The sequence below is a fragment of the Uloborus diversus genome, chromosome 4 (genome assembly GCF_026930045.1).
Source record: "Uloborus diversus isolate 005 chromosome 4, Udiv.v.3.1, whole genome shotgun sequence".
Taxonomy (NCBI): domain Eukaryota; kingdom Metazoa; phylum Arthropoda; class Arachnida; order Araneae; family Uloboridae; genus Uloborus; species Uloborus diversus.
Genome location: NC_072734.1, coordinates 7,048,342 through 7,120,430, shown reverse-complemented (window position 1 = coordinate 7,120,430; position 72,089 = coordinate 7,048,342). Strand labels below are relative to the sequence as shown.

Here is a 72,089-nt window from a genome sequence, read left to right as displayed (position 1 = left end):
GATTATTTTTAATTAAGTATATTTGAAATGAAATGCATACTTTAAGGTCTAAGAAAGGTGGCACGTTCATTTAATTACTTAATTTGTACTTATATTTGGTTAGAATAACCTTTTTCTCAAAAAGGGAGAAGTATTCTATTATTTAGAATTTGGTTGTATTATCTCAAAATGATTTAAAATTTTTGACTGTTGCCATCTTACGTTTGTCTTTACTAGTAATAAAGCAGAAAGTCTCTCTGTCGGGATCTCTGTCTATCAGGATATCTTTCTGTCCGAATCTCTGTCTGTCAGGATCTCTGTGACGCGCATAGCGCCTAGACCGTTCTACCGATTTTCATGAAATTTGGCACAAAGTTAGTTTGTAGCATGGGCGTGTGCACCTCGAAGTGATTTTTCGAAAATTCGATGTGGTTCTTTTTCTATTCCAATTTTAAGAACAAAATTATCATAAGACGGACGAGTAAATTTCGAAATTATCATAACGTGGGACCGTAACATGGGCACAAGCCAATTGGCAAGATACGAAATTATCATAACGTGGAACTGTAACATGGGTTCAAGTCAATTGGCGAGAAAACTCACCATACGTTATTTGTAAATATACAGGCGAATCAAAAGACCTTTTAATTTTTCTATTACGGGCGAAGCCGTGCGGGAACCACTAGTTAACAAATAAAATATTTGTAATTAATTCAAGCAAATCTTTTAAAATAACTTCAAACTTTCGCTCTTTGCTTTGATTTTGCGATAATTCGGACATTGGGATGGTCGTCAAGTTATTGCAAGTGTAACTTTGGGTTTTTTTTTTTTTTTTTCTTGAATATTGCTTCCTTGTCAAGCATGGGGAAGGATCAGAATTATAAGAAAGATATAAGAAGAAAATTTCGTGATGGCCACAACATACTAGTTTAGTTTTTACTTATGTTCTGAAGAAGTAACTTAAATCTAGTTAATGATGTAGTTAAGTTATGTCCATCTCCTCGGGAGGGAAACGGTCCCCCCTCCTCAAACCCACTACAGTTAATAATAATGGTATAAATGCTTCAGCAATATTTTAGTAATGATCTATGAATATTTTTTTCCAACTCCAAAATGAAAAGTAAACATAAACACATTTTAGTTACTGTATTAATTGCTAATAAACATTATTGGTTAAAATTGTAATCCGAACCTAAAACTATAAGCTTTAAAATGAGGGGTAAATTATGAAATTTGATAAAATAATAAGGAAGATTTTGCGTGGTGACAGAAATACAAGTTAGAAAAATAATATATGAGGTTATGTATAAAATACATATGTGAGGGGGTCCCAACACTTCTAATACCTATGGACCTTCGAAATCCTTGATCCGGCCCTGGGTGTACTGTATTTATATTTGAAGCGATGGTTTTAGAAGGGCCTAAGTCCTATTATCTTCTACGGTACTTATGCACATTCAAAAATGATCGACTCATTTGAGTGTTGTTACATTTCGCGTGCAGCGTGTTTAAATGATCCTGACTATTCGAGGCTCATTCGTATACTGTAAATCAAGCCTCGGATGCTTTCAAATTCCAGGAAAACGTGCGCTAGTGTGAAAATGAAACGAGCTGATGTGTGCATCACATAACTTCCTTTTACTCCAATTTAATGTCATTTCCACATTATTGGCAATTTTAATGTGATTCAATTGTTTACTCTCTAAATATCACCAACAGTGGCCAAAGTGAAACAAAATTAAAAAAAAAAAAAGAAAAAAACCGCCAGATTTGTCGCGAAAAAACTTTGCAACCAAAAGATTGGCGATATACAGCCAAGTGTTCGAAAAATTATAACATCACTTGAGTTTACATCGAAATGATAACAATGATTTCCCCCCAAAAAGGGGCAAAAGACCCCCTTAGAAACATCCGAATGCAACCAAAAGAGAAGGTGCACAACTAGACCCCACTAGGAGTCTACGTGCCAAATTTCAACTTTCTAGGACATACCGTTTTTGAGTTATGCGAGATACATACACACATATGCACATACACACATACGCACATACATACGTACATACGGACGTCACGAGAAAATTCGTTGTAATTAACTCGGAGGTCATCAAAATGGATATTTCGGGTGTCTGTAAGTTTCTAGGCATATATCCACGTGTGGTTGGGTCGAAAAAAAAACTCAACATTAACTCGGGGGTGAGCAAAATGGAAATTAAGGCCGAGTTTTGAGTGAAAATTTTTTCGCGAATACAATACTTCCTTTTTTGGAAAAGGAAGTAAAAAGAAATTCAACAAAACAAGGAATCGAAAGAGAATTGTGAAACAAGCCTTGTAACACATAAACCATGTTCCCTTGTTCCGTCACTATCGATATAGGAGGTCTTAAAGTGGGGCGACATTTTAAAGAAGTCACCAAACTAAGCTACAAACGGATGCTTAATAGTAGGCTTGCCAGATTTTTAAAATGTTCAATTGAGACATCAGAAGTGGGACACCCCCCCCCCTCCAGTGTTGCAGGTATTCAAAAGGGTGCACTTTCTTGGTTGGGTAGTTTCTTCTCAATGCTATGAATCAATGGTTACTAACTATGAACCGAAACCTGAGGTAAACCAAAACCCATGAAACAAGCAAATAAATTCAAACATTTCATTTCTTACTTAAGTAAGTCGAAACTATATAAATGAGGAAAAAATATTGAAATATATTTTCAAGTATTTTCAATTGGCCAGAACTTTTTTCGTTTTTAATCTTGCTGTAATGAATCTTCACAAGCTAATATTTTATTAATTTTTTTGTTAATGTTACAAATGACAAATTAATTATCCTAAAAATGATTCTACCGTTTCTTATTTTTAGAATTTTTTGGTCATATTTTATCAAATTTATCATTTTTCGGGACATGAAGTAAACCGGTCGGGACACCGGAGTTTTGTCTGAAATCCGGGACTGTCCCGGTCAAACCGGGACGTCTGGCAAGCCTACGCCACATTACCCTACTTCATTTTTTCCTCCATTTTGTGCTCAAAGCAATTTTTCCACTCCCTGCAAAAAAGCCGAGACGGCTAATCTAGCCGATCAGGAGGCTAATTTTATTATAATCACGGAGGAAAAAGACAAGAAATGATGTCCTGAAGGGTTTACGTCCACGGTTAAAACTGCGGGTTGCATGGGCGGATTTATGGGGGGTCAGAGGGGGGCAATGCCCCCCCAGTTTTGGGAGGAGTTTATATAGTAACAACTTATCTTCCAAAATCTTATAACAAAAAAAAAATGATTTTTTCTTTTTTGAATAGGAAATTAAAGTTTATTTTTTTCTTTTAAACTTAAAATAGCCGTTTCTTACAAAGTTTGAACAATACTGTACAAGTGTATAATCTACTACTCAATTTCAGAGGCTGGAAAGTGCAAATTATTGATAGGTTCTAAAATCCCTGAAAAGAATTGGCGCAGTATAGCCTACAAGGGCTCTTGAACCAAAAACCCAATCTAACCAACCAAACCTTGAAAATAATTAGACAAGTCTTTGAAACTCCTAAGCAAAGTGTGCTTCAATTTTATTTCTTATCAAGTGTATAAATTAAGAATTGTTCAAATGGGTAGTATGTTACTCTCTTGATACCTATTCTCTAAATCTGTGCACCATTTCTTTTAAAGTATTAACTTGCATCACAAAGCACTTTTAAAGCGTAAAACTTAAAAAAAAAATTATTTGCCTATTATTTCCAATTAACCCTTATAAGACTTCAAAATGCAGAATTTTATATCTATTTTAGATAATTTCCTCCGGGGGAGTAACCCCCGGGTCCCCTAAAACTGGAGATATTCTATATCCCACTTAAAAGGGAGCACTGCGTTATTCTTTTCATACCAGCCCCCTCTCTTTTAAGGTCAATTTAAAAATGACAGCATGATTACACACAGTAATGAAAACGACACATAAAAAAGTAAAGAATGGCCTTACGCATCACAGAAAACAGACAAAAACATGGGGGGGGGGCAATTAAAAATGTTTCTCCAAAAAAAAAAATCCTGCCCCCCCAGGAACTCAGTCCTAAATCCGCCTATGGCGGGTTGTATGTGGCATCTTTTAGGCTGAAGCGTTGTTGCAGCGACCTTAAAGGTGCCGTTTGGCCAATTATGGCACTCTTAAAAGTGCCAAAGGGAGCCAAATGGCATTCTGAGAGGTGCCATAGGAGGACATACGAAACCAATTAGCACCTTTAACGGTGCCATAGGGAGCCAAAAGGCACTCATGAGAAGGTGCTGCTGGTGCTATAACGTTTCACTCTGAAAAGTGCCATTTGCAACCTGCAGTTTTAAGTGTAGAAATCAGAGAAGTTCTTAGATCATTTACCAATAAATCATCATAAAATTAAACAAAATAATTTATTTTTATTTATTGCAATACAAGTAAAATAAATGAATAGTTTATTGCAATCATTAAATGCGTGTATATGTACATAAAAATAATTATTCTCATCATTTTTAAGTAAAAGATTAAGAATATAACATGGTGCGTTTAATTGGCATTGCTGCATTATAATGTTTGAATGAAAATGCAACATTAACATGATCTAATGAAATACAATATTGTTATGAATGAATGAAAATATGTCACAACATTGTTATTTGTATTTAAACTAGCAAAAATACCCGGCGTTGCCTGGGTTAGCAATAATTATCAGAAACAATCGTTACTTGCATTTGTTTTCTGTTTTAAGTGAAAGAACTTAAAACACACCTTTTTGACGTGACTTAAAATCTAGCTTCTTCCTTACTCATAAAACTAAAGTAGCAGTAAGTAAAAAGAGCAAAATATTCATTTAGAAACGAAAACACAAAATTTAAGCGTATACAAATTTGAAGAATTTCCGAAATATGAAATTAAAATTCACATGTTTAAAAATATTTATCAGTTAATACTTTTTTTTTTTATTTACATTGAGTCTTACCTTCTCTGCATGTCTATTGAAGAACGAACTGTTTAAAAAAATGTAGCCGCGCGCCCGTGATCCCCTTAAACTTGCTTCAGTTATTTTGGAAAATCTCAATTATTGTGGGTTTTAAAGGTGCGATTTTTAAAATATTACCGAAATTGCGGGAATCGTTTTGGGATACCTTGGATATTGTTCCCCCTCCTTACTTTGTAAAACGGTATGTTACTAATTTTAGTTAAAGAGATATTGTCGCCATATGCTAAGATACTTTTGGTCACCATAAAATGGCGCTAAACAATTTCATCCGTAATGTTTCCAAAATAAGTAGTAAAACTTGGCGATGGTTTGAATTTGTGCACAAAGTCGCATTAATGGAAGTTTTTGTGCTGTTTATGGATTTGCCTAATTTAGTTGCTGGATTATTTTACATTAAAAATGTTTTTAATGATTCTTTGATTGACGATATTTTGTTTACATGGTGAAAGCTGACAAACATTATTACGTAGTCTTTGACTTCAAAAACCGTGACAGTTGAAAAAACTGCCAAATGCATCCGCTACTGAAATCTTTCTGCAAAAATTTTGGCGAGGTTTCTGCTGTTAGATTGGATAATGATCAAAAAATCCAGTCAGCACAATAAAAAAAACCCCATTAATTACACTAAAGTTCCATTTAAATGGAAAATAATCAACCAAATCTATAGTTATTATTAGCCAATCTTGGGGAAAAAACGTTACTTTAAGATTTGACTTGAGAAAAGCCTCAAACAGTCAGACGAAACACAAAATTATTCAACAATTCTAACTATGAACTGGGAGTTGAGATGATTCACTAAATAATGAATTGGGTTGAGGAAAGCCTTCGAACATGGAACAAAAAAAGCCCATAACTCGTTTTTCATACAACTTAGAACTTTCTAACAGATGCCATCTTCAGCAGAAAAATAAGCGCTTTCGATGGACACATAATTTTAATATTTGCACGTATTTTTTATCCGTCATATTGGGGCATTTATGCGAAAATTTGGACAAATTAGAATAAAAAAGGAACTCTCAATCGGATTTTTATCGAACTGATCTACAAACCTCCCCAGTACCAAAAAGAACAAACGGTGAAAGTTTCAGCCAAATCTGCCGGGTAGTTTCTGAGATCTTAGGGAACAAATTTACCAAAGTCCATTTTTATATATATAGATATAGCATTGTTATGAAAAAGTAAACATGCAACATTGATATTGTTAAACAATGTATTCAAAATTGATGAATAAATACGAATGCAATATTTTGAATACCAGTAAAAAATTATTCATTGATTCAGTTGTAACTGATATTTTTTATCCATTTTAGTTATGTTAGGAATATCATCAATAACAGAATAAAAAACTAGTGGGAAATATTCTTATTTATTCACTGAACTATATAATTAACTGGAGTGCTATGTGAACGACCTGCTTGCTCAAATCGAATAACAATTCGAGAAAAAAACTTAATTTCCAACAATGAATCCCCTTTTTTATACTCATTTGAGGGTTCACTTTTAGAAAGAAATCCCTTTTGAAGGTATATTTTAAAACATTGCTAAAAATGAAAAGTTCCTCATGAAAAGCGAGATTAAAATTATTATCAAATCAATTTTAATCTCAAGTAGGATAACCTTAAAACGGTAAGAGAATAATGCTTGCAATGGCGCTAGGCGACTTGTTACTTTCCACTTTGGCGAAGACAGAAAAATGTCGTTTACGTCTCCGCCATGTTTACTTCTCATTTCACACTCTACGAAACTTTTGCTTTTTTCACTCTACGGAACTTTTGCTTTTTAATTATATAAAATATTTATTTGACGAACTATTTTTCATTTAATGGAGCTTCTGCTGCTGATTAATTTAGTTGGCGGATTATTTTACAAGTAATGTAACTTTTACTGTTATTTAATGGATTGTTTTATCCTTTTTGTGCGTTATTTCGAATTTTAATGACTTAATTATTTGGAGGAGAAATGTTCATTTAAAAAAGCTCTTAATACCGTTGTTGATCTTACGCAAATAGCACTCCAATCAATTGTACAGCTCGGTACAATTCTTCTGTCTCATACATTTACATTTTCAAAGTATAAGCAGTGTTGCCAGATGGTCAAATCCAGATTTCCCCAATTCCCTTCCAACTTTTCCCCAAAAAGCGATGTTTTCTATCAAAATTCCCCAAATTCAAAAATTATTTTTCACTAATATTTTCATAAAAATCGACTTCCTCTGATATTTTTGTCTCTTGAAAAAATCCCCCCCCCCCAAATAGCCAAATTTTCTTATAAAATTCCCCAACTTTTTTTTTTCTTCCCATTTTTGCCCCCTTTTTTTTGTCTTCTTTATCTTTATCTTTCTTTATCTTTAGAAATAATAAAGCTGAAAGTCTCTGTCTGTCAGGGTCTCTGTGACACGCATAGCGCCTAGACCGTTCGGCTGATTTTCATGAAATTTGGCAAAGAATTAGTTTGTAGCATAGGGGGTGTGCGCCTTTAAGCGATTTTTCGAAAATTCGATTTTGTTCTTGTTCTATTCCAATTTTAAGAACATTTTCCCGTGCAAAATTATCATAAGATGGACGACTAAATTACCAAGTTATCATAACGTGGAACCGTAACGTGGGCAAGCCAATTGGCGAGAAATTCATCATGCATTATTTGTAAATATACAGGGGAATCAAGAGACCTTTTAATTTGCTACTACGGGCAAAACCGTACGAGTGCCACTAGTCATAAACACAAGGGCCTGACCGAGAGATAAGAAATAGCCACATGTTTTTTTTTCCTACTCGCATTTACTACTCTGCTTCTGTATGTACATTTAAACTATGATTTTTGTATATATTTATCCAAGAACATCCTTTTTCACACTTATTTTTACCTGTTTCACGTATCAACTAGTTACTCACGCAGAACATTAATGCGAATTCCGTAGCTTAAGATTCCACAAGGTATACCAACGCTGTTTGATACAAATAATGTCTACCAGATGTAAAGACGCAAATTTAAATGCGAAAAAAAAAATTTTTTTTTTCCAGAGTTTTTTTTTTTTTTTTTTCTCCCTAGGTTTTCCCCTATGTCGTCATTTTGAGCTTTTATACTTATGGTATTAAGTACAAATACGTTTTAGACTTGGTACAGTGGATTCATGTAACATTTGGTTCATAGATGTACACATGAAAAGTTGATAATATTCGTACAAACAATAAAATCTTGAAACATGACTTGGCTTAGAAATAACTTCTTTCAGATACTGATTGTTTTCAAAAAATATCGCAATGCATAGTGAATAGATTTCTTTTCTAAGTCCCTTCGACAAATGTAATTTCAGAAAATAGATCATATTAGAAATATTTTGAGCAAATGGAAGATAAACAGCGCTTAAACCCATGGCCGATGAGGGATGCAGGAGGAATTTACAAAATGTCTGCTGGAAGGCTCGGTCAATTCTGATGGAATTTGAGCAAAAAACACTTTTGAACACTGTTAAACGATTTGTTAAAAGCGACCAATTCAACCTCGGATTGAATCATGAAAACACATTTCTAACACCACTACATTCGCATCAATCAAATGTTGTAGACTACAGTCACGTGAAATGTAGACTACAGTCACGTGAAATGTAGACTACAGTCACGTGAAATGTAGACTACAGTCACGTGAAATGTAGACTACAGTCACGTGAAATGTAGACTACAGTCACGTGAAATGTAGACTACAGTTACGTAAAATGTAAACTACAGTCACGTGAAGACACATTTCTAACACAGCTGCATTCGTATCGGTCACAAATTGCAGACTACAGTCACGTGAAATGCACATTATAATCACTAGATCGTGAGAATATCAGTCTGTCGAGTAAGAAATCCTCTGGGCAGTCACTGTTTTCTGAAAAAATGCCTGAGGTAGAATCAGAGTTCCTTTCCTTTGCGTAAAGTTCCGATGGATGAGAGGTACTTTTGGAATCAAAACCGCTGTGACTTAAACTTATCATTGAAAAACAGTCTTGGAAGACATAACTGTTTTGAACTGTTGGTGTGTTTATGATACTGTTGCTCAAACCCTGAAGATCGGCACTGATGGAATTTGAGCAGTTTACTGTTTGCTTGAGCAGAGATGGTAGGATTTTAAACGACGCCAGAGAACTAGATGAAATGTTAGTGTCATTTGGGACATTCTCCTCTTGCCTTGTATCCATGGAACACAGAGAAAATGAGGAATTGGAAATAGTGTTTGGATCTGCTGCTCCAGAGGTTGGGGACTGGCTTTGCAACATTGAAGACGGGAATGTACCACATGAACTTGAGATATCGCTAGAAGAAATATTTGATGGAGTGTCCTTTATATTTGTAACCGAGGAATTCATGAAAGGTTGTAAAAATTCTTCTAAATCGGAATTGAATGCATTCAAGACCTGATACGTTTTAGCCACGATATCGCTGTCTGATGGCACATTCTCACATTTGACAAGAGTTTTATCTCCGAGTTTTTCTACAACAAAGAGGAAATACGAAGTTACTTTAAGAGTTATGTAAATAAATATTCAAGCAATCATATAGTAATCATACTTCCGGCCTATAATCAATTGTTTTCTCTTTTGACGAGCAATAACATTAGTGAGCATAATTAGCATTGTTAAAGCTTCATTAATTTTTTCTCATCAATTAAAAACTCATCTTTTGTATTCATATCAATGCTTAAAAAATGTCCGTAGTATTCTGCATTACATTCTCTATTCCCAGTCGTCAAAATTGTGTTTCATGCTTATTGCATTTATTGTGAATATCAAATGCGGCATTTGGACGGAAAAAAAGAGATTGTACGAACACTCATTCAGCAATTATAGCTGTTTTTGATTCAGAAGTCGATACATCAGAGTATATACAAATGAATATTATTATGATATAAGCTCAATCCAGCAAGTATTCTACAGTTTAAAGAACGTTCTTTGATTGTGTAATCGCTAGTTAGAGCGCCAAATGCTTCTTTGGTCTTTTAGAGAGGTGGTCTCTAATTAAAGGTTATATATAAAGCTAAGCTATATTAATAAATATTAATAGGTTGTGAATTAATTTAACATAGTTAATGCCAATGCATTGGTTTGAAAAGTATTAATTGAAGTTTACTTTGATTTACAACGATTGTTACAAAGTACTTTTTGATCACGTTATACAGATTCTTTATTTTAGCTTTAATAAGTAGGTATCTAATCTAATAGGCATTGTTTTTTTTTTTTAATTTAGCTGTTGTATTAAACAAGAGTTTTTTGGATACGAAATGGGTGGAAATTAATTAGGACTGTGTTGCTTATAGAAAAGAGGCAATATACTTTAATGCAAGATTACAGGAAATAGGGGGAAGGCTTTTAAAAAGCAAATATGTTTCTTATTCTTTAATTGCACATTTATCTTATGAAAGCTACATCTTATCTATTAACTCCATCCTTTTTTTCCCAACAGATTATAGGCCGAAATGCATTATAATTTAACAGCAAAATATCAGTATGAAAGAGCATACCTATAGCACTAAACGTATCACGTGTGGAATCAGACCAATAAGTTAATCTCGTTGGGGATGCTGCCTCATCTGTGGGAAGAGTCTGATCCGATGGTGGAGTCAATAGGCTGCGAGTATCGTAAGATGAGCTGACGTCTTCTGGCTCTATATCAATCAAAAACAAGATAAAATTTAAATACGGGGCTCGGTTTGTATTTAATTGTTTTTGCTTCACATTTAAATTTTCATTGTTTCAATTACAAAAGGTACACAACTTTTGAAAAATTATTTTGGTTTCTTTTAAAACGAACGTGTCAAGTCATATAGTTAGTATTCTTATTAATAACTAGAAAATAACCCGTCATGGTATACGGGGGAAATTGCCTTTTGTCAAAGAGATAGGTCGTCAAATTTGACGTCTCCCAAAAAATATCTGTACCTCAAAGCCAGACTCATGTAAGTCACATTTTCACTGCTTTGCATGAGAAAGTAAGAACTTTGTTTACTGACGAAGGTTAGTACTCGTGGCTATTAAAACATCGGTAAATAAATATAAAGAGTTTTTTTTAAACAGAATTACGTTTTATGTATAATGCGGAATAGGATTCTACATACAATGAAATAATAATCTGAAAATGCCAATTTTTGGACACGTTAGTATGGCTCTAAAGTTTTTATGTATGAGAGAGAAATGTTTGAAACTTATAAAGAATTCTATATACACAGTTCACAGTTAAATAACCATTCTGTTCATAAAGTCATGAAATTAGCGACTCATCAGCCGTTTTAAATTTGTAAGGATTTTCTCTTCGGAATCATAATCAGCATAAAGCTGTTCTCAGCTCGTCAACATTGCCAGAAAATATTGTTAAAGTGTATCATCGCAAGTTCAATAAATAAACCTTGCGTGTGATATACAACTGATTTAATTTACTACTTTTTGCTAAAAATAAAAATTAATTTGAAATATATACGATCAGCAAGCATAAAGCTAAATTTTTAATTCACACCAGCATCAGGCACGATCTTTCAACGTTGACAGCAGCATGTATTAATTAATTAAACTAGCCTGCGTGCCCGGCGTTGCACGGGCTACTTAAAAAATGAAAGAGCTGTTCAATTGATGTTTTTGTATTATTCTGACATCAGTTTCTAAAGCGCTAAGGAGTAAATAATTACGCGTAATGCAAGGTTTGCAAAACACCAGTAGAGCATATTTTTGGCAAAAACCTCTTTACCGTTAATCATATTTATCAATAATACAAGTTATCAGTATTTTCAATTAGCACAAAAATGAAAATATATGCATTCTCAACTATAATATGTGCTCACTTTAAACTGAATTAAATCTGATAGAATATATCTGAAATATTTATGTACAATTACAATCAGCTTTTTACATAAAATGACAAACACTTTTTTATTGATTACGGAAACTAAAGCACCAAGACTTATTAAATACCAATAAGCATTAATTCAATATCAAGCCATCAGATTCCAATTAAGCTTTAGTTAAAATCCTTAAAAACAATCTTTTTTGTTCAACTCTGTTTCACTTAAAGAAATCCAAACAATTTTAATTTAACGTGTTCTTTTCACGATACAAACTGTATTGCAAAAATCGAAACAGGAAGGAAAAAGAGATTTATTACAATTCGAAAACTCACCCATGTGACGGAAAAAAATCCAACAAAATAAACAAAATTAGTCGCACATCCTAAATGTACTCAAATATGAGGCCGGTGAATGATAAACTTACACTTCAATCAATAAACATTACTAAAGAAACATTTTTCATATGCTGAAAAGAGTTAAGAACGTTGAATGTGAAAAATAAGAAAGGACAGACGATAAATGTCCGAATAGAGCAACCAATTTTAAACTAATTAAAAATGAAATTCTAGATGGAAACGTTGTTTTAAGATTTGGACAGCAGCCAAAAAAATCTCTTTTGACACAATTATTAGAATTTTATTTGCTCGCCCATATGCAAAATGGCAACAGGAAAGAAATAAAAATTCCTGAATAGCGTTATGTTAATTAACATTTTAATTAATATCTCCGCTAATTAAAGTCGTACAATTATGAGATTGGTCCTATTGTTTTCTTTGGAAAATTTCGAATTGATCGGCATCTCGTTTGACTCCAGATTCGCAGTGGTTCTCGAGAAGATCGATCTTCAGACAGACAGACAGACAGACGGACGCGAACAGATTTTAATATTATAGTGGATTCTGAAAGTTTCAGAAAATTATTTAAAAACGCAGAGACTAAAAGTAATTTTAGAACTTACGTATATCAACGAAACAGAACTTTGCCAATCTATCGTGTTCCACAAAAGCTAATAAAACTAGCAAAAAAGCGCAGACGATATTAGAAAAAAAAAAAAAACGAAAACTAAACTCATTATTCTCTTTATGGATAAATAAATATAGAGCCATTCCATTTCAGATCAGGCAGGGTCTGTCACATGACCATCCCCGATTTTTTTGAAAAAATTACAGTAGTTACAACTAAGGGACATATGAAATATCCCAAAAGGATTTTGCAAGAAAATTTTTTTTCCTTCAGTTACAGTCTATTAAAATTCTGAACAAAATCCGCCATTTTGGAAAAAACCGGCAAAACACTCCATTTGAAAGGGACACTTTCAAAAGTATTTAACCTACTTGAATTATTCTTTTTTCTAAAAATAAATAAGGACTCATATATCCTCTAGACATCGTTTTTGAAAGTTTAGTTAGGTTTTTTGATAAAGAAAAAAATCATTTTTGCGACAAAAAAAACTGCATTTTTACCGATTTTATGATTTTTTTCTCCACGGAAAAAAAGTTTTTTTTACTAAACGGAGATGGCAGTCTGAAGCCCTTACACTGTAACAAATTTCGGAAACGTTTCTGGATATATCGGAAACGTTTCCGAAATAGTAGGAATCCTTCATCCAATAGCGAATTCCTCAATATTCAGAAAGCTTTTTGTTATTTCAAGATATCTAGAAGCGGAAGTGATGACGCAACGCTTCGAAACCTATTTCATCCTTCCAACACAGGCGCCAATGAGTCGGAAATAACGAGAACTTCTTTTTTTCTTATCTATGGTTGCTGCAGAGCATTGGATTGCTTGTTATTTCATGTCTAGAGAGTAGTAAAATGTGTCGAAACTAATTTTACGCCTTTGCATTTTGGACTGCCCTTGATTTTTTAGACGATGTACGCAGCTATTAAGTTAGTTAATAACCATTTGCTTCTTTACAATTTCCAATGCGACCATAATTAGATATATATTGTGTGTTCAAGCGTGAATAGTTTCAACATCCGTGTTTATACTTAATGAAACGAAACCCTTTGGATTACTTATTCAGTTGTAATGGAGGTACTTAGATTTTCTTCCGCTCATGTTCACTTGTAAGTATTAATGAATATTTTAAAACATGTTGTTATATACATTTATATTTTTGTTGATTTGCATTTGATGAGGCTCCAATTGTAACTGTTTTTGGGTTTATCGAATTAATTTAAAATTATCCTACATACCTATGTGCGCGGTGTACTATTTGTTGTAACTAACTGAAACTGATTAATTACGCAAAAGAAGTAAGATTTATATTTGAGAAGCAATAACAGAAAAGTTATTTCGAAATACTTGGATGTACATACATTTTGGTTCAAAAAGAAAAAAAAATCAATTGTTTAATTCATTAGAAATATGGTAATGCAAATATTTTCTAGTATTGTAATATGCTTCACAAAAAATGTGCCGGTATAATTTATCTTTTTTTATTATAATTTATTCATTCATTTAAAAATATTTATACCATTAGAAAATGACCATGTTATCTATTAGTAAGAACATAGTTATGAAATTAATTCATCTGCTTATTCATTTTGTTAAATGTGGTTAACAATAAAAAAATTCCTTGACATTAGTTCCGAAAATAACATTTCCTTCGTGGATATACTAGTTTAATGTAGGACAGTCAGGAGAAATGAGTCAGTGGCAAAAATGGAACAGCTGCATTTACATGCTGAAATAAAAAGTAATATTATTTCATGTCATCGTTTTAAAAGTGATCAGTTTTTAAATACTATGTTATTAATATGCAATGCACATATGGTGAGAAGACGAGGGGCGTTCACCACGCAGACTGTGCCATTGACATTTTCAAGGGGTTGCTTTTTTTAAGGTGGGGGGCGCTTTATATCATTTTATGGGTGCACCATCACTCTTATGGTGTGGGGGGGGAGCTCTCGTATATATGAAATGGAATAATCATGTAATAGAGTTCAATGTTTTAATAAATAAAATATATAATGCATTTTGCGCACACTCTAAATCAGTAACCTTTTTTGATTAAGTATCTATATTTGTGATAAACTGGAAAAGGGCAAGAACAGAGGAATAAACCCGAATGGTTCCAGCAGGGGGACTTTGGTGTCATATTTAAATTCATCAATTTCTCTGTTGGTACTTTTCGGTACACTTTGTTCGTCAAAGAAATTGACTTGACGTGAAATAATTTCGGAACGAAAAGTGTAGGTAAGTTCTGTCAAATTTTATCCGAAAATAAAAGCTATCAAGTTTGATACAAGATATGTTTTTAAGTTCTGCATTAAAAATACAATATGTTGATAATTTTGTCTTGAAAATATTGAGAGAAAAACTGAAGTTTAATATTGTTTAACAAACAATCCCACTTTTGAGAAAGTGCTCCCCTTCCCTCCCCCGACGATTTTGTGATTATGAATGAAACTACTATATTATTTCAGAAATTTTCAAAAATTTATGACTGTGCATATGTTATGCTGTTAACCATGCTATTTGTCATTAGAAATTCAGAAAAGAAAAATCCACGAATGATTCTAAAATTGCTTGTTTCATTGCTCTTAGATATCAAAGAATTGAAACTGATATGGCATGCAATACTATTAAAAAAGAATTATTTTTTAGAAAAAACCACGGAAAAAGGATTCCGAAATTCTCAGAAACGTTTTTGAAAATTGTTTGGAGAATTCCGAAATACTCGGAAACGTTTTCGAAACTTTCATGAACCACAGCTGCACAGAATACTCAGAAACATTTCTGGAAATTACGGAAAGAGGATTCCGAAATACTCAGAAACGTTTCTGAAAATTACAGAAAGAGGATTCCAAAATACTCAGAAACATTTCTGGAAATTATAGAAAGAGGATTCCGAAATACTCAGACACGTTTCTGGACATTACAGAAAGAGGATTCCGAAATACTCAGACACGTTTCCGGACATTACAGAAAGAGAATTCCGAAATACTCAGAAACGTTTTTGAAAATTTCATGAACCGCAGCTGCACGATATACTCAGAAACGTTTCCGAATTTTTTTTACAGTGTATATGATAGTTTCATAACATATTTTATTATAATCCTTGGATGCATACAGCCTCGGAAATAAAATTTGAAATTTTGAAAATTTTCAAAAATTAGCAATTTTTGAAGTGATTTTACTCAAAAAACCCATTTTTTAAAAATCTAACAATTGGCTCATTTGAACCCCATATAATGCTTAACAAGTGGATAGCCACCGCATCCCGTATTTTTTCCCATAAAATGTTTTATGATTTTTTGAAAGTGACCTTATCGCCCATGGCATGCATGTAAAATAAAAATGTCTAATAATTTCAGTAACTGAAATTCTGACTATATTAATGCCTAATAGCTACAATAACGGTGCACTTTATCAGGAACAACTAAAATCTTACTGACTTTTAATAATATATCAGTAACAAACCGCTTTTGATGACCCAGTCAATTCGTCTTTTTGTAAGACTCTGTGTATAGTCTTTAGATAGAAGAGCCTTTGGTGATTATATTAATGACTAATAGCTACGATAATGATGTACTTTATCAGTAACAGTTAAAATCTTTCCTTTTTTTTTATAAATATTAGTTTATTTTGTCTCCAAAGCTATGCATTCACCGTTACTTTCATATTCAGCAACGAATCATATTTTTTCTCTTTCAATTCTCTTTCTCTTCAATTCAATTACGCGACAGGGGAAACCATCAAAGAGAAAAACAATACAATGCATTTAAAACGATTAATTTTAATTTCGTGCTTTGGTTGTCATTGGCGAATGTTGTCACATAATTTTTATATCCTACCTCGTATGATTACTTTTATAGGTAAGAATATGTATACTAAATTCAAACCGCAAAACTCACTTGTAGTTTAAGAATTTAAAAAGCCCATCTGTTTTATGAGAGAAGTAATCAATTGAACATAATTGTAAGTTGAGGTAACCAAACAGATCTCACCAAAGGTAGCTATTATAGCCAGGGATCCAATTTTTAACAAAAGAAGTGCAGGATCCCCTATAGTCTTCAAAACTTATTTTAATGCTTAAGTGGCCTGAAATTCGGTCAAAAATACAAAAATTTGAGTGAAACAAATAAAAAAGTATGGGAGCTCAGCTCCCATAACAATTAGGCGCTGATCAGAAGAAAAATATATTCATATAACGAAGCACAAAAAGACGAATTGATTGGGTCATCAGAAGCGGTTTGATTCTGCTATATTGTTAAACAGTCAGTAAAATTTTATTTGCTGCTGATAAAGTGCACCATTATAGTAGCTATTAGGCATTAATATAATCAGATTTTCAGTGACTGAAATTATTAGAAATTTTTATTTTACATGCATGCCTTGGGCGATAAGGTCACTTTCAAAAAATCATAAAACATTTTATGGGAAAAAATACGGGATGCGGTGTCTATCCACTCGTTAAGCATTATATGGGGTTCAAATGAGCCAATTTTTAGATTTTTAAAAAATGGGTTTTTTTGAGTAAAATCACTTCAAAAATCGCTAATTTTTTGAAAATTTTCAAAATTTCAAATTTTATTTCCGAGGTTGTATGCATCCAAGGATTATAATAAAATGTGTAATGAAACTATCATATAAGGGCTTTAGACTGCCATCTCCGTTTAGTAAAAAAACTTTTTTTTCATGGAGAAAAAAAAAATCATAAAAATCGGTAAAAATGCAGTTTTTTCGCGGCAAAAATGAATTTTTTTCTTTATCAGAAACCTAACTAAACTTTCAAAAAACGATGTCTAAAAGGATATATGGGTCCTTCTTTATTTTTAGAAAAAAGAATTATTCAAATAGGTTAAATACTTTTGAAATAGTGTCCATTTCAAATGGAGTGTTTTACCGGTTTTTTCCAAAATTGCGGATTTTGTGCAGAATTTTAATAGGCTGTAACTGAAGAAAAAAATTTTTTCTTGCAAAATCCTTTTGGGATATTTCATATGTCCCTTAACTGTAACTACTGTATTTTTTTCAAAAAAATCGGTGATGGTCATATGACACTTTTCATACCTGCCTGCCTGATTTGAAATGGAATGACTCTATATATAAATTTCATTCATTTTTCATCAAATTACTATGATTGCGAAGGCAGATGATATTTTACGAAGAGAGACAATCTTCACTCTTTTATTTTACTTTGAGAATCTAATTTTACAATTTCAAAGCAGACGAATATTTGAATTGTTGTTGACGTCATAGCGTTACTCGATCAGTTTTTTGGCTATTATATGTATGAAGCTTAGTCAAGAATTGAGTATAAATCCTATAATATCTTTCAAAATCCGGATCATTTTTGCCAAGCGTCAGCAAACAACAAAAGATTGTAGATACGCAATTAGTATTATTATTATTATTATTATTTTTTAAATCTCAACTAAAACTCTCAATTTATGCAGTATTTATTTAGAATTTGCACACTTTGGCAAGAGCACGGATCAAATGCAGTAGCCTCCATACATGTGTCATTTGAAATTCCATTTACCATGATTAGAAATGTGTAACAAATTTTAAGCTTCATTTTTTTAACCTACTAAATTAAGTTTTCTTTGAAAAAAAGAAAGAAGGAAAGAAACATGGATTCTTCAAGATATCAGCAGTTTAAAAGCAACCTTTCTTCCTGAACCCAAAGCATAGAATTTTGTGAAGCGATGAATGAGAATTCAACGTTAAATATAAACTGGATTGACAAATTTAATTTGCACCATTTTCTTATGGCGTCAACTTTGTACAAATCAATGATCAATTTCATTCTTTTTTTCATGTAAAACGAGGACCTACTAATTCGGGCAGAACTGTATTTTTTGCAAGTGCTCCACTTGAAATAAGTACTGTAAACAAGTGTTGTAAAGTTTTGCGCAAATCTATCCCCCCCCCCCCCCCCGTTTTTTCAGTGCATAGGAATGGAGCTGCAAAAAATATACGAAAAAAGAAGGTGAAAGCAGAAAAGAAGAAGAAAAGCTTAAGTTTAAAAATAGAACTGAGGAACTCTTGGAGTTGAATTGTTAAATATGGAAAAAAAGAGAAAAAAATATGAAAAACCGATTGCGAGAGAAAAGCGTAGTGTGGCTCAAAAGTTCTTTTATTGCGGTTTTTTTTTTTTTTTTTTTTGACAGAGAAACCCCTTAGGGGTGGAAAGGGATTGGATGGGGCACATATGTCCCCTTGGTACTTTTAGTGGGACACACTTGGACGTGTCAAAATCGTAGTGACGGAAGATCAAAACTTTTACACAAATTGAGTAGAGCTTGGATTTATGGGATGTGCAGGGGCTGCGACGGGGAGGGGCATCTTTAATTCCTCTATTAAACGTATCAATTGCGCAAAAAAAAAAAAAAAAAAAAAAAAAAAAAAAAAAAAAAAATATATATATATATATATATATATATATATATATATATATATATATATATATATATATATATATATATATATATATATATATACTGTATATTTCCCACTAAGAGGGCACGTAAGTTATCAACCAACCAACACTGTTGTTCAGGTAAAAGTGACAGTAGTCACAGTAGTTAGTTTTCATGCCGTTGATTGGACAAGAAGCTAGAATTTTCTGATAGGTTGAGCATCCCTTCTCACTCATAACAGGACTTGCATCTGATTGACTTTTTTTTTTTTCAGTCAACCCATCGTAAGTAAAGAATGACACAAGTGTAGGTCATTTAAAGATACTTTGAAACAAGTTGCAAGTTCTTTATTAACCCTTTAACAGCGTTTTTTTATCACATTTTATGCCAATTTCATCTGAGTAGTTTCAAAATCTATCATACGTTATAATAAAAGGTAAAAACTAACCTATACCAATATTCCCTCTAAACCAGTGGCACTGTGCAATAGTTCATTGATTTTTCCTATACGGACAAGAATATTTGATAGTTTCCTATCAATATATCTGTAGCTCAGAACCAGACTGACGTTAGTCCAAAAATTGCGATTTTCCGTTTATTAATGAATTGCGTGCAGAAGCCTATTTCGCATCGTGCCATGTGAACAAAAGACCCTTTTTAATTTTTTACTTGGGTTGGAGCGCGCATCTCATCCTTTGCATGTGTCAGAAAAAAGTTTCCCTTTCTCCTGTAAAATTTACCATAATATGACTTACGTCCTTCGGTCTCTAAGGTTTTTGGTATCTGGTATATTTCAACCAGATTCAGATGTTTTGAAAAAGCAGTTTTTATTGAATAATATTTTTGCATGAGAGCGCAAAAATTGACATCGTTTGTAGTGCTGTGACATTGAAATTAAGATTAGCGAAATATTTTGAAGAAAATCGTATGGTTGAGTTATTACCCCTCATGAAGCTATGCGGGTCATTTGATGATTCATCTCATTACAAGTTAAATCTCAATTGTTACAACTACTTGGGGAAATATTTGGGTCATAACTTCAAGGAGTAACACGAATAGAGTCAGTTGCGGTAAGTTGCAGAAACATCAAGTATTTAAAAAACAAACTTTATTACCATCCTTGTGGCGGTTTTAGATATTAAACTAATAGTGAATGAATATAAAGTTACACAAGGAAGACATTCTGAGACTTTCACGTGTTTCCAAACAATTGTGTCGGCTTCATCATTGTTTGGAGATGACACTGGGAAAACAGTTGTTTTTAAATTTTAGTTTTCTGGAGTTTAAAATTTGAAATTTTTTAGTTTAAGTATGTGTTTAAGTAGGTTTTTTAGTAGGAGTTTAAAAATTGAAATTGAAAATTTTTTTCACTTACCGGAACTGACTCATCGTTTCAAAAGACAGAAATGATGGATAAATGACACAATAATACTTTGACGTACCTTGAAACTCCCAGTCAGTGACTTGATTAGGTGGAGTCACTGGATTGTACCCCTCGTTGAAAGAAGAAAAGGCTGGCAGAGGAGAACGGGCCTCGGCTAAAGAAAAAAAAAATATTGTTACAAATTCTGTAAATAGCAATTATTTTTGTGATTAATTTATTGTAATCTGGCTAAATTAGGCGTTTCTTCCATTATTTTGCATCTAAAATTATCTTAGTAACGTAACCTGTAAAATAGCTTATTGTAATGTACATACAACCCCCTAACCTTCGACTGAAGTATACGGTCCCCCCAATTCTGAATGATAAGATTTGTGAATGGAATAAAAATAAAATATGAGAAGCATTTCGAATTTTGTCGAACTTTCCAAAGCAGTATAAAAAGCAGAGTGACATTTGAAGGAGAGTCTGTTATGTTTTTAGCTGTCTGAGATTCGTCTGGGCGTTGCTCTGTTTATTGTGAGGCATTTCGCTGTTTTGCGTATTTGGATGTAAATACGTGTGCCATCGTTGAGCATACGGTGTTAATTGATATTTGCCTTATTGCTATGGTGAGTTTAGCAGTTGTTAACGATATTTCTTGTACATAGTTGTAAATAAATATCCAGTGTTTTTCTCAAGAACTGTGTCGTCATTCAAAGAAAGTATGAAGTTGCATCGAACGCGTAACAGTATTTTGATTTCTTTCCTCGTAGTTAAATCGGACATTAAGGCCTTCTACTCACGAGGCGGTTGGTTGAATCAACTTTTCGAAAAAGTTGTCGGGCGTTTTCCGTTGTCTTCAAACGAGGCAACTTAGTTGAATCAACTTTTCTTCTAATAAGCCGAATTTATTCGAGCAGCTGCTCCACAACACTGAACATTGTTGAAACTGAACACTGTTAAAACTGAATCGAGTTGACTCTCAGCTAGTTTACTCGTGGGAAGAGCGAACGCTTGAAAATGTCCCAATGAGTTGAATCAACTAAACGGCACTTCCTGACAACCGCTCGCTCGAGAGTTGATTCAACAAAGTTACCTCGTCTGTAGGAGGCCTTATATTAAATTCAAAACCTTAAAGTATTAAAATTAAAAGTTTGGTTTGAAAAGCTTCGGAAGTTGATTCAACTAAATTGCCCTGTCTGTAAGAAACCTTATAATGAATTAAAAACCTCAATTTTTTTTTAAATTAAACTTTGGTTTGAAAGTTTCGGAAGTTGATTCAACTAAGTTGTTGCCTCGTGTGTAGGAGGCCTTATATTGAATTAAAAACAGTAAAGTACTAAAATTAAAGTTCAGTTCAAAAGTACTTACTGATTTCATTTAAATCTGGCATTGTGTAGTCATTTTCCTGGATGTCTGCATTTGATGTTGCGACAAAACTACTGGAAGTGACATTTTCGCACTGAATTTGTTGTGTGGTCGTTCTGCCGCTGTCAAAGTGCTGAGCAGATTCTTCTGTACTTCGATCTGCCAGTTTTGATTTTCTCTGAAATAAAATACAAATAAATTATTCTACTTGTTTAAGAATTTGCATCATCCTTTACATTCTTATGTAATGTAGGAGTAGGTCAATGGTGGGCGATAGCGTGGGCAAGCTATGCTAACTTTTTGAGTTCTCTTTCCTCAAGTAGGGTCGGAAGCAGGGGTAGTATGATTTCCTTTTTAAAAATTAACAAGAAAAGTCTGCTAGTGCTGAAAAGAATAGTTTGCAAAATCAGGGTTCCCAGTAGCATATTTGAAAAGCCCTATCACATTACATTTTGCAATACATAAAAATGCAATAAAATTATTACTGTATGAAATTGCTACACAGGTTACACGGTTAATGTTAATGTGTATGCAGTTAAAGATTTATATTGGTATAAAGGATAAGAAATAACGCTAATTCATATTATTTTCATGCTATAAAACAAAAGTTTTCATTGAATGAAAACTATGCACTAAATTTGACGCATTTGATAAAATACAAAAATTTTATATTTTATCCCCCCCCCCCCGCGCGAATTTTTGACATCCAAGCAGTTTCAGAAATGTTTCGCACCCAAAACATGGGGGAAAGGGCGTGTTCTTCAGCATGACCCCCCTCCTCTAAAATGGTAGACTGGCCTGTATCCACCCCTGCCCTCCCCCCTGAAGTATCTTTGGCTTTAAGCCATTTTGCCTGAAACCAAATATCCATCGTCGCAAAAAAAAAAAAAAAAAAAAAAAAAAAAAAAAAAATTCTGGACAGTGTCACTACGTGATTATTCCTTTATTTTAATATTTTTTAAAAAAAATTTCAGTCACTCATCAAACAAACGAATGTTTTTTTTTCTCTTTTTTTCTGCCCCACCGTCGTCGAAGGCCTTGAAAAAAACTAGTGTGAACCTGCGGATTACACCTGATGAATTTTGATGTCGCTGAACTTTGGAAACGTGTCTCATATTTGCATTAACAAACTGCCGTCCAATTACGATCCGTGCCCTTGAGTTTTTCTTTGTTGTCGTTTCAAATTATAGCTGGTTGGATAAGACGCAATCGCGAATGCACCAATGGGATGCTATTTCGGTTCATACATGCCTATTAGCAGTTAACTTTTGGTATTTTATTTAGTTGTTTAAAAAAAATGTTTATTGTGTACAGTGAAACCTGTGTATAACGATACTGTCTATAACGATAACCTGTATATAACAATATTTTTTTTTGGCCCCAGCAAAATGTCAGCATGAATAATCAAACTGTCTATAACGATAACCTATCTATTACGATATTTTTTTGGTCCCAACAGTATTATTGTAGGCAGGTTTTACTGTAATAAGTTAACTGAAACACTTCCTGTTCATCTTCGCCGTATTATTAGACTTATTTCTGTACATAAATTATGCAACTCGTGCCTCCAATTGCATAATTTTCTCTTGGTTGATCACTGTTTGCTTTTCTGTTCCAGATCTTTGGAATTTTTAAATACAAGTTTTTTTTTTTTTAATAAAATTGAATTTTTCAGTTTTGTGTGTGATTAGTGGTACCCACACGGCTTTGCCTGTATTAGAAAATTAAAAGGTCATTTGGTTCGCCTGTATATTTACAATTAATGGATGATGAATTTCTCGCCAATATGTTACGTTACGCTCGTCCATGTTTTGGGAATTTGCTCGTCTATGTTATGGTAATTCGTTCGGTATTGCTGCAAAGGAATTAAATCCATCAATGGTGGCTTAAAATTGGAATAGAAAAAGAACAAAATCGAATTTTCGAAAAATTGCTTCGAGGTGCACACCCCTATGCTACAAACTAATTTTGTGCCAAATTTCATGAAAATCGACCGAACGGTCTAGGTGCTATGCGCGTTACAGAGCTCCAGACGTCCAGACAGAAATCCAGACATCCAGACAGAGATCTAGACTTTCAGCTTTATTATTAGTAAGAAAAGGAGATGTTTAATTGCATAAAAACATGAAAATATCATTCATCGCCAAGGTCCTGGAAAGAACAAAATTAGAAAAAAATAACATTGACATTTTATCATCGATCATTACTTTTCTGCAGTTGCGTTCACAAATGATGTCGCGCTCTAAGGGAGAGGGGGCTCGCAAAATTGTGACAGTGTGTGACAAGGGGGAGGGAGGGGTAAAAAGGAGTGTCACATCACACATTTTTTTACAACACTATTCTTTTGAGAAGTAATACGACATGTAGAAGGTTGGAGATGAAATGAAGTGTGACAGTTTGGGGCAAAAACTGGAAAAAACTGTTACATCGTTTATGGACAGCTTCTATCTCCTTTTTCGCTTTGCCATGCCGAAAAACAATAAATAACGTAAACGTAAAAAAAATTAAAAACATTAAAGAAATATAAAGTAAGCCCGGCGATCTTGCCCCGTCTGATAAATTGCCCCAGTAACTGTATTTCACGATTGTAACAACAGAGTGCGCCTGTGTCAACTTTTTCAAGGGGGATTTGTGTATAAAGAAGCTACACGCATATACTAAAGCCATTTTCAGCGATTTTTCAAAGGTCATTACAGCTTCAGAGCAAAGTGAAAGGTAAGAGTGACATTTTTTTTTTTGCGTTTGATCTAAGATTTTACTTTTAAGAACTTTTGTTTAGTTAACTAGCGTTCAAATATTATGTTCAATTATCGGTTTATACAGTAAAAGAGTATCATAAAGAAGGCTGGTACTATTAATCGCAGCCATATTGGCTTGCTGTTTGAACAAGAGGTGGTGGGGCAATTAACCTTGCCAAAAAGGTAATATACCCCACCTGAATGAAGACCTGAATGACGTCGACTGTAGATTGGATAAAATGTATAGACTGTTTAGGATGGTTGCATGAAACGTGCACAATGTATAATCAGAGATGTAATGGCTATGGCAAAATTGAAAAGCAAAAGTTATTAAAGACCACATGTGCTTATTATGTAAAATATTTTAACCTATATTTGCAGTTTAGAATTAAATTGATTTCAATTTTTCATTTAGTTGCCCACATTATAATTTGTATTTATTTCAACTAATTTAGTCAATTAATACACTTTCTTACTAATAGCAGCAAGTTTTGCAATGCTGGTCAAGTGGGGCATTTCACCTGGTGTAGCGGGGCGAATTGTCTGACTGTCAAATAATATGCCCCAAAGCTGCAGTTTTGTTTTTGTTTTTTGCAATAAAAACTTTTATTCGTAATTTTTGGCCAGGATAAATTTTACACAGCATCTGGACCTACATTAAGAGAGGCGGGAGGTATTATCTTTTAATTTTCGTTAACATATTTTTTTTTAAAAAAGTTTCTGCTTAGGTGGGGCAAGATCGCCGGATTTACTCTAAAGCAATAAAGACGGTAATAAATTAATTTTTTTCTTCTTTTCTTTACTAATAATAAAGCTGAAAGTCTGTGTGTCTGGATGTCAGGATCTCTGCATGTCTGTTACGCGCATAGCGCCTAGACTGTTCGGCCGATTTTCATCAAATATGGTACAAAATGAGTTCGTAGCATAGAGGTGAGCACCTTCAAGCGATTTTTCAAAAATTCGATTTTGTTCTTTTTCTATTCCAATTTCGGGCCCATTTTACCAAGCGAATTACCATAAAATGGACGAGTAAATTACTATAAAATGGACGAACAAAATTTCAAACTAACTGCACATTACTGCGTTTTTCACTTATATTTAGATTATTTTTCATTAAAGAAAGATAACACAAAACTTTTTTGTTCTTCCTCAGCAGAAACAAAAAAAAATCGAGCGACCTGCGGGTTTTTTCGTGGTCACTCGCTCCTGTGCGTACTATTTTTTGTGCATATTATCGCCAAAAATTAAAATTTATCGCCAAAAATATAAAGAATGTAAGAATGGAAAGACCATTCGGTTTTTATTCAAATGGCGAAAACTTTTATTTGCTTGAATAAAAAGTTCTTAGTGCATATTTTTTGAAATTTTAGCTCATATTTTAGGTTTTTAGTACATAATTGCATGCATATTTTGATGGTTTAATTGTGCATAAAATCCGGGTTCTACTTATTACAAATCCATCGTTGGAAATTATACAATGGCTCCCAAAAGTGTTCGTACACCTACGACTTTCAATGAAATGGTCCCCTACCCATTGGTTAAAATTAATATTTCGGAATAGGTATTTAATTATAAGATCTATGATCTATTTTGAACAAGAAAATTTCTGCGTTAGGAGGTCCCATGTAATCCAACTAATTAGAGAACTTGGAGAACAATTTTAGGTGAAAATTAAACGTAAAATGTTTCATTAAATTCTGCAGAAACTTTTACAGCTCTAAAATGTGTATTTTTCATAATTTTTTTAACGGTAAATCTCGGATCACGTTTTGTTAATTAGGCCGGTTGACCTCTTACCTTGTTTTCAATCCGATTCCTTTGTTTAAAGCATTTTATCAAGCTCTTCATAGAATGGTATAAATTAACTAATTTAGGAACATTTCAAGTCAATTTACCGCTACTGCGAGGGGAAAAAATCAAATTTCGAATGGTGTTTGTTGTTTTTTACGAACAGCCATTTTAAAACAATAAGCAGAATATTAGGGAATAAATAAACAAAAAATTAAAGCCAAATGACTTTACAGTGTCAACACAATGCAAATTATATATATATATATATATATATATATATATAATATATATATATATATATATATATATATATATATATATATATATATATATATATATATATATATATATATATATATATAAAACAAATAAATAAATTTAAAAAAAACGACATGTGATAATTTTAACTATGAATTTGTACGAAAATATTTCGGTGTACGCTGACTTTTGTGGCGTATTTTTTGTCTCTTCGTTTTTTGACAAATTTCAAAAACAAAAGCAGGCAACGTTTTGAAAAAAAAAAAACTTCTGAGTTTTATTGAGAGCGGCATAGGAATGATGAAAAAAAAAAAGACTTCATATTCGAATTCAGTTTCGCGATATTTTGGTTTTACTGCGAAATTTCAAGGTGTACGAACACTTTTGGGAGCCACTGTATATGACGATATTGAATATCTTATTTTATAACTTAAACCGAAAAATTCCAAGTTAGTCGAGGGATTTTTAGTGTTCATTTAAGTACTTCATACTAATAAAACGAAATTATTTCAGAAATTAACGAAATGAAGCGATGGCTCAAAAGGTTTACGATTTTAAGAAACAAAAGGTAGACGGGAAGAACAGTACGCCTTACTGAGGGTTTACATAAAATACAATATTCTAAACAACAATGAGTTCAGAAAACATAATATGTAATATTGAATGCTCGATTTAAACAAAAATACATACCTTTTTTTGTACTTTTGGCTTTACAGGCGCTGTTGAGGAATCTGGAAAAGGAAGTTGGAATAAATATCAACTGTTTTTTTGAAAACTGAAGTGAAGAGAAGATGGGAATAGTTTACAACCATTCAAAGAAATCAAATTTCACATCGTTTTAATTTTCCATTCTGGCTTATTCGTCGACAGGCGTTCTAAAAGAATTAAAACTTTCAATTCCAGTGAAATTTGCGTTTCATTAGATTAGTTGTCTTTTTTGAAGAAAAGATATCCATCCAATTTATGCGTAAGAATTTTAAAAGGGTTTTAAAATGTACAGTGAAACCTGTGTAAGTTGACCACTTGCGGTGCACTACTTTAGTGGTCAACTTGCAAAGGTTGATTTATATGATAAGTGCTTATTCCGTGCCTGAAAAAAGCGGTCAACTTAGACAGGTGGTCAACTTACAAGGGTGGTCAACTTCACAGCTTTTACTGTATTACGATTAAAGCTTTTATACTTTTATAAGGATCGAAATCTTTCACTGAACTAACAATAATATGCAACCATATCTATCTATATTTATCAATCTATCTATTCATTTTTCTCTCTCTCTAAAAATATATAGAATATGTTTGTGTGTTTATGCGCCAATGTTCAACAACGAACATTCACTACATTTTCTCTATAGCTTTTTTTTTTTTTTTTTTTTTGAGATAAAAATTAATTGCCTTAGTTTTCTCTTTTATCTTAAAAACTAGAGGGTTTTTTTTTTTCTTTTTTTCTTTTTTTTTAAGGAAAATCTTAAATGAACCAAAAGTGCGTTACAATTTTTCATATTTCAAAGAAAAAAAATGTGTCAAACACAAATTTGCAGTTTAACTTTATTTGAATTGTGTATAACCTTAATTCTAATGGTGAATGGTGAAGATGCATTGTTTGCATTCTAATAGCCCATAACATTGGAAAAAATCTATACCTCACTTTAAAAAAAATCCTTCATTAAAAAACACTTTGAGATGCAAGCTAAAAATCGGAATTTTACTATGTAGGGAACAAACCTGAATTTTATAATTTAACCCTATGACCAACAATGAATTATGATATTACGTTCCCTTAATGTACATTTAACTGTTTTTAAAATAGTATCACTACATTCATAACGACTGAGCATTAATATATTTTATCATTTTTACTTCATTTAATGTTTAAACACACTTTTGATACTTTTTTTTATACTTTTTTTTGTGCGTTTTTTTGCTGCGTGTTTGACGTGATTCTTTTCTTTCTTTATTGTTCTTATCATCATCACCATCACCATTGCTATCATTAATATCATTATTATGTATCATCATCATCATTATTGTTATTGTTACCATCATCATTGTTATCATCGTCATCATCGTCATTATTATTACTATTATTATTATTATTGCTTTTAATTACTTAATTTACTTATTTATTTATTTATTTGTGTTCAAAACAAGAAAGTAAATACCTAGAATTTGCCAATATCTGTGCGTCTTTGTTTTTGAATACAGGTGCAATTCTTTCTTGCTGTTGAGAGCACAACGAAAGGTAGCTTTTATTTTCTTGAGGATATTGCTTTTAGCTTTGAGCGTCGCAGGATCAGTACCTTTCTTGTCCAATAAACTCAAGTCAATATTATTTCCTGAAAAGAATACAGTAATTCGTTAGAAATTATCGAAAATGACGCAATATAATCATTGGAAAGGATTCAAAGAAGGGTAACTAGACTAGTAAGGGGACTTTCAGATTTAGATTATGATACCAGACTTAATAGGCTTAATACGTACAGCCTGGAGCAAAGGAGGATCAGAGGGGACATGATTCAGTTGTTTAAATTTATCAAAATGAATGATGTTAATGGGTTAAATTTTTGCACGGGAAGCAGGACAAGGGGTTCATTGTTTTAAACTAGTCAAATCTCAGGCTAACCTGGAAATTAGGAAAAACTACTACTTTAGTAGGGCTTTGGGCAATTGGAACAGCTTACCAGAAGAAATGGTGATGAGCAAGAGGGTGGATAGCTTTAAGAAGACCATTGATCTTCATTGAAGACTAATACATTGAGTAGGACCAGCCTAGTTGGGGTAAGGTCCTGTTGCTGGTCGTCACATTTGTATTTATATTTGTATTTGCATAATGCATGACTAAATTTTTATCCACTTCTCAATATTGAAAAGTTCTAACTAATAAATGGAATATTATTTATTAAAGGTAATAGCGTAGAATTTAAAGAAGAACAAGTCATTACTGTATGATATTTTACAAGGCAATACTAAATGATTAATAAATTTATGAGTAGAGCCAGTACTGCATTCCCGCCTCCCAACCAGCTCTTGACACAGTATTAGGACCAGTCTCGTGACAATCTTTATCTTTATTCTTTACTAATAATAAAGCTGAAAGTCTCTCTGTCTGTCAGGATCTCTGTGACTCTAATAGCGCCTAGATCGTTCAGCCGATTTTCATGAAATTTGGCACAAAGTTAATTTGTAGCATGGGGGTGTGCACCTCGGAGCGATTTTTCGAAAATTCGATGTGGTTCTTTTTCTATTCCAATTTTAAGAACAAAATTACCATAAGATGGACGAGTAAATCACGAAATTATCATAACGTGGAACCGTAACATAGGCACAAGCCAATTGGCGAGGAAATTCACCATACATTATTTGTAAATATACAGGCGAACCAAAAGACCTTTTCATTTTCTACTACGGGCAAAGCCGTGCGGGTACCACTAGTATTATACTATAGGCATTTCCAATCGGAATCAGAATGTGTTAGAAATATGATTGTACTTGAACGTATCGTTCTTCCTTCTTCTGTTTTTTTTTTTCTTTTTTTCTTTTTCCAAAATATGAGCCCTGGTTCTAAAATTTGTTGCATTTGAACCGGTGATTTCCTTACGTTGATAATGCTCGTAATTCTGCTCGCGAAACAATAAATCTCTATGTTTGCCAATTATTCTTCACCTAAAATTTTTCGCATAGCTCTCGTGACTTAACTGGAATGGGACTGCCTTTATCTGGAATAATAAAAAGTTGACTACATGGCAGAAATGGGTATATAAGTTGGATTGTGTTTATATTCCAGTGGCACTTCTTCACTTGGTCCCCCCCCCCCCCCGCCCCTCCTGACGTGCACTATGCTGCACTTGAATCCGTGGTATTCACGAGTAATAAAGCTCTCGATGCTGTGAGCCTGACCTCGATTCTTGTTAACTTTCTTCCCCAGGAGTTTTGAGGCGAATCTAGATTGCTAGCTCAGGTAATCCAAACGACCTTGGTCCGATTCATAATCGTTCGTTTTTCCTCCCTTCCTTACTTCCGTATATTCGTAACGGTTAGCAGTGGCAGACTTTCGTGCAGGAGGCAGACACACTTTCCATGCCCTGCTGGCCCAACTAGTTTTTTTCCCTTCATTCTCCTATATCGACGAAGAGAGTGATAAGGCTTATTCCTTTGTCTCGTGCAACTGATTTAGAAAGAAACCGTGAAGATTCTCAAATGCTTCATAACGCTAAAAAAATTCCAATGGTCTGTGAAAGGAATATTTTTAGATTAAATTGAAGAAAATATTTTTTGTACATTTTTATAGAATCTGGAGAGATTTTATGCAAAGAAAGTGCTTCATGTTTAGTGTATTTAGTATCAGTTGTAGTGTCTAATGCCACTTGGCGTGACCACAGGCATGCAAGAGATTCCTCAAGGGTCCAGGTTCAAAACAGCCTTCCCTGACACTTAAAAGTACAAGTAGAAGCAATAAGAATAGACATACATGGACAAAACTGATTAGATGATGGAAAAAACTTCTTCTAAACTAATCAGAATAACTTGAACGTTCATTGGATTTTTTTTTCCGGCTTCAAGGGATGATGACCACTTTCTTCCAACACCATTGGGTGTGACTCAAGTCATGCCACCTAAACAATGTTTACGAATTAAATATAATGGGCGCATTTCGAATATTGTGGACATCATTAGGCTAGAAGTCCAACTTTGGTTTGCCCTATGAGGGGTAAAGTGTGCCAGAAGAACTATAAGGAGAGATAAATGCGGCCATGTTCGTCATTCGAAAATCAATAGGTCTCTCTGACTTTTAAAAATGTTATATTTTGGGTGCTGATAGAGTACATGTGCTCTGCAACCCTCCTCCCTCCTCTGGATAAAGTTGAGATGATTATCTTGGCTGCAGTCTTAAAATCTACATATTGACATAACCTGGAAGTTCCTTTCAAGTAATTTCCTTGGCAGTGATAACTTATCACAATCATCGGTGTTGGTGATACTTAGTTATTGGTGAAGGAGTAATACATTAAATATTTATACGAAGGATCCCTGCAGCTAACTTACCAAGTCACAAATAAATGCAAAATCTACAGCACTTTTTAGGAATAAAATTTTGAAGAATGTGAATGCAGTAACAAGCAACGATAAAATTAAAAATTTTTAAAAACCCCGACTGAGTCTCAACTGTAGAATCAAGAGGGAAAATTGAAAATCCTTTTAAAAGCCTAATATTATTAAAAATCAATGTCAATTATTTTATTTGCTATTAAATAGAAACTGGCAACAGATACAAATTTTAAATCATTGCGTTTTATTTAATTCTCGGCCAACAATGAATTCGTTTATCAATCGCGTGAATAAAGGCTTAGCCGTTATTAAAATCTACTTTAAAAAAACGTCATGATTGGAGGTCTATATGAAACATGGAAGTTCCAAACACTTTCCATCAGACGCGGGAAAAAATCTCTTTATTTTGGTATCAAATTTTAAAAGTTTTAATTTTGTTTTCACTGCAAAAATCGCGGAAAACATTTTAGAGGTTTTTAATTAATATCTTTGCTAATTACAGTCATCTAAAGATGCAACCTAGCTAAGAACACTCCTTTCAACTCTCCTTTCGAACAATTTTTTTTGAGCAATTACGGTTGCTTATTGTTCTCATTTGACTGTTTTTGATGTTACGCTGATTTTGTTTTCCCGACAAATACACACAATCCTACACACACTCATGCCTGTACACAGACGCAAACACACATGCCTACATACACACACACACGAGCGCCTACACGCACACAACACTCACTCATACACATGCATACATACACTCACACACACACGCACCCACACACATGCGCCTACACAAACACACACGTGCATACACACGCTCGTGATTGCGAAAAACATAATTTGAATTCAAGATGCCAAAAATTCAAATGATTTTTTTTTTTTTTTTTTCAAAATTGGTCCATCCGATTAGACGCTAGAGTGCCACAGACAGATACACAAACACACAGATACAAAGACACGTCAAATTTAGAATCTCCTTCCTCTGTGTTTCGGGGGTTAAAAACAACGTTATTACGCATAAACACACATATTCAACTCCGTACACCCTTTTGAAAGTCACAAGTTATAAGAAAACCTTTTGCAAACCCCAATGCAAAAACATGTGAGCTTCAAGCATGTAAATCATCCTATAGTGAGTCCGTCATTGCGTCATTCACAGACATTCAAATTCAATTGTATTCGGGGACACATGAAAGCACTTTCTCAAAGCAAAACGCCGTGAGCTTAGTGGATACAAGTCATCCTAGTGAATTCCTTTGTCTCAAACATGCAAATTCAATTGCATACACTTGGTTGAAAGACCATCTTTGCCAAGGAAAAAGATGTCAGTTTCAGGAATGTAAGCCATACGAATGTGTCCTTAATTCACAAATATGGAAATTCAACTGCTTACAAGTGATTCATGTTACAAGAAAGTCTTTTGTCAATGCAAAAAAGTTGTGAGCTTCAAGGATGTAGGTCATCCGGATGAGTCCCTAACTACCAAACATGCAACTTTAATTGCATATACGTGGTTCAGGGCTACAAGAATACCTTGCCGATGGAAAAGAATCTGAGCTTCAGGAATGAAAATCATCCGGCTAAGGTCGCTCACAAACTTCATACAACTTCTGTTATCGGCACACGATTCAAGACACGAAAAACTCCTTGGTCAAAACAAAAATCTATGAGCTTTTTCGATCTAAATCATCTATGGCAATCCTCACTCACAGATATGCCTATTCAATTGCATTTATGTTGTTCAGGCAGCAAGTAATATCTTTGTCAATGCAAAATACTGTGAGCTTCAGGGATGTAGGTCATTCCAGTGTGTCTCTCGCTCAAACATAGTAAATCAATTACATACGCGCGATTCAGGGATACATGAAACATGGAACCCCTTTGTCAATACAAAATGCTGTGAGCTTCAGGGATGTAGATCATCCGACATCCGAGTGAGTCCCTCACTCACAAGCATGAGAATTCAATTGCATGTGCGGGATTTGGGTCCACCGCAAGGAATTTTGTCAATGTGAAAAGGTATAAGCTTCAGTTAATTAGGTGGTGTGAAAGTCAGTCAGATGCAGGGAAAAGGGAAAGGGTATAAACCCCCAGGACCTTTAGTTTCAAGCCATCTAACTATTCCAGCTAAAATATACGAATACATTTTAGGATTGTTATGACAAAACTCTCCTACCAAGAGAAAATTATGAGTGCGCTAACGTCCGGATGATTTACAACCCTAAGTTCACCTCTTTTTACTTTGAAAAAGAGGTTCCTTGTGATCTTGAACCCAAGTCCGTCATTTCAAAGTTTTCCATTGTGAGGGGCGGGAGGGGGGATGTCAAAGGGTATGTACTCGATGCAAAAACCACGCCCACATTTATATAATTACATTAATTTCTCAAAGACAGGTGGAGGGTCAATTGTCCTCTCCTGACCCCCCTAAGAGACGTGCCTATTTGAGCCAATTTAGTTTGCAATTTGTTGTGTTATAACTTTCTAACCACACTAGTTCAGACGGAATTGACCTTCTGGAGTTGTCTCCAGAACTTACGTTCACACCGGAAATACGCCTAAAATGTCAAAATTCTCATAAAATCCAAAAGAAGCGCAGGAGCTCAGCTCCCATGCAAATCAAGCCCTGGTTATTATTAAGACCGGCAAATCAAGGGTTGACGCCCCCAAAATGGCTGCGCCCCTGCTCGGTAATCCACACTGAAAGGACTCACCCTTGTGTATGGCCCACGCCTTCTGGACCTCGACGTCCTTCTCCGACCACTTCTCCGCAGACCTGTGCGTCCAGGCGATCCGGAACTTTCGCCGGGGCTTGTCCTCCCATCTCAGCCCCTCGAGTCGCTCCTCGTCCAGCATCCGGATGAGCCAACTCATGAGCAGCTCATCGCCGTCGGAGCCGCTCTTGCTGGGCGGGCCCTTTCGCATCCTCTGTGGAAGAGAAAGGGAAGCAGTGCTGAGAGAAAAGGGAAAGTGGATCAGAGGAAGTGTTTGCTTTCCGTGCCTCGGGGCGAACGTGTCACAAACGAGTCCTACGCAACGCTGGTATTTCGACCCGCAGGTGCTTGCCGATCTGGTGCATCCCTCGCATGCGATGGGGAGAGGGACAGTTTTCCAAACAATTTGGAAAATTGTGCACTTGATGTTAAGGCAGGCGAACACCCCAAATATTTTTTTTCTTCAATATTCATTGCACCTTTCTAAAACTTTATACGACTTTTGAACACTAGCGGAACCCGCACGGCTTTGCCCGTAGTAGAAAATAAAGAGGTCCTTTGGTTAGCTTGTATATTTACAAATAATGGATAATGAATTTCACACCAATTTGCTATGTTCATTTGCTCGCCCATGTTCCACGTTATGATAATTTGGTCTTTCATGTTATAATAATTTGCTCGGTAAAATGTTCTTAAAATTGGAATAGAAAGAGAACAGAATCGAATTTTCGAAAACTCGCTTCGAGGTGCTCACTCCTATGTTACGAACTAATTTTGCGCCAAATTTCATGAAAATCGGTCGAACGGTCAGGCGCTATAAGCGTAACAGACATCCAGATCGAGATCTAAGAGACAGAGATCCAGACTTTTATCTTTATTATTAGTAAAGATGACATAAATCACACATTTTGACTGCTTATTTGTTGAAAAAAAAAATCGATAGTTTTTTTTAATGCCATATTTTTAGCAAAAAACTACAATTTCCTTAACACTTCTAGTGCCTTCATTTTTTTCCTAATTTTAAAAACTTTTTGTGCCTATATCTTTGTGAGATACCAGAGAGTGATTTGACCCTCCAATTTGAAAATAATTAACTAAAAATAGGTTTATGGGTAATTGTTTGAATATGTCCCCTGAAAAACGTGCTTTCTGCCCCTAAGTTTAATTGATGATTATTTAAAAATCACATATTGCATGTACATTAACTTTTCGAGGTTTATTTCGCAGTCATTTGTTCAATTACTATGTTTGCAAAAATTCAAGCCTTTAAAGTTACTACTACTTTTTTCGCTAGAGCTGTTGGCGTAAATAAAATCTTGAAAACGTGGTTAGGAGAAAATCAAGAAAAAAAAAGGAAATTTCAGTTATTAGCAGCGCATTTGAGTTCAGTAAATTTCTTAAATTTTTCTATAAATCGTCGATTTTAAAAATAATTGCGGAATTAGAAAGAAGAACACTATAGCTCTCTAAATTTCTCAAAATCTCAAAATCTATTTTTTTTTTTTTTTCGAAAATTAGGTTATTCGCCTACCTTAAATGAATCCTACTCATCGTTACTATTCGCATAATTTGTATTTCTTTGTATTTATTCTGTTTTGCAATTGAATGGAATTTCACTATGAAACGCACTGATGCAGCAACTGAACATTAAATTCCTACCTTAGGTTTATCAAAATCTATTGAGTTTTGTTGCCGTCGGAGAGCAAAGGACACACGGTATCAACATGGACGTTCGAAAATCTGGCATCTGGAAGAGACCAAGTGGTATTTTGTTGTGCCTATGTACTTTTGATTTTTGTCATGATTCACAGTTCTGAAGAAACTGCTTGATTTGGCACTTCAAGTTAGGCCATAAGTATCGCGCACAGCTTTGCATGGTTGAAGCTGCTATTCCCTGATATGTCTTGGGATGAAGATTTATTTGTAAGCTTTTAAGCCTACTTTCCCAGTAAAAGTCAGAAAAAGAAGAGAAAAGCATGAAAAAAGGCTTAACGCATCTTAAAAATATCGCAAAAAAAAAAAAAAAAAAAAAAAAAAAAAAGTCAAAAATAAATAAAATAATTAAATAAATATCGAAAAATTAAAAATTGGAAAGTAGGGTATTGAGATGGGGAAAAATGTCTGTCGTTCTGTCTGTCTGTCTGTTCCCCCCTAATAACTTTCGAATGAATAGTCCGATTCGAACAAACTTTTTTTTGTTCGAAAGATCTCAGAGAGGACACCTCATTCCCACATTTAACTTTTTGATTTGAACTATTTTTTGTTCAATTTTGAACAGTTCAAAAAAACTTAACATTAGCGCCTACAGGGAAATTCAAGGCAATTCCGAACTGTGAGGCGAATTTGCTTCAAACAAACTTTGTAGGAAAAAGCTTTTAATGAAAAACTTGTATATAAAATATCTTTTTGATTTGAACAATTTTCCGTTCACTTTTGAACAGTTCAAATCCCTTAACATTAGCGCCTACGGGGAAACTGAAAGTCAATAAATTCCGTACTTGAAGGCGGATTTACTTCAAACAAATTTTGTTGGAAATAGCTCTTGACGCAAAACTCCAGGCTTCGACTCCGAGAATTTAGGGGCACTTGACTCTGACTCCGACTCCTGTGTCCGACAACTAATCAGACTCCGACTCCCGGACTTCGACTCTGACTTCGTAGCTTTGGCAAAAATTTATACACGAAGGGCAAATGACTGACTCCGTTTCTTAGATATTCGACTCCGACTACTTTTCCCCAAAATGAGATTGACTCCGACTCCGACTCAGCTGTTATGGTTTTGACTGTGAAATAATTATTGCTGATTTGACTTGTTTTCATTTTTGCGCTAAAGTTTTAATTTAGGTATTCAGTTTTCTACGAATAAACTCGAAGTCATTTATGTTTCTACATAAAGTTATGCGCAGACGATTTTTTTTTTCGAAAATGAAAATTATTTCTTTAAGTTGACATTTTATTGTTTTTATTTATTTTGGTAAGTGCATTAACTCATTTAAAAAATTGCTTTTGGCAACAGGGAAAAAGAAACGATTTTTTTTTTGATATGATGTATTTATTTTAATGAGCTTATTAATTTTAATTTTTATTTTTTTGTTTTGAAAGCTGTTAAAGATTTTTTAATGGAAAAAAGTGTATTAGCTGCTTTGTTTAAAAGTTGCTGCTATTTTATTTGTTCAGTTTTTTTTTTTTTTTTTTGAGGAGAAATATTTTATTCCAAGAAATCAGCTTAAAGTATTTTAAAAATATGTTTGAAAACATTTGCGATTTTAACTTTTTTTGAGAATATTGATCAGGTACTAGAAAGTAGTATGGGTATAGGGAAAGTAGGCTCGTCTAGTTCTAGACAGAACTTCTTGTGTAATTTTTCTATTGCAGCAAACATGGTTCACAATTTCCTCTGAAGAGGTGATATGCCACCCTTTGCCTTCCCAGTGAGCGACAGTTCTGCGGTCTTCTCAATGAAAGTTTTTTTTTTTAATCAAAAAAATTAGAAACATGTGTTATTACATTTTTTTCCTTTTTTATGGTTTCTTTGTTTATGGATATTTAAACAGAAAAATAAGTCCTTTTAATTAATGTATATTTTACTTTTTATACTCTGTCCATTAATACTTCTTTCTTAGACCAGTCACACTTAATCTCCTTTTTAGCCTACTTTCCCAGTAAAAGTCAGAAAAAGAAGAAAAAAGCATGAAAGAAGGCTTAATACATCTTTAAAATATCGCGAAAAACAAAAAAAGTCAAAAATAAATAAAATAAATAAATAAATATCGAAAAATTAAAAATTGGAAAGTAGGGTATTGAGATGGGGAAAAATGTCTGTCGTTCTGTCTGTCTGTCGGTCTGTCTGTCTGTCCCCCCCCCCTAATAACTTTTGAATGAATAGTCCGATTCGAACAAACTTTTTTTTGTTCGAAAGATCTCGGCGAGGACACCTCATTCCCATATTTTACTTTTTGATTTGAACTATTTTTTGTTCAATTTTGAACAGTTCAAAAAAACTTAACATTAGCGCCTACGGGGAAATTCAAGGCAATTCCGAACTGTGAGGCGAATTTGCTTCAAACAAACTTTGTAGGAAAAAGCGTTTAATGAAAAACTTTTGTATAAAATATCTTTTTGATTTGAACAATTTTCCGTTCAATTTTGAACAGTTCAAATCCCTTAACATTAGCGCCTACGGGAAAACTGAAAGTCAATGTAGATTCCGTACTTGAAGGTGGATTTACTTCAAACAAATTTTGTTGGAAATAGCTCTTAACGCCAAACTCCAGACTTCGACTCCGAGAATTTAGGGGCACTTGACTCCGACTCCGACTCTTGTGCCCGACAATTAATCGGACTCCAACTCCCGACTTCGACTCTGACTTCGTAGCTTTGGCAAAAATTTATACACGGAGGACAAATGACTCACTCCGATTCTTAGATATTCGACTCCGACTCCTTTACCCCAAAATGAGATTGACTCCGACTCCGCAGCTATGGGTTTGACTGTGAAATAATTATTGTTGATGTGACTTGTTTTTATTTTAACGCTAAACTTTTAATTTAGGTATTCAGTTTTCGGCGAATAAACTCGAAGTCATTTATGTTTCTACATAAAGATATGCGCAGACAATTTTTTTTTTTTTTGACAATGAAAATTATTTCTTTAGTTTAACATTTTATTGTTTTTATTTATTTTGGTAAGTGCATTAATTCATTTAAAAAATTGTTTTTGGCAACAGGGGAAAAATGAACGATTTTTTTTTTTTGATATGATGTATTTATTTTAAGGAGCTTATTAATTTTAATTATTATTTTTTCGTTTTGAAAGCTGTGAAAGATTTTTTTAATGGAAAAAAAAGTGTATTAGCTGCTTTGTTTATTTTATTCCTAGAAATCAGCTTAAAGTATTTTAAAAATATGTTTGAAAAATAATTTGCGATTTTAGCCATTTTTGAGGATATTGATCAGGTACTAGAAAGTATTATGGGTATACGGGAAAGTAGGCTCGTCTAGTTCTAGACAGAACTTCTTGTTCCTTTCTCTTTTTTTCTTAAGCAGGAGAATGTGGGGCAAAGTGAAATGGTTTAGATGACTCAGCTTTTTCAAAACGAACGAATTGGAAATTGGTCTTGAAAATTACAGTACATAAGAAAAGAACATTTTATTTCGTAAAAAAAAAATTAAAAAAAATTTTTTTTTTTAATGCAGTAAAATTATGCTTTCCAAAAAATGGAAAGTTTTCATTTTCTTAGGCAAAGTGAAAAATTGAATATTTTTCGAATAAAATATTTTCTATACAATTCTGAAAAATATTTGTGAACCTAATAATGAGCAAATAAAAAAAATAACTTAAGAAATGAAAAGATAATAAAATTAATTTATTCATTAACTAATACATGAGGATAAATAATTGAATGAATAAAATAGTGATTGATTAAGAAAATAAGTGAAAGAATGAATTAATAAGTGCATTATTAAATGGAGAAAAGTAAATAAAATTGTTAATAAATGAATACATAAGTAATTTAGTAAATGATTGAATGAGTAAACGAAATGAACTATTTCACTTTGCCCCGCATGCACTTGACTAATTGCGAAAAATAATAAAAATACAAATAAGCTAAATAAATAATGCACCGAATATTAGAAGTTCCCAATTAATATTTAAATTTCTCATAACAAGAACTTTATCATTTGATAACATCAAAATAATTCTTGAGTTGCAGCAAAATTTTACAATTTGGGTGTCACTTTTTGAAAATTGCTTGTATTATCATAGGCTTTGATTTTGAGGGATATTTTTTCTTGACTGGACTAGACTACATATGTTACTACATCGTTAAAATATTACCAGGTATGTGGTACTAAAAGCGGAGTAAATATTTCACAATTTCACTTTGCCCCACATTCCCCTACCTACATGAACACATTCAACATTTCTTAAATGCATGCACGTAACAACTTCAAAATATCCATAGCAAAAGAATAATGTCCATAATGCCGTTATAATAATATCATTGAAATCAACAAACCAGTGGTTATTTTCAGTATTGATTTACTGCATGACCCCCCGCCTCCACCCCCAACCCAGATCCCAGAAAATCTCGTAAATGGATTTCATGAACATCTTTATAGGTTGCTAAACAGGAATAAATGCCTATAGCCAAAAGTTACATTTTGAAGTAGGGGGAGTCTAGCTCGTTAGACCAGTTTTAATTCTTTTAATATTATCTATATTTTCTATTTCTTTCTATGTACTGTAATTGGCGGCTCTTCAAATCCTATGACGGAATCATACCTTTCAGAAAAATTGAGCAGCTTTTATTCCAGCAAATTGAATTTCAGCACGCTGCTTAATAATTGGGCAGTTGACATTGAGACCGAGTAAAGTAACTAAAACAAAATTTCATGAAATAAGGAGAAAACGTTTTGGTATCATTGAAATACAATCGCTAATACCACACTAATGAGTCATTTTACTTTCAAAATAGTCAGTTTTGAAAATAAAGTGATTCATTGGTTTGGAATTAGCGGTTGTTTTAATGACATCGAATCGATCTTTCCTTCTCTTGTAAACTTTTGATTTTGTTCCTTAAATCTTATTCGATGTCAATTCCTCAATTTTTTGAAGTCTACAACATTATTCTTTAAAAATTGATTTCATTAAGATTGCCGCATGGAATTGAATTCCTGTAGTTGAGTAAGTTATTTTATTAAACTATTAGTACGTTTAGTTTTCATAGTAAAAATAAATATTAATTCATTTTGTGAATCCAAGAAAGCAGGATACTTAATTCTACTTTTTGGAGGCACGTTTCATTGTGGACCATCCAACCCCCAGTGATTTTTAAAAGCAATTTTTTGCATTTCTTTTTGTTTTTTTGTTTTGTTTTAACTTTACCTATACCATTGTTCTAACTATTTGTATACTTACTTTAATTATTTGTATACTAATTTGTGCTTTTATATAGCTACTCATTTCCAATTACATAGACCTGAAATTGATAATCATAAAACTGTAGAGCATAAAAGTAGAGCAATATTTGATAAAAATTATTTTTAAAATATTATACTTTTTTCCCATCAAAATTTCAATTAAAATTTGCACTTTTGCAGCTCTCATCTACAATTATTTTCAAAATCAATTTACAATATTTCGATACAATGAAATATGATAGAATTTGATTAAAAACAAATTTTCTAGTAGCACTTTCTCAAAATGTTGTTTTTCCTTTCTTTTTAAACTTTAATAAAATTGAAACTGTAGTAAAAAATAACGCTGCTAACTTAAATATGTACTAAATTTCATTTTGAACTAAAAATTTTAATTATCGAAGATTTTGCTTATCTATAACTTTTTAAATTAATAGTTTTTTTTTAACTGTAAATTTATGTTTCTTTTTCATAATCGAAGATATTTTTACTGGTAAAATAATTTAATTTAGCAGACTCTATTGGTTCCGCAAATTTGTAGTTTTCATTTTAATTAAAAAAGGAAATTTAGCTGCATTAATGTAAAAAATTTATTCGAAGTTTTTGATGCAGTGTGGTTCAAGCTGCTCTAAACTTGAGGTACTTTGGTGCCCTTTCAAGGGTTCTGTTTAAAAATAAATGTAAAAAGAGGTTATGATTAGAACATTTAAAAAAATCTTGGAAAATGATTTTTTGTAGTAATCAACTTCAAGATAAAAACTTGACGAAAGGATGTCCGCAGTAACTACCAGGCGTGCCCCCCTCCCAAGATTAAGGGTGCACCCCCCAAAATACCGCGAAGCCCCCCTACCCCAAAAAAAAGCAAGAGCCCTCCCTAAAAATGAGAAAAATACCCCTCAAAACATCCTTCCCCTAAAAATTTCAATGGCGCAGTCTGCGCCCCCTTGGTGGGCCCCCTGATTACAGCAGTAAAAATAAATACTGCAGGCGAAGCACTGAGCTTGTATACTACTTCAATAATATTTTCATTTTTCAAGTGAAATTTAAAATAAATAAATAAATAAAAAATACATTATAAAATACCAACGATATTAGTTTTTTCAAAAATAAAAGAGCATTTTTTGGAATAGTTTTGAAAGATTCCTGAGGGGTTTGAACCCTAAAAATATCTCCCTTAAATACAGCTCTGCTACAAATGCAATAAAATAATTCAGATTTTTTTTTTCTTTTCTATAATGTAAGTAATTTTTCATGAAATGTACGCAAAAAGCAAACCTGTTACAGCAATCTCGTGCGTTTGAATCCTCAACATATTTATCCAAGTTTTTATTTGCAAATATACTTTTTATCTAAATTTGTATTTGAGAAGCCCAACGAATGATTTACGAATTATCTAACTGCTGATTGTTTAGTCGTTAAATTAACGGATCTAATATTGATATCACTCCCCCCCCCCCCCTTCTTTTTCATTGGTCGATTTTTATCTCATTGTTTAATGATTTAATCACTAATTTCTTAAAGACACATACAGAGTCTGATTACCGCACGGGCCGACTAGGCCTGGACCTGTACCCATCTTCCTAAAGGGCCCCAAAAATTACTTAAGAAGAATTATGCACAGCATTACAATTATACCAGAAATGTATGTATTTTTCGAATAATGATAAAGAAAAAAATTAATTGAAAAAACTTCCTTAAAGGAGAATTTTTATTCATTTCATAACTATGTGGGGTCCAAGGGGATTCATAAATGCTCTTGATGAATGATTAACACACTTGTGCGATAAATAAAGAGGCCTCTCAAAAATGCACTCTGACCTTGAAACCTATAAATAAACCACTTAGTTCCGCTATAGAGTCTTCAGGAGACCTCCAAATGATTGTGGGCCTAGGGTCGCACTTTTAGTTATTCGGGCCCTGGACACATTGTACTATCACTTTGTAAATCTTCCAAGAAATTGTTTCTCATTCGCTGCAGACTATTTATCATACAGAAACGGATTATATTATTTTTGGTGATCCTTAAAGCATTTATCGTTTGTACTTCCTTTTCCGAAAATTTATCTGGGATCATTTATATTTCAGTTTCAAAGCAAAAATATGTCACACAAAACAAATCCACCCTACACGAACACAAACTTTAATACACAGCGAGTAATGAAAAAAGTAAATTTGAAAAGTCTATAAGCGAAATGAATGTAATATTGTTTAACACCAAAAAAAAAAAAAAAAGAAAATATTTCTAGAAATTCCAAATAGTAGTTAAAAAATATAATAATTTATTATGAGATTAAGAGATATCTGTTATTATAAAAGTTATGGTTCATTTTTACAATAGCTTATTTAGTGGTGGAAAAGTTTCTTTACAAAAGTTCTTTCGATGCTATATTTCAAAAATAAAAGTTTTGAACTCAAATTTATTTCTTTATTTTAAATTAAGTAACATTAAAATGGATAGGTAGAAAAATGTATAGATAAATAAGCGTCAAAAACTAGGGCTACATATTTTCCTACTAAAAACAAAAAATAAAACCATGAGAAAAACTGAATTTAAAAAGTCTATGAGAGAAATGAACGTAATGTTGTTTGAACTGAAATATGAAAAATATTTCTAAACGTTATAAATAATATTAACTATAATTTAAATAATAATAATAATTCAGAAAATACGTACAGTGGGGATGGATACATTTAGTTGTCGATTTTTTTTAGAAAAGGCATTTTAATGACGTTTTTAAAAATTATGGAATTTAGAACTCAAAGGTTTGTTTTTGAGCATCAGGAGTTATTGTTTTTACTTAAAAGGTATTTAGTTTTTGTTTTTAAAGTATGCAAACACCCTAATTTTTGAAAAAAAAAATCGATTTCGAGATTTTGAGAAATTTAGAGAGCCCCAGTGTTTTTCTATCTAAACCCGCATTTTTTTAAAAATCAATGAATTATTGAGAAAACTGGAAGAAATTTATTTAACTCAAATGCACTGCTTTTAACTGAAGTTTTCTTTTTCTTTCTTGATTTTCTCATAATCACGTTTTCAACGTTTTTATTTACGCCAACAGCTCTAGCGTAAAAGGTATTAACTCTAAATATTTGAAAGTTTGCAAAAATTATAATTTAATTTTACTGTGATATAAATCTCGAAAGGTATGCAATATGTGATTTTGAAATAATGATCAACTAAACTTAGGGGGCAAAAAGTACGTTTTTCGGCGGTATTTTTCAAACATTCACCCAAAAAACCTGTTACTGGTTGATAATTTCCAAACTGGAGGGTCACATCACTCTCTGGTATCTAACGAAGAGAGATAGACACGAGAAAAGTTTTTAAAGTTATGAAAAAGTAAAAGTACTGGAAGTGTTAAGGAAATTGTGGTTTTTTCTTTAAAGTATGGCTTTTTTATTTAAAAAAATCCTATCGAATTTTTTTTCAACAAATAAGTTGTCAAAATGTGATAATTATGTCTTGTTTAATAATCGTACAAAGTTTTAAAAAGGTGAATTGAATACTGAAGAAAGTTTTTTTTTTTTAATAAGTTGTTCAATAGTTTTTGTCAAACGTAGGACATGCATCATAAAAAATAATAAGAAGGGCTGCATTCTTTCCTACTAAAAGTAGAAAAAAATAATTTAAAAAATAAAACAACGGTGAACTTATCCAGTAATGCAACAGTTTCTTCTGGAAAACTACTTCATTTTTTTTTTCAGTTGGTGTATAAAAGCACTATACGTTTAAAATAATTATAAGGGAATGTGGGGATAGTTAAATCAATGGGAATAGTTATGATAACTTACGTTTTCAAATTGAACAAATTGAAAATTTGTTTTGAAAATTAAGGTGAATAAAGGAAGAACAATATGTTTTGTAATAAAATTTTCACTGAAATTTTATTTATATTTTTTGGTAGTAAATTTGTACTTCAAAAGAAAAAAAGTGAAAATTATTCCTTTTCCCCTCATGGAGCAAAGTGAAAAATAGAATATTTTTCTTATAAAATAGCTTCTATTTGATAATTGAAAATAATTTTGATAAAATGAACAAGTAAATAAAAGAATGAATGAAGAAATGAAGAGAAAATTTTGCAATAAATGCGAATAAATGAATATAACGATCAATCAATTTATGAGAATACATATTTATGAGTGAATAAAATAGTGAATGACTAAGAAAATAAATGAATGAACGAATAAATGAATGAATTATTACGTGAAGGAATGTAAATGAATTAATTAATAAATGAAAACTTAAATGATTTAATAATTGATTAAATAAGTAGACGAAATGAGCTACTATTTCACTTTGACTGATTCGATAAAGCATTTAAAATAAAAATTGGCTTAATATTCAATAAATAAATACATACTTCATCGAATATTAGTGGGTCTCGATAAATATTTAAAAGGTTAACAACAAGAACATTATAGCTTAAAATAACAAATACAATTTTTAACTTACCATTAAATATTACAATATGAATATCAATTTGCTTGTATTATCATGCTTTTTGAAAATAATATGTTTGGAGACATTATTTTCCTGAATGGAATAGACTACCTATGGTACAGCATAATTAAATCAGTACCAGATAAGTATAAAGTAATAAGAGTAAGTTTTTTACCATTTCATTTCGCTTCGCTATTTCTCTTTGCCCCACATTACCCTACATGTTTTGCAAAAGTTCTTTAACCCCAATTTTTTTTCTTTTTTTCGTCCTATTACCGTTTCAGATAATTGATTGAGTACCTGTAAATAATTTTGAGACAACCGTTAGTCTAAACTGTTGCCAAACGGCGATTAAAAACCAGCCATCTCCATTTTGGAGTTAACCTGAGAAGAATAACTTTGAAGTAATTCAAAATAATTTCAATTAATAATTCATCAATTCCATCAAGATTGCGAATTGAATAAAAAACGTATTTGATTTTAGAATTATCGTTAAAAAGTGGAAGTGAGGAAAAAAACTTTTTACACTTTGTTAAGCTGAAATCGAACGCCAAGAACGCCCTTAACCTTGAAGAAGTCAAGCGTTTAAAACTAATAAACTTTTGAAATCGAGCTTTAAGCGAGTTTAGAATGCAAAATGCACTTTTATAAAGTCGTTTCATTCACTTTTACTTCAACGCACATCTTGGAGGTCAGTGAGGTCAGTCATAGACAAACGAAATACAAGTTTCAGATTTGGGATACAATGAAACACTTAACTCTGCGGGATATAATTAAAATTGTACTGACTGCTAAGAGGTTGACATAATGAAACAAAAATTTGCATCCTAAATTTATTCGTCAGTGCATCATTTTACGCTTACCTAATAGTTGGCGTATATAGTCCGCAATCTTTTAGCAGTTTACAATTTCACGTCGGTTTCAAAAACTCTAAATTTTATATTCATAAAAAACAATAATCAATGAAGACTAATTTAAAAAAGTCATGCCTGATAAGTGTAACGGTACAGAAAAAAGGCGGAGTTTCAGAAGGCGTGTCTAATCTTAATGCGCTATCGGAAAGACTGTCCAAAGATTAACCGTAAAGCAATTTTTCGTCAACCACCCAAAATTTTTCAAAAAATAATTTCAAAAAATTAATTTTTAATTTTTATTGATGAATCTTCTAAAAACTTCGTTTGATTAAACAAAAATATTTTAAATTTTCGAGGTTAAAAAACGATAAATAGAATGAGTAAATAAAATCAATTCGTTAACCGGCAATATTGTCTCATGGGGGTGGGCGATGACGTTATTTTTAATGATCCGTTCATCAGAGGAGCGTTCGTATGTTTTACCCGTTTCTCGAACTCGTTCATTTGAACGACGTCGTTCATTACAAAAAAGTTGAGAGTGATCTCTCTGCGAGAGTTACTCAAGTACATTAAAATAAAAAAAAATAATAATAAGTTTTTGGCCTCACCATTTCCGATTTTGATGAAAATTTTAATTAGTGTGAGGGACACATATGACAAGATAAGTTATCCTGCCAATTTTTAGAATTCTACTTTAAAAATTTTACGAAATACTGGGCTGTTAAAAAACTGAAAAAATACGGAAAAAACGAAAAGTTGTGACATTCAAATAATTGTAACGTCTCTCCTAATTATAAAAGAATAAAAATTAAAAAACCATTGTAAAGATAAAGAAAGTCTTTCTATTGATATAAAACATGACTTTATTTTAACAGGTTTAAGTTTCAAGGTCATTCACCGTGACTTTTGACCTTCAATATCTCAAAACATGTCCCCTTAGAATTTCTTCAAAAAATATATTTCATAGCTCTAACACTATTCTTCCACTACACCAAAACTTAAACTGGGATCGCAATAGCAAGGTACTGAAAAAAAATCAAGAATGTTCACATGTTTTACTTTGTGGAATTCCATATGTCAGGTCAGTCGCATCTTTGACCCTTTCAGATTCAAGGTCATTCACCTTGATTTTTGACCTTGAATATCTCAAAACACGCCCTCCATAAAAATGTCTTTTACTAGCAGTCGCTTCCCATATTTTAAATTTCTTTTCACCCTGTGAAAGTTGTGGTATTGTAAATTTGTCTTTTGACTGTATTGACTGTAAAATTCCTTCCTCTTCGGTTTTGAATTGATGTATTTTTTGAATATTAGGCAATTATTTTTTTAATTTAGGCCCAAACATTACTAAATTATGTTAGAATGAATAATGAATAAAATCAATAAAAAATGTTATTATTCTTAAAAATTAAAAGAGTTAGGTTGTTTGATATCACTTAAAAGCCTAAAAATAAAAGAAATCTGGTTTCAGGAGTATTAAATTCAATACATTGCAACCATTTTGAAGTTAAACAGAATGTTAGTTACCGTATCAAGTGTGTCAGTCAGTTACCGAGGATTTTTCGGTGTTCCGGATGTAAACTTTCAATTCTACTTATTCAGCATTTAAATACTCCTAATGTAGGCAGAGAATACGAATTTTGAAAAATTTTCACCAATTAATTTCATGCTGAGTTGAAAAAGTTGCTTTTTTATGCTAACTGACTGACATTTATAAACTGATTTTAAGATTGTTTCTGAATGAAACACCATAAAAAATTTGATTACTACATGCCAAATTTTCCCCAAAAAATCCGGAATTGACACAGGCATCTGTTACGGCTTATTTTTAATACGAAAAATTATAAATTAAAATTTAACTTGGTACCTTATAAAATATATATTTCAAGCTTTTAAATGACATACAATACTTATAGTTTTGTTAATAGTGAAATTTTGATGCTCAGGTTGACATTTTCGTGGAATTGCCCAGTAGCTATATCTCTGGCTCATTTGTTGCTCCTATTTAGCTAATTAAAAATGCCTATTATTGTACCGTAAGCCTAGTAAATATTATTTTTACACGAGAGAGAATGTTTCAAGAAAAATATGGTGGCATAATTTTTCGAAGCACTGACATTTTTATTCAACTTAGGTGAAACTATAACATTATTTATTCAGTAAATTACAACCCATTAGCCAGGGCTAAAGCAGAAATACATGAAATACACCGCCAGCTCAGTCATTTCCAGCCGAGGACTGCATTTTCGTGCTTATTAGCACTCATCAGCCCATTGCTTCGGTCACTCGTCTGGCCTGTGCTAATTCTACATTAGCTACCAGTTTGTTTGGCCCTCTTGGCTTCCATAAGAGGTTTTCCACCTCCAGCTCAGTCACTTTCCTATGCCGGGCTGATGAGTGTTAATAAGCACGAAACTGCAGTCCTCGGCTGGAAATGACTGAGCTGGCGGTGTATTTCATTTATAACATTATTATTTCAATTTTTGCTAAGTTATCGAATTGCGACGAAAAATCAGCGCTAGGTTTTACAGGAATTTTTCTCGCGTCCTAAGAATTTTTTTTTTTTTTTCATTTTATAAATCCTGGGAAACAATTAAATTAAAATCAGCAGTGTTTAATTGTAAGTAAATATATATCCTTTCCTTTTCATACCTGTTTTCATTAATGTCTTAATGAACTATTGTGATTCATATCCATGCACTTCTTACCATTTTAAAGGTTATTTATTTTACTTCATTAGTCATTATTATTTATATATTTTAAAATACAGTCCGCCTAGGTTTGATGGTTTGAAGAAAACGAATTGGGAATTTGGCGAATTAATTTTTTAATGAATTAGTGTTAGTTAGGGGAAGTGGGCCACTGAAGTAAGTGCATCACCCCTCTAAAAATGAAATATGCATATGGCTTTGATATTTTTTTTTTTTTGCACTGATCATCAGTGGCGTAGCCAAGGGGGATAGGGGGTTATAACCCCCCTATCCCATGAGCCCCAATATATATATATATATATATATATATATATATATATATATATATATATATGTGTGTGTGTGTGTGTGTAAACTCGAGGGCATAGCTTTACTTTAAACTTCCGAAAAAATTAACCTTCCCCCCCCCCAAGGATTTTTTCTCGCTACGCCACTGCTGATCATGTTACATTTCTTCAAGGTGATTGACTTTGCACGTATTTGGGCTTCGTGGAACTTTTTGATGGGTCATAGAACTTATATGAAAAGGAAAGAAAAAAAATGGAAAAATATTTTTTATGGAGTTCAAGTAAAAATAATTAAAGAAGTGTTTCTAGGTTGTTTATTTTTTTTTCCTGCTCATTAAACTTTCATGCATAATTTAACCAATGGCGTACCTAGCAAGACTGACACCCGGGGCGGTAATTTTTGGTGTCCATCTCCCCCTCCCCCTACAAAAGCAAAAGAAAAAAGAAATTATTTAAAAACAGGAAATTCGTGCAATTTTCAGGAATGAACTACATTTGTGTTAAAACGAAACTTTAAGTCTGCTAATGTCCAAAATACAAATACAAATGGGGTCCGGGGGGTTGCACAGCAGAAAATTTTTTAATTTGTAGTTTTAAAAATTTATTTTAGCTTCATATTTTTCAAAATCTTGCAATTCCACTTTGGGTGTAACCCCCCCAGACGGGTGACACCCACGGCGGACCCCCCCCCCCTTCTTGTAGTGACGCCACTGTTTATGCATCTTGCTTTCATTATCCAGTTATTATTAACTAGTGGTACCCGCACGGCTTTGCCCGTAATAGAAAAATTAAAAGGTCTTTTGGTTCGCCTGTACATTTAAATAATGTATGGTGAATTTTCTCGCCAATTGTCTTGTACCCATGTTACAGTTCCACGTTATGATAATTTCGTAATTTACTCGTCCATCTTATGATAGTTTTGTTCTTAAAATTGGAATAGAAAAATAACCACAACTGAATTTTTGAAAAATCGTTTCGAGGTGCACACCCCCATGCTACAAACTAACTTTGTGCCAAATTTCATGAAAATCGGCCGAACGGTCTAGGCGCTATGCGCGTCACAGAGATCCTAATAGACAGAGGTCCGGACAGAGAGAGATCCTGACAGACAGAGATCCCGACAGAGAGACTTTCTGCTTTATTATTAGTAAAGAAAATTATTAAAACAAAAAACAACAAAAAAAAAAATATTAATTTACAGCAGTTTATTTTTAACATGATATATTGCTATGTCATTTAAGATAACACACAGGACCCTTTTATTTTCTTCACTAATAATAAAGCTGAAAGTCTCTCTGTCTATAAGGAAAGGATCTCTGTGACGCGCATAGCGAATAGACCGTTCGGCCGATTTTCATGAAATCTTTACTGATAATAAAGCTGGAAGTCTCTCCGTGTGTCAGGATCTCTGTGACGCGCATAGCGCCTAGACCATTTGGCCGATTTTCATGAAATTTGGCACAAAGTTAGTCTGTAGCATGAGGGTGTGCACCTCGAAGCGATTTTTCGAAAATTCGATGTGGTTATTTTTCTATTCCAATTTTAAGAACAAAATTTTCATAAGATGGACGAGTAAATTACAAATGAATTGGCGAAATTCGAAATTATCATAACGCGGAACCGTAACATGGGTACAAGCCAATTGGCGGGAAAATTCACCATTCATTATTTGTAAATATACAGGCGAACCAAAAGACCTTTTAATTTTTCTATTACGGGCAAAGCCGTGCGGGTACCACTAGTATATTAATAAAATGAACAACTATATATATAAATACAATCCGTTTTAGAGAGCACAAGTTTAAAACGTCAAAAGCTCCAACTATCTGTGCATGAGTTGTACATCTAAGCAAAATACAAAGCGAATGTTTTCGTTCTTGCTATCATAGCTTAGAATTATTATTTTAGAAAAAATATCTTTTATTATAGTTTAAACATTTCTTTTGGATTAACCGGCGATCCGGAAAAAACGAAGTTCTGCTGTACACATTTTTAAGTAGCATATTCAAAAACAAATTTTTCAAATTTCGCATTATTATTTTCAAGAAACCGCTGAATGGGGTTGTTTCCTTCAGTCAAAAGTAGTACTTTTACTGAAATTGATAGAATAAGCAAAATAAATAAATAAATAACGTGGACCCAGAAAATTCTTTCATTTTCCCAACAGTTATTTTTTAATTATTTTTTTTAATGTCCGATTTTTCAAACAAGGCGTGGTCTAGATCACGTCACAAATGATGATTTTTGGCGCATCTTTGTACCGCGTTTCCACGTTATGATAATCAAGAAGCGAATTACAATTGCGCTCTACGCTTGCTATCAACCATACCGTTGCCAATACACGTGAGTAAAGATGCGGATTAAATATTTTGCTCTGTGAATGGCAACACAGAATGGCATTTCATCATTTGTGATGTCATCGGCAAGAAATGCACAAAGAAATGTAAACAATGAAAGATCACCGATTTAAGTATTTTTTTAAAAATATTAAACTTAAACAAATTATTTGAAAAATGGTTAGATCCTCTTTTTTTAGGCATGTTCTTTCAGAAAAAAATACTTTTAAAACAATGGAATTAAAAATTATTACTCACCGCAGTGTCGCACTCAAGCTTGGAACACATCTTTATGTTTTAATAAAAAGCTCTTTGAAAACATTTTTGTTTCTTTTTATTTCCTAACGGAAGAGATAAGCCGCAAAGAGATCGCGATTGGTGGGAAAGCGTTTTTTCCCTACGCTTTAGTTCCGTAATCCCCGACGTTATTTTCGCGTTTCAGAGGAGCAGATTCAATGAATTCGAACGGAAGAAAACATTGTAACAAATCTAGTATCCACAGATAATTTTGTGACCTTGTCTTAATAAGATTGTCGGCGAAGCATTTTCTGATGAATCGAGATGTGATGTATTGTGCTTTTTAGCCAGGGGAGGGAATGGGGTCGATTGTGATTTTTTTTTCGAGACTAAATTGCAACTGTGCGAAAGAAGGTGTAAATGAGAAACAATAAAGACGATCCAGAATCTTTTTTTTTTTTTTGTGGGTACGTCCGGAACCTCCTGTGAGAGAAAGCCGTAGGGCTCTTCACTTTTCCCCCGTACCACACGCAGGGCCCCCCCGTACCTATCACTCTTTATAATTTAACCAGTTGGATGGGACGCTGAGGACAGCTCTGATTTTTCGATCTAGATCAGAAGCCGATCAATCCCTGGTCCAGCATCCCCAGAAGTATCGTTTCACTTGGAGGACTTTGTGTCTACGAGCATATTTAACGTCCCCCAGTCACCATTAATGAAGACAGTGGATCTTCGACCATCTAAGATCGAACCCGGGACCCTCCGATCACAAGTCCGCTGCCTTACAGATCAGGCCACCATGGCCCCTAAAGCCATAGGACTGCAAACCTAAAATGAGGCATGACGTACCTTAGAGAAGGAATTATCTCTTCTCATTGTGACGTACTGTGTAAGTTGACCACCTGCGGTGCACTACTTTAGTGGTCCACTTAAACAGGTGGTCAACTTACAGAGGTTGATTTATATGATAAGGGCTAATTCCGTGCCTGGAAAAAGCGGTCAACTTAGACAGGTGGTCAACTTACAAGGGTGGTCAACTTTACAGATTTTACTGTACTACCGAAAAGCAGAGTCAAAGTCCTTACTTGGCTATTTAAAGTTCTTAACACTTAACGACGCGTGGGCCAATCTCGGACCAAATTTCAAATCTGCGCTATTTTCCCCACTAATGTTAGTTGACATCGAAGTGCAATTCGTGGACTTAGAACTCATTTTTTATCGTTAAGTTAGTTATACAAATATAACGGTATTTTAGAAACACTGTGGGCAATTCCACAGTGTCAGACGTAGAATTTGCACGAAATTTACCAATAAAGGTTCATATTTTTCAGAGTTAAAATTGATGAACTGAGCCAATTTTTTTTCTCAATACTTATATATGTAGGAACAATATAAAAATTTATAGAATTTCTGAAAATAATTCGAACTATAAATATTAAAAATAAAAAACTTCATGGTGTCGGACGTAGATGAAAGGGGAACTGAAAATTGACTTAAGTTGAAAAAACCCAAGTTTCTGCTCAATGAACTCTTTTCAGATTTTTTGACTACTTGAATGTTTAAAAGTAAAGATGAAATATGAATAATTTTTCCTTTTTTACCAAATTAATTCACGGATAAATAGCACAATTTTTTTTTCCTTTGTGTCGGACGTAGAATAGTTGGTGTCGGACGTAGGATGTGCAAATCAGACAACATTCGACATGAAACAAACATCTTAAAAAGCTGTTTAACTCTTAATTTGTTTATAGAATTATATATTATGGTATTTTAAAGCATAAAAAAGGGGAAAATATGCATAACAGTGGTCTGTGCAGAATTTTTCTCAGGACTCCATTTTTTGTGAAAAATCAAATAATTTTCTTAAAATTGAAATAATTTGAAAACTAAAAATTTTATGCAAAAAGAATGTAGGGAGGGGGGGGGGTCATGGCCCAAGTGATGCCAGAGAACTTGTTTACAGGGAATGTCTTTCAAGACATTTCTTTGTTTTTCTGACAAAATATTATTCTTCTGGGTGTTCTTGAGGGATTTTTTTTGGGGGGGGGGCAGGGGGGATCCCATTGCTTTTGGGGAGATGGACACCCCTAATGTATCAATATCTGGAAACCATTCCAGGAAATTTGTATTTTAAGTCTTCACTCATAAAATAAGGAAAATACTATAACGAGAAGAGAGATTAGACGCATTTTGTCAAGTTTTTTTTTTTTTTTTACAATCTATGTGAACAACAAAAAACTCAATCTCTAGGGTGAAAAGAAATGAAGATTGATTTATAGAATTTTAATGAAGAAAAATCTAAGTTATTAACAAATAATAAGAAATTTGGATGTTGGTTACAAATTGTTGAAAACGAAACTGAGCATTTTGAGGCACAGGGGTTGTTGTGAGTTCACCAAAAATACCTGAGAGTTTTAAGTGAAAACTGGGGAAGGGAGGAGTTTTATTTTTGAACTGAGACCCCTAATGCTTCTTAAATATTCATAATTTTATACATTCCTACGTTAATCGCTATTGATAAACATATGAGACTCATTTCTTATCTTCAGATATTTTCCCCAGTCAAAATATTGTGTATATGTTCTTTAAATTTATATTATGTAAAATATAAATACATAATAAGGCATGCATAGCATGTGTGAATTATTTAATTCAACCAGGAATTTTCGTATACTTATAAACCTAGTTTCAGTTAGGAAAAAATTGGTGTCGGACGTAGAATTTTTTCTGACCAATTATTTAAGCATAAATAGTTTTTTGAAATTTAATTTAAATGATTATTTTTAATTGCATATAAAATCTTTATTTGCAGACAAAATATTTTGTAAAAATCTCCACTTAGTTTTACACAATATAAACTTTCAGCCAATTTGGTGTCGGACGTAGAATTACAAAAATGTCTTACATGAAAAAATCCCTAAAAATTAACTTTTACAGTTAAAGTGCAATTTTTTTGTATATAACTCTCCTAGAGAGTTCTAAGAAACATATTTTAAAGAGAATATTTGAAAAAAAGCGACAATGTAAGTATCAAACAGCTATTCTCAAGTCGTATAAAAAAAGTTACTCGTAAGAACGTGGTCATAACAACCTGACTTGAAGCCTCAGAACTCTAATTAATTTTGCTTTTGCTGCATATTTTTGTTATTTCCATACACTTCAGATAATTATCTTTCCATTGATACCAAATTTTTGAGAAAAAGATTATTTTTAAATTCTGCCACTTTTCCCCCTTTCCTGTGGAATTGTCCCTGTATTATTATGAGGAAGAAAAATGAAAAACAAATCCTTGAAGAATTTTAATAAGGCATAATGGATGAAATAACTTTATTCCAACAAAAAAGCAGGTAAGTGATTAAATTATTTACGCTAAAGATTGAGAGAATGTTTCTAAAATAAAGTAATTCGTGGCTTTTATCATACACAAATTTATTAAAGACACAGATAAATGTGATAGATTAAAATTAATTACAGACTTAGAATTAGGTCTCTTTTTCAAGCTGTCAATGATTCGCACTTTCTTGCAAATTGCAATTTTACGGTGAAAGAAATATTTTAAGAATTTCTACATTGTAGATAGTTTTCAACGAATGTCGCCGAAAGACTAAAAACAAACAGAAAAATTTTAATTTTTTCAAACATTGCACTTTTTTTGGCATAATAATTGATAACTATTAGTTGCAGATAGTGATGTATTTTTTAAATACTCCCCATGTAAATTTCTATTTTTATGCTGAAAACATTTCATATTCAATTCTGAATATTTTAGAATCATTTTAATTGTGTAACAGCCATTGCATTACAAAGTGCGTGAATGCTTCTGTAATAGTGGATGGGAAAATTTAACAAAAGTATTTAGCGTAGTTTTTTCGGGTTTTAATAATGAGCCACTAGATAGATAAAATTAAAATTTATTATATTTATATTTACTTTGTTTTAACACTGATGATTTTAACCACTTTGATTATAATAATTTTATCTTATAAGCTCGTAAATTGTTGAGTGCCAATAGTAGATGTTTACTTGATCATGTATGTAACATAAAATATATTTTTAAAATTTTTCAATTTTTATTGAAAACATTTTTTCCCCATAAATCTAATAAGAGGATTTTAAAATCTAGCGGATATGATACAATGTATTGAAAATTTTGATTAATGCTATCTTTTCGTTCTATACGTTTTTTTTATGTATTTGCTCAGTTTAAATATATACTGAGCTAAAATAAAATATCTTTAGCTTAATATTAACTGAATAAATACAGCATCGAATATAAGATGAAGATGTTGACGATCAATGATGTCGATTGATGTTTAAATTGTTAATATCAAGAAATTTACCATTTTTTAATAACAAAAATAATTTTTGATTTATGAAAAATATTACAACATGAGAATCAATTTTTGAAAGCTGCCTATATTGTCACATGCTTTAAGTTTCGGCGGCATTTTCCCCCTGATTGAAATACAATACCTGTGTCACTACATAGGCAAAATAATACCAGATTGGTGGAACTATGAGCAAAGTAAATATTTCACTATTTCAGTTTGCCCCACATTCCTCTACATGAAAGAATATTCCTGATTCTTAACGTAAATGACTGTGGTTTGATCTTCCATCAAATACATAATCAAATGAATGCACGGATTGGTTGGGTTGATTATACCTTGGTCATTTAGCAAAGAACATTTTAAAAAAGTAAACAAGTTTATAATGTATAGGATTTTTTAAAACAAGATTTTTTTGTTACTTTTTATTTATTTCCTTTTAAAGTGGACAGTAATATTAATTTTTGAAAATAAATTATTGATTGCTAGATAAGTGTGCTTGCAAAAGTTTGAAAAAAAAAAAAAAAAAAAAATCATTTTTTACTTAAGCTTCTAAATTAAGCAGAGTTGCATTGAAATAAACGAAGCATGTGCATGTTTTTTTCCTTCTCCTCCCCCCCTCCCATATCTTCACTTTGCACAACATTTTGAAAAATTTTGAAACTGGAAGTATGTGTCTAGGGCTACGACGGTTGCGAAACTAGAGGTGTTGCTGGTTAAACGGAGACGCGCTGTATATTTCAACCATTTAAAAATGGTCAGAAATCAGTAGTAGCATTCATTAAGTTCCTTGTCCGAATATCCGAACGTTTGATTATTGGAACTAGAACCGGTACAGATAATCGACGCAGGGCCGGATTTGGAAGTGTGGAGTCCCCGGGGCAACGAAGGAGTGGATGCCCCTATTCAGGGTTCGAAAAGATCATCATATTTTCGAAAATATCCGATACTTTGATATATATACGAATATTTTGATATATATGTATATATCCGATATTTCCTATCAGCACTTTAATAGTAAATACATCCTGAAGTTATTGCAATTTATTTTATTTTTATTTTTTTTAAAATTATTATTGATAGGGGAGAAAAAACGTAAAATTTGCTGACCCGTAAAAGTTAGGATATTTTGCGAAAATTTTATTGTGGGGATCCCTTTGTTGTGGCGGCCCCGGGGCAGTAGCGCCGCCTGCCCTCCCCTAAATCCGGCCGCCCTGAATCGACGTTCTACTATGATGCACTTTGTAGCAACTCTTGAAAATAATGTTCATTAGAGAATTAAATGTAAATACTTACAGCGTCATTAACGCGCCGCCAGTATTTCCTTAGGGGAACTTGAATTTCGCGCCGCAAGAACATTCTAACACAATGAAATAATAAATAAAACTTGGATTTCTGAAGCGTGGCTTTCTCTGTGATTTTTATTACAACATAATAATTTAAGAATTTCCAGGTCTTTACGTTCGGTTGTATTACCACCATTTATTTTACAATTTCTTCTTCTCCACTTATCGAAGCGATCATAGATACTATTTTGCATGATGAAAAAAGAAAGATTAATCACAAACGGAGAAAAAGCTCTTGAAACCAGTTACAAATCAAAGCGCGGGATCCGTAGCATTTTCCCCATGTCTCTTCATGATTTTCCCTACTTCCTTGTAAGTTTCCCCCGACGCTTGTGATTGGTCAGTTAGACTCGTTCCTTCTCCAGGAAAAACTGCGAGCATCGGAAAGCGGCAATTGCGCAATCGACGGGTAAAAACGCGTAATTCTCTAACCTATTTGCTGGTGATTGGTCGATTAAAGTCGTGTTTACTTCCTCTTTTTTTTTGCCGCTCTTTTTTGGTTTTGGTTTCGTATGCTGAACAACGAAGGATCAAAATTTTATGTGTTTTTGCCACGGCATCGGAGTCGGAGTCGGACTGTTTTCAGAGTGAAGAATCGAAGTCGGAGTCAAAAGCTGCAAAATTTCGGAAATCGGAGTCAGAGCTTCGTTGCCACTTTCACTCCGACTCGACAGCCCTAAGTTTTGCGCCAGGGGTACCCACCTAGGGGTGGTCATGGCGCTGACTGCGCCATTGAAAATTTTTAGGGGGAAAGGAGTTGAGAGATAGTTTTCTCCTTATTCGGGGAGGGGGGGGGGGCTCTCGCTCTTGGGAGATCTTCATGGTATTTGTGGGGACGGCACCCTTGCTTACGCCAATGTTCAAAAACTTATCAAAAGTTTGGGTGATCTAATGGGAGGTCACGAGAGTTCACTGTGACCTCCCAAATTATTTTCATAGCTAGTTAAATTTGACTGGCGATTCGGAAAATTGAGAGATAGAACAAATACTATTTCTTTACTGTCTGTCAGTGAATAGTTATTTAGTTAAGAAAAGATGCTTATTTCTTTATTGAGCAATGACGATTGCTTATTGTTCTCACTTGACTATTTTTGACGTTCCTTTGATTTTTCCCACAGCCACCCTCCGCACCAGCACCGTCGACGGGCTCCTCACGATGGTGCTCCTATAGCGAAAGCCATCTCCAGGTTGCATCCATGTCCTACACACACGCGCATACATACACAACTACACACACACACACAAACACATACACACACAAACACATACACACACACAAACACATACACACACAAACACATACACACACAAACACATACACACACAAACACATACACACACATACACCTACACACACATACACCTACACACACATACACCTACCCACACACACGCATACATACAGACACCCACACATACACACAACTACCCACACATTCATGCCTGTACACAGACACAAACACATATGCCTACACACACATACACATACCCCCCCCCCACACACATTCATACACACAACTACCCACAAACGTATGCCAGCACACAGACACAAACACACATGCCTACACACACATACACATAACCCGTACACACAAACACATACCCCCACACACAAACACACACGCCTACATACACACACTCGTGATTGCGAAAAACATAATTTGAATTCAAAATGTGAAGATTCAAATTAATTTTTAAATTTTTTTATTTATTATTCTTTATTTTATTATTTATTTTTACAATTATTTCTTTGGTTAAGAAAATACGTAGCAGTGTTTCTTTGTAGCTGCGTTTGAATAAGTTCCAATTACTAAAACAGGAAGTTCTTTTTCATTAAATTGACCGATGTTAAATGCTTGTTATTTATTCAATATTGAAAATCTCAAAACTAGCTAGAATTTTTTGATTTCTAGACACAGATAACTGGGGGGGGGGGGGGGAGGGGAGCTTGGTTAAAACAGAGGCACCCACAAGGGAGTCATGGCGTAGACTACGCCATTGTAATTTTCAGGAAGGTTGTTTTACGGGGTCGTGTTTTTTTTTTTTTGGGGGGGAGGGGGGCACTATATAATATTTGCGGTGGCTAAACCATCGCTTCTGGGGGATGGTAAAGACAATCATTGCAAGATTGACTCAGGACGTACAAGAGTACCCTCGCATTGTATAGTATTCTTAGGGGTCGTGGTGACCCGATCGGTAAGGCATTGAACTCAGAACTAGGGGACAGCCGGTTGAACATCCTCTTTAAACTTTCTCGGAAACATTTGTTTACAAATTAATTTTTATTTGGACGACATATTTTACTTAGCACAAATTTTACTTCACATTAAAAATTATTATTAATAATAATAACATAAATACGAAATACATTTATAAAAAAAATAAATATAATTAAAAATTAATTTGTAAATGAATTTTAAAAAATAGTAGTTTGAGAACAATAACAAAAAATAACCAAGGACAAAGAGGGAAAAATTGCAAACAGCTTGACTTTTTTTAGGGGAGGGGGATTTCCTCTGTCTACTTATCAGTTCAAAAATACAGATACGTATTCAAAATCAGAAAAATAATTTCAACAGAAGTTTTTAATAGAAACAAATGTAGAGTCAACTGCTGATGTAATTTCATTCTAAAAGAGGGAATGGTTTTATCATTTGTTAATACGGTTACAATAAACGGTTGTGATATCAGGCATTTTCATTTTATTCAATAGGGGCTGCCCACAAATGATTTCAGGCTTTGAGGTGGGAGGGGGGTTCGTGAAATTATGATAGTTTGTGTTGTGACAAGGGGGAGGGATAAAAAAAATGATGAAAAAATAATTTATGTACAGCCTCTGATGGGATTTTGTGATAATAAGCATTTGTTTAGTATTTTGCTCTTCTTAGTTTGGTATTTTGCTCTTTTCTGGACGGGATTTTCATTTTTGGGATCTTCTAGGTATAAAAGGTGTGATATTGCTTTTTTGGGGGGGGGGGGGGGATCCGTGTATGTATTACACAGGTAGCGACATAGATTAATTGATAAGTACAAGTTATGCTGAGAACTTCTAGTTTTTTATAATATGAAAATCTTCTTTACATTATTTAATGCATTAATACAATTAAATTGGGCAAATGAGTTTTCAGAAAATATGGTCATTTAAGGTTTTTTTTTTATGAGTTCTTTTGAATTTTACATAATATATGCAGAAGGTAAATAAATACAAATCAAAGAGCACTTGTTATTAAACTATTTCAATAATCATAGACCAATTTAGTTATTTATTATTATTTTTAATCACTTTGATCAAAAATGTTACTGTCTGACCACGGATTGTATGGAAAGACAAACATCCGCTTTACAGCCGGAAATGGACGAATCTATTATTTTTTTTACCGACGTCAGGTTTTGCAGAAGCAGAGTCCCATTCATATGAGCGGAATACGCGCATCAAATTTTTATTTTCCCATTTTCCATTTATTCATAGATTCGTCTTATCTGGACGTTTGAAAATTCCATGCAATCCGTGATTGGACATTAGATGCAATAAAAGATATAAACACATCAAAATACCTAAATAATTAAGCACATGTTATTAAATATAGCTTATGTCGGATTACTTAGAATATATATTCTTCAAAAAATTTCACTGATAGAAAATTCAATTACTTCAACTTTAGAAAAGAATTAAACTTATGACTGATCTGTCGCCTCATCTGACGAAAAAACCCTCAATGAGATAGTTTCAGTAGTCACCGTATAATTTAATTATTTAAAATTTTTTACTACTTTTTCCAAAAATTTTAGATGCAATAAAAAATCAAAACATTTAGTATTATCTAAATTATCTAGCATATGGTATTGTATGTAAGCAATTTAAAAATTATCTATATTCTTCAAATTACATACTTCACTGCGAGAGGATTTAATTACTTCAACCTATGAGGGAAAATTAAACTTCTGACTGACCTAACGTGTCATAAAACAATCATTGACGATGAACATCGATTTATTATATAAGACGTTTTTTTTTTTTTTTTTGAAAGTTTTGCGTGCAGTAAAAGTTTAAAACGCCTAGCATTATTCAAATCATCCAGCACACTATATTAGGCATCAACTATTTAAAATTACTCTATTTAAAACTATACTTCACTCTTCAAATTAACTCTTTGTAAGAAAATTTAATCGTTTCAGCGTTAGAACGAAATTAAATTTTCAGACTGATTTATCGTGTCAGTTGACGAAGAAAATCTCAAAACAGCTACTTACAGAGTTAACAAACAAACAAACAAACAAACAAAAAAAAAAAAAAAAAAAAGGAAAGTAAGACAGAAAGAAACCAAAACATCTAATGTTATTTAAGTTATCTATCAAATGGAGTTATACACAAACTATTTAAAATATCTATATGCCTCAAATTAAATCACCGTAAAAAAAAAAATAATAATTATTATTATTATTATTTCAACTGAAGAACGAAAATTGAATTTTGAACGGACTTGTGTCATTTGACGATCATCTCGTTGGAAAATTTTGCGTGCAATAAAAAACAAAACATCTAGTTGAATCTAGCATCTGGTATTAGACATAAGCTATTGAAAATTATCTAATGAATCCACCGCAAAAAAAAAAAAAAATCAATAGTGCAACATTAGAAGGAAAACTAAATTTCAGATTGACGTGTCGTGTCAGTTGGCGAAGAAAACCTATAGTTAGTAGCTTCCACAATTTTTTCCCGTGCTATAAAAAATCAAAACATCTTGCATTATCTGAATTTAACATCATACAATATTTTATATAAACTATTTAAAATTATCTAAATTCTTCAAATAATTTCACCGCAAAAAAATTAATTTCGTAAACTTTAGAACGAAAATTAAATTTCAGACTGACCTGTCTTGTCATTTGGCGAAGAAGATATCAGTTAGCTACTTGCAGAATTTTTTGCCAGTTCTTCTTTCTATCAACTCGCGTAGAATGTCCGTTCGAATTCAGCTGAGCGCCAACTCGTTGTCCTGTATTCCCTATAGGGATTTTATTTTACCGCGCGGAGTTCGTATTGCAGTCGGTGGTGTCACCTTATCCAATATAGTGTAGTGAATATCTTTTACACTATTAAAAACGCGGGACTTCCAGATAATTTTTCTTAGAAAGAAGAAAGACTTTTCTTGAGATTTTCCTGCAAAAATTTCTGCCGATATTTTTCTGCTTAAAAAATATGTCAGGAAGTTTTTCCTTGTGTAGCTGTCAGTTGCGTTTTAGTAATAATTTCTATTAAAGGAGTATCCCCTACAACATCGCAGCTTTGCCCCTACTTGGAAAATTTTAACTTTCGCATTTTTAAAATTCTAATGCATGTGAAAAATCAAAATTAATGTTGAAATTATTTAAAGAAAGAAAGAAATAATGGTAATAACAACAGAAATAAAAGCAGACAATGAAAGTTGAAGGGAGAAAGAAAATAATAATAATAACAATAATAATAATAATAATAACAATAATAGTAATAAAAATAATGTTTTCTTTGGGGTAAATTACAGGCTTCAAACAGGCTGTGGTATAGTGTAATTACAGAAGAATAAAAAAGAAAGGTTCTCACAAACACGATGAAAAATTACTGTCATTCACTAAGCAACAAAGCAAATTATAAGTTATGGCTTTGTTTGTTTTACTTTTTTCATCCGCCATTAGACCTTTCTCCGCACACACCCCACCTCTTAGCCGTAAGCCTTAGGTTCCACCGCCCGGGGGGTCCGCGTAGCGGGCCCCCCGCACGGCTGGGTGCGGCGGTCGATAGTCGTATCTTGCTACGGACGCGCTTGATGCTTATTGCCTCGGGGAAGGTCCCCGTGCTGGGCGTCAACCCAGCTGGGATTTTACCCCTTAATGTTTCAACCTTGCTCACCATGAGATACGGTATGTCTCCCCGTACCTCGTTGGTGTGCCATGGTTCCCTGTAAGGGAATGGGGTTAGACATATGATGCACTACTGCATAAATATACTACTGCATTTTATTTACTACGGCATAAACATGCACTAGGACACCTCGTCCATGTGGAGTACAGATATCAATCTGTCTCGATTTCTTGGGTGTCCTCTCTGTAATAGAAAAAAATTATTAATTGCTGTGGAAGAAAAAGATATTAGTTCATCTGCCGTAGTTGTGATTCCCACCGATCCATTTCATGTCTCGGCTTAAAATGAGATATCACGCAATATCTGCAATGGAAATTACTTCTATTAAATGGGGTATTCGAGGGGGGGTACAATGGGGGTGGAACGTTGCTTCCATTGTTGACCTCGAGACTCCTTATGGCTTGGAAGCTGATTACATTTGCAGTGTCTGGGTTTTTTTTTTTAATTACATTTACAACACATACACTTACAAGACATACACTTATACATCACGTCACAGCACAACATCTATATTTTTGGTTATTTTTAAAGATTTTAATTTTTTTTTTACCCCCAGGGCTGCTTTTGTCTCGAGGTGAGGGACTCACCCTCATGAATCGTTTGTAAGGGACTCACCCTCATGAATCTTGTGTAAGGGACTCACCCTCATGAATCTTGCGTCCTTGTCGTCACGACACCCCCATCTTGCCCCCTCGGGAGATTTCAGGTCTTGGGATTGACTATTGGAATGGGAGTGATAGAATAAAGTAACTGACTATGGCGTTGAGGAGTCTGCCTGGACCCGACCTGATGGGAAGGACAGACCTCCTCCTACCCTACTATTTATGTAGGGTGATATTTTCTCTTTAAGTTAGGGGGAAAGCTCTTTGACCTGATCTCCCCCCGGTCTTGTCAAGGCCGGGTCTTTTGTCGTCCTAGAATGATAAGAGAAAACTGATTAGTATTTGACCCTTCCCCTGGTCCCTTAGGGCGACCTGTAAATCTGAAAACATGCGTGCATGTTAGAATATACCTCGCCCCCCAACCAGCTTCTTACTGTTACTTATTTTTTGTCTTTTTATTTATTTATTTATTTTTTTGACTAGGTTAGCTTCGTCTTGCAACATGTGGAATGCCTCTCCGTCTGGGGACTGGTGCTTAAAGTTCCACTACCCTGCGTCTTAATATGCTTCTTCGTTTTCAAGTAGGTGAGTCATTAGATCCCTAATGTTCCTCCGTTGCACTCTATCAGAGAGAAGTTGGAGGGCTCAGTGTGTGTCCATTCAGCGCCCCCTATACTTTGTTGGAGTTGCGAATACAACTAGGTCCACTTTCCAGAGAATTTTCAACTATAACACTAGGTCCATTTTCCAGACAATTTTCAATTACTTTCTTTTTAAACATTTTGGGGAAAGTTGTTTTTGTTACTTATGAATATTAAGGGGTTATTACTTTATTTTAAACTAGTGGTATCCGTGCGGCTTTGCCCGTAGTAGAAAATTAAAAGGTCATATGGTTCGCCTGTATATTTACAAATAATGGATGATGAATTTCTCACCAATTTGTTATGGCTATTTGCTCGCCCATGTTACCCGCACGGCTTTGCCCGTAGTAGAAAATTAAAATGTCATTTGGTTCGCCTATATACTTACAAATAATGGATTATGAATTTCTCGTCAGTTTGCTGTGGCTATTTTCTCGCCCATGTTACGGTTCCACGTTATGATAATTTGGTAATTTAATCTTCTTCGATGTGATAATTTGCTCGGTAAAATGTTCTTCGTAGTCAGTAGTGTAACTATGGAGTCTAGCGCCCCCGGCGAACTAAAGAAATTGCGCCCTAACCCCCAGGGTCGCCCACCTGGAAAGTCACCGGAGGTCATTGTGACTTCCGAAAAAAAAATTTTTTTTTGAACGTTTTGACTAATTGATTCGACAACTAAGAAGCAGCATTGTAATTTTTTTTCTCATTTTTTTTTATTTTAGAATTGTTTTTAGTGATGCCCAATGTTCCTTCTCAGTAGATGTTATGTAGGGGAGAGTCGGTAAATACCGTACACATTTTTTAAATGTCATCTATCTGTGTTAATATTCGAGCAGTAGTGGCTGTATTGATCTCATATTCACCTCTAATATTTGTCGACATGAAAAACAAGGCTATTTGGAGCTACATTTAAAGTTGGCTCCAAATAGCCTTGGTTTTTTTTTTTTTAATTAAAAAATGAAAATGTCGCGTAAACGGAATTATGCAACATAGTCGGGAAATACCGTACAGTGAAACGTCCGCGAAATGAAATGACGACAAGTCAGTATTGAACTAAAAAAAATGTTCATTCTTAAAAAGCACGAATGGAAAATTATTTTCGGCAACTGTCGCACTCGTATAATCCTATTGCTGTACCCAAACCGTAGGTGCATCCATCATTAAACCATCCTCTGCATTTATGGCATTCGATCCTATCTTCCGACGGCGGCTGGCGTATGACGCTCCACAAACTAAGCAATCGAAATCTTCATTTGGGAGGTCTCTAGATCAGGGCTTCGCAACCGGTGTGTCGCGGCACACTGGTGCGCCGCAACAAGGAACCCGGTGTGCCGTAGAATTTTCATAGTTATATAAAAAGAAAGAGCCTTGATGTATTTTATTTTAAAGTAACGACCGAATAGCGTTTGTATCGTTCTGTAACTTCTCAATTCATCCTGTTGATCGTGTGCAATCAAACATACCTAACAATGGGAGATGCGGGATTAGCTGCCCCACCTCTTTAAAACTTCTTGATCCGAATTACTTTCAGTTTTTTAAAACGTTTTCTAATTTCCCCGAAATCAACTAATTATACAGATTGTTTTCTAATTCTTTCGCTAAAGGGAGTATCGTCCCCTCCTCCAGGCATGGATTGTGCCCTCCCACCCAAAATTTAAGAGCAGCTTTAGTTTTTGTTTTCCTCTTTTCCAGTTCCAATACTAATTTCATTTGATCGTAGTTTCTCAAAGCTCGGTTATGAGACTTAGTAAAATAAAAATTAAAAGAAAACAAAACAAAACAAAACAAAAAAAAAAAAAAAAAAAAATCAAACTGAAAAAATAAAATCTAGGACGAATGAATATTTTCGGTAATTGCTGTTTGAACAATTCAGAGAGTAAAGCGAAGACTGCAGCTGGCGCCAATGATCAAACATGTATTGCTTTTGAAGATTTTTTTTTGTTAATCTATAAAAGCAAATAAGCAAAAATGTTTGCTATTGGCTAAATTATTATTAATTCGGCTCATTTTAGACACAAATTATTCACGCTCAATTCACCAGCAATGACATTCTGGCTTGTCTGCATACGCTCAGTGTATTATTAGGATTGGCGCAAAGTCTCCGCTTTAATTACGAATGTGATATGGAAAAATTCTTGGTTAAAGAAGGCTCATCAGCTGCTAAATCTGCGACTGAATGTACTGATACAAAGGACCTCCAAGAAAAAAGGCTAAGTCGCTGAGTAGGCAGTCCAGGGAAGGATACCTGGCGTTCAGTTTTTCGTGGATCGGAGATGTAAAATCACCAAGACCTGAGTGTCTTATTTATAGGAAAAACTTTCAAATGAAGCGGTGGTCCCTAGCAAATTAAAACGTCACCTGTCTACTAAACATCCTTCTTACCAGGGCAAAGACATCTTTTACTACAAGCGATTGCAGAAAGAGAACTCGAAGCAAAGTTCTTTCATGAAAGCCAGCGCAAAAGTTTCTGAAAGGGCTCAAGAGGTTACCTATAATGTTGCACGGTTAATTGCCAAAACGAAAAATCGACAAACTATCCGTGAAACGCTTATGTCACCAGCGTGCGAAGAAATCGTACGGGAAATGCTAGAACCCGTAACAGAAGAGGTGGTTCAATTGCCACTTTCTGAAGACACTATCAGGAGACGAACTGATGACATGTCGGGTGACATAGAAGCAACATTGGTAAAGAAATTACGAGTAGCTGGAAAATTTGCATTTCAAGTTGATGAATCAACAGACATCGGAAGCTGTGCACAATTCATAGCCATTGTGCGCTCTGATGATGAGGGAAGCATTAAAGGTCCCTATCTTTTCTGCAAAGAATTTCCTCCACGTGCAACCGGTGATGAGATGATATTCCGCGTTACAGATGAATATCTGAAAAGCAACGGGATTCTTTGGCGAAATTGCACAAGTGTTCGCACCGTCGGAGCTGCTGCAGTGACAGGACCTATCATACGGTTCCTGTCGAATCTGAAAAATCGTAACCCAAGTGTTCAAATCATACACTGTTTCCTCCATCGTGAATCTCTCATGGCAAAGAACTTACCAGATGAGCTGAAGTCAGCTTTAGCTGACGTCATGAAAATCGTGAATTTTATAAAATCGAGGCGAATAAATTCTCGAATTTCTCTTTACTTTGTGACTTGTACATACAGAGATTCGCTGACTTTCACGTGGTAAGGTACTATCAAGAATTTTTGGATTGCGGAAAGAGGAACGACAGTTTTTAATTTTAAAAAACGAAATGCAGAACGCCATTTTATTCCAAGTCAAATATTGTCTGACAAAACTAGCGTATATGGCTAACAATTTTGAACATCTTAACGAATTGATTCGCTAAATGCAAGGACAATTAGATAATTTGGTTACATGTGTGATGGTTAAGCTAAATAGGTTCAAATCAAAAATTCAGCTGTGGAGAGAAGTAGATCGTGGGTCATTAGACATGTGCAAATATGGACCATCAACAAGTGTGTGAAGGAAATGGCATGGGCGAAAAGCTGCTAAATGAGGTGGTAGAACATTTAGTCATACTTCAGGACAAAATTAAGCACTATTTCAAAAATACTAACTTAGAGCAGTATGACTGGATTCGAGATTCATTCTCTTCATCTGCGGATGATGGATAAGTTAAAGACCTTTCTTTGAAGGAGCGAGAAGAATTTATGGACCTCAGGAATTTTGGTTGCTGGTTAAAAATGAATATCCCACCATCTCTGGTCTTGCTATTGATATGCTACTACCATTTTCCACTACATATCTTTGCAAACTCAGCTTCTCAGCCCTCACACTTATTAATCAGCAAGAGATCATCTCTAAAGAGCCTGGATCAAGAACTTCGTGTAGCTCTTTCCACCATAGAGTCGAACATCCAAGGCAGGCTCAAGTGTCTCATTAGTGTTAAACGGAAGTTAGGTGCTTGGTTTTAATTTTTTGCTCGCTTTTTTCTTGAAACATTTTTTGATAAGTCGTTTAACTGCAGTGTGCACTTTAATGACATGTTTGACAGAAATACTTTGAAACATATCAAGCATAATTTTCTGTAAAGTCTGATATAGGTAGTTTTGTTGTTCATTATCAACCTCAAGACATCTAAAATATTTCTACTTTCTAAATAAAATTAAATTCACTAGGTTAGATAGAATTGTTTTATTCATATGAAAAATGCCCTCTGCCCCGTCTTTTTACTAGTGAATGATAAAAACATTTTTATGTAACCATTGCGAAATTAAGTTCAGTGTGCCCCGTTGATTTAGAAATTTCTTAAGTGTGCCGCAAAGTAAAAAAGGTTGAGAAGCACTGCTCTAGATTTTTCCTTCTTCTTTTTTTTTTTTGGGGGGGGGATTCCTTTTTTTTCCAGATATAAAAGTGATTTTACTTTTCTTTTCAACTTTATCGACATTTAACTTTTGCTTTGTGGTTGTTATTCCCTTCTTTGGTATCTACTTATCCAAAAGCTTGTTTTTTATAGGCGTGGAACTCAGAATTTAAGAGCATTGAGCACGTCTTTTCCTGTTTGTTAATGATGGCAACGCTCGAGGCAGGTTTAGGGGTGAAAGATCCAACTCTTTTGGAGACTCATCTATGACTGGTCGTTCTCCGGATTACTTGACACTGTAGACAGATTCTCCTGATTTTTGGGCACTGTGTGCAGCCTCTCCTGATGGTTGGGCACTGTAGGCAGCTTGTCCTGATGGTTGGGCACTGTAGTCAGCTTCTCCTGATGGTTGGGCACTGTAGGCAGCTTATCCTGATGGTTGGGCACTGTGGGCAGCTTCTCCTGATGGTTGGGCACTGTAAACAGCTTCTCCTGATGGTTGGGCACTGTGGGCAGCTTCTCCTGATGGTTGGGCACTGTAGGCAGCTTCTCCTGATGGTTGGGCACTGTAAGCAGCTTCTCCTGATGGTTGGGCACTGTAGGCAGCTTCTCCTGATGGTTGGGCACTGTAAGCAGCTTCTCCTGATGTTTGGGCACTGTAGGCAGCTTCTCCTGATGGTTGGGCACTGTAGGCAGCTTCTCCTGATGTCTGGGCACTGTGGGCAGCTTCTCCTGACGTTTGGGCACTGTGGGCAGCTTCTTCTAATGTTTGGGCACTGTGAGCAGCTTCTTCTGATGTTTGGGCACTGTGGGCAGCTTCTCCTGGTGTGTGGGTACTGTGGTCAGCTTCTCCTGGTGTGTGGGTACTGTGGTCAGCTTCTCCTGATGTTTGGGCACTGTGGAAAGCTTCTTCTGATTGCCCAGGCTGTGGGACTTCCATGGCTTTGGCAACAACAAAGTCCTCATCACTGAGTATTTAAGGATTAAAAGGGTAAATTCCGGTGCATTGAAAACCCCTCGTAGCTTTCGCCATTGTAGCTGATTTTTCATAAGCAACCTGAAATATTTTGACAACATCGTATTCAGTAATTCGTCGACGAAGATTGTTGATTATCTACTTTTCGCACTCGATGTAGTAGTTATTTTTTAGTGACTTGTAGAAAGTTCGATCGAGAGGTTGAAGCTTATGGGAAGTATGCGGAGGTATGCTGACCATGATTATATTCTTTTCTCGGCAGAAATCTTAAGCTGGGATGGAAATATGACTACAATAATTGTCTAATATGAGCAACACTGGGTCTTCGAGAGTTGGTTTAGCATAAACCTCGTTTGTGGGGTATGTTTAAAATATAGCATGAAATCTAATCTCTTTGTATAATAACACTCTTTAGTTTTAAAAAAAGGGAAAAATTTTTTTGGAATGGTTTAAAAAGCTTAAAACTAACATTTTCAGATAAAACATACCGTAGCAAACATACCGTACCGAAGGCAAGTACCGTACACTGGTGGATAATGCCGTACACAATGCACGGAATTACCCAACCTGACCCTTTTTTTCCCCTTAAGCCTAACCACGTTTAAATGAAGTAATTATTGATTTCAAAAAAAAAAAAAACTTTTTTTTTTTAATCAGTCGAAATGCCGCCCCTCTGGCTGCCGCCCCCTGGCTGCTGCGCCCCTGGCGAGAGCCACTTCTGCCAACCCCTAGTTACGCTACTGTTCGAAGTAGAAAATTAAAAGGTTATTTGGTTCGCCTGTGTATTTACAAATAATGGATCATAAATTTCTCGCCAATTTGTTATGGCTATTTGCTCGCCCATGTTACCTGCACGGCTTTGCCGGTAGTAGAAAATTAAAAGGTCATTTGGTTCGCCTGTATATTTACAAATAATGGATCATAAATTTCTCGCCAATTTGCTGCGGCTATGTTACGGTTCCAACTTATGTTAAATTGGTAGTTTAATCTTCCACGTTGTGATAATTTGCTCGGTAAAATGTTCTTAAAATTAGAATATAAAAAGAACAAAATCAAATTTTTGAAAAATCGCTTTGAGGTGTACACCCCCATGCTACAAACTAATTTTGTGCCAAATTTCATGAAAATCGGCCGAACGGTCTAGGCGCTATGCGCGTCACAGAGATCCGGACAGAAATCCAGACAGAGAGACTTTCAGCTGTATTATTAGTAAAGAAGATAAAGAAAAAAAGAGATAAAGAAAAAAAATTATATTAATTTGAATTTTTGGCATCTTGAATTGAAATTATGTTTTTCGCAATCACGAGCGTGTGTGTGCATGATTGCGCGTGTGTTTGTGTAGGCGCATGTGTGTGGGTGCGTGCGTGTGTGTGTATGTATGCATGTGTATGCGTGTTGTGTATGCGAGTGTGTGTGTAGGCGTTCGTGTATGTGTGTATGTAGGCATATGTATTTGTGTCTGTGTGCAGGTATGAGTCTGTGTGTAGGCATGATCACACAGACGTATGTGTATGTGTGTGCAGGAGTGTGTGTTTGTGTCTGTGCGCTAGCATGAGTGTGTGTATGCGTGTGTGCGTAGGATATGGACGCAACCTAGAGACTGTTTTCGCAAGAGGAGTAGCATCGTGAGGCCGGTCGACGCGACGTTGTGCTGGCAGAGGGAGGTGGTGGGAAAATAAAATCATAGGAATTCAAAACAGTCAAATGAGAACAATAAGCAATCGTGATTGCTCAATAAAGAAAAGAAGATTCATTGTGCGTATGTTAATTGATTTTCTT

At 33.9% G+C, this 72,089-nt stretch overlaps 2 protein-coding genes across 2 annotated transcripts; both read right to left on the bottom strand.

Annotated features, from left to right (window-relative positions):
- Positions 1-28,655: 28,655 nt before the first annotated feature.
- Positions 28,656-62,804, bottom strand: LOC129219792 (interferon regulatory factor 8-like). The gene is made up of 4 exons (XM_054854094.1): positions 62,744-62,804; positions 34,408-34,621; positions 28,854-28,986; positions 28,656-28,731 (listed from the first exon to the last, which is right to left on the bottom strand). The coding sequence occupies exons 1-4, from the start codon at positions 62,753-62,755 to the stop codon at positions 28,656-28,658; spliced, it is 435 nt and encodes a 144-aa protein (XP_054710069.1). The 5' UTR covers positions 62,756-62,804.
- Positions 62,805-69,761: 6,957 nt separating this feature from the next.
- Positions 69,762-70,274, bottom strand: LOC129219789 (sperm acrosomal protein FSA-ACR.1-like). The gene has a single exon (XM_054854088.1). The coding sequence runs from the start codon at positions 70,272-70,274 to the stop codon at positions 69,762-69,764; it is 513 nt and encodes a 170-aa protein (XP_054710063.1).
- Positions 70,275-72,089: the final 1,815 nt, after the last annotated feature.

What these genes read in the sequence shown, in the direction of transcription:
- LOC129219792 (XM_054854094.1), bottom strand. An exon ending in GGCGTGGGCCATACACAAGG is followed by an intron (nt 28,987 to 34,407) that starts GTGAGTCCTTTC and finishes TATTCTTTTCAG; the next exon opens with GAAATAATATTGACTTGAGT. An exon ending in AGCAAGAAAGAATTGCACCT is followed by an intron (nt 28,732 to 28,853) that starts GTATTCAAAAAC and finishes TAATAATAATAG; the next exon opens with TAATAATAATGACGATGATG.
- LOC129219789 (XM_054854088.1), bottom strand. Translation starts at nt 70,274, where the DNA reads ATGGAAGTCCCACAGCCTGGGCAATCAGAAGAAGCTTTCCACAGTGCC.